The 72089-nt window shown below is 37.8% G+C and overlaps 3 protein-coding genes across 17 annotated transcripts; 2 read left to right on the plus strand and 1 right to left on the minus strand.

Moving 5' to 3' along the window:
- Positions 1–12057: 12057 nt before the first annotated feature.
- On the plus strand, positions 12058–19722 carry LOC105050032 (uncharacterized). 4 transcript variants are annotated; one of them, XM_029266100.2, is made up of 5 exons: positions 12078–12215; positions 12413–12448; positions 13565–13915; positions 14674–15823; positions 16597–19722. In XM_029266100.2, the coding sequence occupies exons 3-5, from the start codon at positions 13767–13769 to the stop codon at positions 19369–19371; spliced, it is 4074 nt and encodes a 1357-aa protein (XP_029121933.1). In that variant the 5' UTR covers positions 12078–12215; positions 12413–12448; positions 13565–13766; the 3' UTR covers positions 19372–19722. The 4 variants fall into 4 exon arrangements, with proteins under 4 accessions (XP_010928185.1, XP_010928187.1, XP_029121933.1 ...); XM_010929883.4 differs by lacking the exon at positions 12413–12448 and having other exon boundaries at positions 12058–12215; XM_010929885.4 differs by lacking the exon at positions 12413–12448 and having other exon boundaries at positions 12058–12215; positions 16642–19722.
- Positions 19723–25157: 5435 nt separating this feature from the next.
- Positions 25158–29255, minus strand: LOC105050034 (uncharacterized). The gene has a single exon (XM_010929886.4). It carries the CDS (start codon positions 28329–28331, stop codon positions 25374–25376), a length of 2958 nt encoding a protein of 985 aa, XP_010928188.1. The 5' UTR covers positions 28332–29255; the 3' UTR covers positions 25158–25373.
- Positions 29256–45576: 16321 nt separating this feature from the next.
- On the plus strand, positions 45577–53399 carry LOC105050035 (protein WHAT'S THIS FACTOR 9, mitochondrial). Of its 12 annotated transcripts, none has more exons than XM_073262166.1 (6): positions 45951–47727; positions 47828–48069; positions 50688–50849; positions 51005–51277; positions 52359–52416; positions 53181–53399. In XM_073262166.1, the coding sequence occupies exon 1, from the start codon at positions 46291–46293 to the stop codon at positions 47575–47577; it is 1287 nt and encodes a 428-aa protein (XP_073118267.1). In that variant the 5' UTR covers positions 45951–46290; the 3' UTR covers positions 47578–47727; positions 47828–48069; positions 50688–50849; positions 51005–51277; positions 52359–52416; positions 53181–53399. The 12 variants fall into 12 exon arrangements, with proteins under 12 accessions (XP_029121930.1, XP_073118265.1, XP_073118267.1 ...); XM_073262171.1 differs by lacking the exon at positions 53181–53399 and having other exon boundaries at positions 51005–51073; positions 51170–51277; positions 52359–53170; XM_029266097.2 differs by lacking the exons at positions 52359–52416; positions 53181–53399 and adding an exon at positions 45577–45728 and having other exon boundaries at positions 46229–47727; positions 51005–51571.
- Positions 53400–72089: the final 18690 nt, after the last annotated feature.

Raw genomic sequence — 72089 nt, forward strand, 5'->3', positions numbered from 1 at the left:
TTTTTTTTTTAACAATAATATCAAAATACTTTTGATCCACTTAGAAAAGTAAGTTTTTGACTTGAAATTCAATGCAACTTGAAAGATCGAGGAATCATATTCAGAATATGATATTTTGAGTAACCAAAGATTTCACCAAGATGTGTATCTCATATTCTCATAATAAAATTCAAGTATATTTTTCATCTAAAATTGAGTTTCATATATGACCTCTTATAGGTTCAATGCTCAAAAATATTTTTCTCTCATATGATGTAATTTCTTCTTAGACCATACTCTAATTAACTTTCTTTTGATAAGTCCAAAATTCATAATACTCAGACAATTATCATCGAAATTAGAAAAAAATATCATGATCTTCAATCATATAAGTTTAACATTCCAAAATCATCTAGTACACTCAACATAACTTATCAATACCTCCCATTTCATTTCAAGATCAGCTTATTTCATATTTAGGTCAATCTTACTAATTGAAATCTAAGATATAACTCGTCAATTCTATTATAGATATCCATGCCACTTATGCATAAATTTTACCTTAATATCTATTGATTCGAAATCTAATTATTGAATCATTTGTTTTATGTCTATCATGTTCTTTATGATTATAGTCTAAGTTCAAATATCACTAAAGTCATAATTCCAAATAATTATAATCTTAAGCTCAAATACCACTTAAATCATATTCTCTAATGATCATAACATAAACTCTAATATCATTCTATTACATCCTTAATGATCATAACCTAAGCTCTAAGCTCAGATATCACTCTGTCATATCCTATTGATCTTACATAAAGCTTTGACATCACTTCATAATTTTAGTAATTTTTAAATCTAAGCTCTGATACTATTCTATCATATCCTAATCACTTGTATTATAGTTTCCAAATGATCATAACCTAGACTCTGATACAATTCTGTCATGCCCCAAACCTAACATTCGGATCGGATACGTGATGACCGCACACTCCTTAGAGCAAGTCCTAAAGAATATGCAAGGCCAAATTAAATCATTACAACCTTATCAACCATAATATTTAATTTCAATAATAATTCATAAAACTTGCATAATTATAATTAACATTCCTTCAATCCTGATCAAGTATCAACGGTACTCTATCTATGCATCCGCTCACTCACAAATCCATACCATAGCCAACCATAAGCATCCTGTAACTCTGAGAAGAAAAAAAAGATGAAGGAGTGTGAGCTTTACAGTCCAGTAAAAATTTTCATATCACACTGATATAGTAATATAGTCTGAAAATAAGGATAAGCAATAAAATATAAAATCTCATGTTCAATGTCCAGAATAATGCAAACATTCATAAATTTTCTGTCTTGTTAAAATAGATGCATCATCATATGTTAACAGGTGAAACATTTTTTTTCAACAATTGTTTCATGTCTTATCTTTCATTTTTCTTTTCATAATCACATGATTTTTTTTTAACTTTTTCTTTCTAGCTCTGGACTAACCAAGTCTATACCTCAATCATCATCCGAATCAATGTCCACTTAAAAGCCTTTCAAGGCTATCCCAGGATGAGCTCCTGACCGGCTGTCCCACGTACAAAAACCTGTGAGAGGCTGTCCCAAGCATAAGCTCCTGGCGGACTGTCCCAGGCATGAGCTCCTGACCGGCTGATCACCTGTAAGCCAGTGGGGGCTGTCCCAGACATAAGCTCCTAGCGGACTGTCCCATACATAAGCTTCTGGCCGGTTGTTCCACATGACAAGACTAGTTCATACCATATATCTCTTTCTTTTCATTTAATCATTATGTGTTGATTTCATCAAATCAATTCTGTCTTGCATTATGATCAATTCAGATATGTCATATACATATAATCATGCCATCAATCTCTGATACGTATATATTGACATAACATACTCATGCTCAAAATCAAATAACAGTATCTCAGATATAATAAATTCATCGATCTTAAATCCAACGATGCAAAACAAATGATGCAAGACCAACAGTAAAATAGCATATATATAATAGTGATCATGTACAGAGATTCTTAGCTTTACCGGTGACGGATCCAAGCACAGAAATCAATGTTCTTCTTTGATTTATGAATTTCTTTAACAAAATATTCCACTCGATATCATATACAGACAATTATCTCTTCATAACCCTGATCAAATATAAAAATCATATATGAAAAAAATTATTCGATAATCGATCCTAATAACATAAATTTAGGATCTCTCTCAGGATTAACCAAAATTAGGATTTGTCTAAGTATCTGAATCCTCTACTGATCCATAAGACTTTTAGAGAGAGAAAATCGATGAAGAGAAAAAAAAATTATAGAGAGAGAAAGTAGAGAGAGAAAGTGGAGAGAGAATCTTCATATCCTTCCGATGAGGCAATCATGGTCGAGATCATCAGAGATCATATCAGGGCAACTCAATATGAATCAAATATTATAAATTTTAAATAAAGATCGGATCGAAATCTAATCTACTGCACGAATTTTGGAGCAATCTCAGGTCATCATATTTTCATATCAATTTTATCCTAGGATTCATGATGAAATCAGAGAGAAAAAGATACTAGAGAGATAAAATTCATAAAGAGAGAAAAAGGTCTAGAGAGAATCTAGAGAGAGAATGTAGAGAGAGAGGAGAGAGGAAAAAAAAAGAAAGGAGAGAGGAGAGAGAGAAAATTTCTCTCTCTTCTTTATTTTATTTTATTTTATTTTTATTTTTCTCTTTCTCTTTTTCTTTTATTTTTCTCTTTTTCTTTTCTTTTTCTTTTTCTTTTCCTTCTTTCTTCTTCTTTCTTTTTCCTTTTCTTCCCACGGCCTCCCTTGGGCCGAAACAGGGGACGGACGAGGGGCTCCAGCTTGGCTCCGGCGAGGGTGATGGCTTCGTCGGAGGTCCGACAGCAGATGGAGGTGGTGGTGGAGCAAAGGATGGCCGATGGTAAGGTTTGATCGATGAGAAATCAAGAAGAGATCGGAAAAACAGAGAACTGCCACTTTTTCTTTTATTTTTCGATCATTGGCCAGTCACCGACGGCCAATACATTCAGGAAAGAGAGATAAAGGGATGAGGATCTTATCCTAGGGATGAGACGCCGCAAACGGCGATGTCGATGGCCGAAAAAGAGAGGAAGATGGCTCGTTCGAACAGAGCAAAATAGGGTCATGATGTTTTGTAGATTTTTCGACGATCTCGACGGTCGGTGAGGGTGCACGAGGCCATGAAAAGGAGGGGAAGAAAAAGAGGAAGGAGAAAAAGGATTTACCTCAAGCTTCAGCAGCGTCGTCGGCTCCAATTTCCAACGAGCACGAGTATGAGAGATCACGGCTTCAACGGAAGAAATCAAAAGATTAAGCTCGAAGATCGCCTGTGGAGAGTCTTAAGGGAGGAAAGGAGGGTTTTATAGGGAAGGTCTTCTATCCTAGTCGGACTCTTTGAGTCCGATTTCATCGAAAACAGAGAGGAAGAAGACTCCGATTAGGAGTCTTCCTCCTTCCGTATTTTTTTTTTTTCCTTCGTTGGGCCGTCAAGGGTTTACAGGCCCAAGAACCTGGGCTGTTACATAAATTTTGTTTTAACGTTAGGCTAAAACATCCAGATTTTTTTTTTTCTCACAAGTGAGGATTGATTATTTTTAAATGGGTGGAGATTTTTGTTATGGTATACAAAATGGAGCCTAGCTAGCCGCTGATATGTGGGTGTCATTTCTTGATCTCAGTCCTTAACCTCTGTGACCCACCAAGCCAAGAGGGGTGTGCAGAGAGTCAAAATATTATATGATATGCTAGAAATTGTTTCTCATGTACCCAATAATTCGGTTATTATGCAGATGTTATCCTTTCATATGCTCAAGTAATTTTACTTAAGCATAATTCCACTTGTCGCAAAGTTGATCAGATCATCGATTGGTTATCAGACCTTCGATTGGAGATGGATAAGAGGATATTTTTTTACGTGTCTGTATTTTTTTCATATTTACCAAATCTTCCCTTGGAGATGGACAAACAAGATAGTTTGTGGTCAAGTGACTTCCTCGAACATCTTTTGTACCACACTCAAGTGGATACGTTTCTTGTTTGTATTTCTAAACAAAAGCAAATAAAAATTAAGAAGCAACGTACTCAAGGAACCCTTAAGATGTAAGATAACAAGCCAACACAATATAACACTTGGAATTGCCCGAGTTCAAACGCACCATAGGCTAGTGAGTTTCAGTTCTCAAAGTTAGCATCAAGGAAGACAGATGATGCCACCTATTGAAAGGACACCAAGGTCACATTACTTTACAAAGGTATGGGATTCTGCTACCACATACTGGCTTGCAGCACCTCATGGAAGGCATATAAATAGTTTTAGGTCCAAATCAAGGCTCTTTGGAGTGAATTAATTTCGGAGCTCTCGAGTTCTAAATGGATTATGATATTTCTTTTGACAAACATGTTAAGTGAAAGCCAAACAAAAGATCATACGAGAGCAGGATTCCAATCGAAATCACTGATGCCAACGTCAATTCATTAACTTTACTAATTAGTTTAATTAGTAAAGTTATTTAATTATCGATAGCAATACAAATGGTCCATGACCTGGAGATCCACTAATTTGTCCTGCTAAGATATATGATACTTCATTTTAGGCCTTAAAAAACCTTAACGTTTGATTTTTTTAATTCGATATGTCTTCCCCTACAAATCCGGATTGTTAGCAGCCTACATCAGCCTTTGTTATTTCTATCCATTAATTTAAACCAACGTTATGAGCAAGTCGGCTGGTGTTAGGGATCCGTCCCTGCAGTCTTGGACAAGGTGAGGAAGCATGGTTAGAAATTGGAACCAAGACTTCCTAAAACGATGTCGGGTCCAATTGTTGTTTAAGTAGTTGGCATATGTGGCTATCCTGATTAGAATTTTATGCAGGCCCTCGGAACCATCATCCTCTTCTTTTTTTGGGTAAGATATCATCCTCTTCTTTGGTAACGACGAGGAGATCATCTTGGTGGACGTTACTCAAGGGGTCGACAAGGGCTTGCAAGTGTTTGATCAGTTCGAGCTTGCGTCAGCTTCCTAATTTGATTGGATAAGAGCTTGTTTTAGACTTGATCAAAATGTTGTGTAATATGATGCTTACTAATTGCCTGATCAAATTGTCTTTGGTGTTACACTGATGAGAGCTGTTACAGAAGGAGGAGACCTTTAATCCTACATCGATTGTGAGTTAAAGAATACTCTAGTTTATATGAAATGAGATATTTTTTTTTTCCGTAAGGCATTTTTTAGAGAACAAAATCATGAGATTTAAAATGGTCAAACTTGAAACAACTAAAGTCGAAACAAATAATATTTCATGCATGTTGAAGCGGAGACCGATCTAGCCATCAAAGACATCACATAACTAGAATTAAATGGTAAATTTTCAAATTGTGACTTGAGCAAGAGAAATTGTTTCAGTTGGTCTAAAATGAATTTTGCGACGATGAAGGATGAAGCTTTTGAATTTTGCGACGATGAAGGATGAAGCTTCTCCTACTTATAATCAGAGAAGAGCAACGCTGCGGTAATTTGGAAATATCATTCAAAAAAGTCAATGAGGTATCTTGCTTTATTTGACGGTACCTTTCACCATTCCAATTCAAAAAAGAGTGATGAGGATTACCCAACAACAGCTGAGAAAGTTTGTGAGTGATACGGAATTACTAAAGCATTTTTGATCGGAGAAATAGAAGGAACTCACGAGAGGGGAATGTTTCAACTATAAAAATGCAACGACGTCTAGGATTTAATTCATCATGCAAATCAATAATTAGGTGCTACTAATCGGACATCACTGTCACGAATTTATGTGGAAAGATACACATAGCTGAACTACTTGCAAGGAACATGCTCATTTCCACATCCAGAATGAAAGCTGGAAAGATCCTTTCCCGATTCTTTACATCTCCATCCACCCTATCTCACCTAGATCGATAATTCGAATTAAAATATTATATAACATGCACTGATTAAAGTTCTTACCATTCATCTCAATGAAATAATGTTTTTAAAATCAAATTCATCGTGCTATCTGTTTTTTTTTTTTTTTTTTTTGCGCCAAATTTCAACTAAAAGAAGGGTAACTTGGACAAATATTGCATTCCCTTTTAGATTATATCTTTTAGATTACCATTATAACTATTATATTTTAAATTCTAGATAATTTGAATCCTGGCATATGTAACAAAAGCTGGACTACTATAAAAATTCTAATTATAAGTTTCTTTTTGAATTCTCTTTACTTGAGATAAAATTGGAGATATCCAGCTGTCAATCACCCATTGGTTGGACATCACGGGGTGAAGTAGATGACATTTTTCAGCTGTTTCGCAAAAGGTAACAAAAAATGATCCCCACGATGCATCGCGGAAAGCCTGACAAGGGAGAGTACGAGAAGCTTAAAAGGCCCCGAGTGGATGGAACGGGCAACGGGCAACGGGCAACGTAACAACAAGTTACGGTGCCAGCTAGGCACTCCCATGGGGTGGTCCCCGGACGCCAACCCAGCTGCGCTCAATAGGCGTGTCGTCAAAGTCAAAGGGCGTTTCGGCTGCCACGCGCGCGGGGCCATCGGTTTATTGGTGCCGCACGTGGGCCCCAGCTGGCCGTGTCTGACGGCACCGATCGCGCTCGTTCGCTCGCTTTCACCCCGACCGCTTCATTCCGCACCCGAAGCCGCACCCACCACCATCAAGGGCTGAGCATGCAATACGGAGGCACGAGAAGGGAGGGGATACGCGTGTTCACGTACGTCAAGAGTCGGTGCCACGTAGAACTCGACCAATAACGCTAAATTATAAGATAATAGTAACAAACAAATCTGGAAAAAAAAAAAACAAAAACAAATATGACTTTCCAAAATTGTTCTGTTATAGGGGGGCCCCACCATAGAGCTAAAAATTGTTCGGGGGTTGCTGTTAGTTTCGGCATTTTTCTAAAATCTGTCACCCTTACATGTTTGAAAAAGAATAATATAAACTTTAGACTATATATAAATTATAAAAAAAATATCACAATATTCTTTTGTTTATGTGTAAGATTTATTGTAATTAAAAAATCTTTTCTTTAAATATTTATAGGTAGTAATCTTTTATTTTCAATTTATTACTTTCATATTTTTATGATGATATTTTCTTTATTTATTTGCAGCATAATTCTAAAATTTATTTTTTTATTACTTATTTTTACCGAAGACAATGAGAGAATAATAAGAAGAAATAGTTTTTTAGTGACATCTTATTAAAAAAATATTTTATTACATTTTTTTCTTATTTATACATCATTGATATTTTCAATTTTTTTCTTATTTATTTTTTATTATATTCTTTTAATATGACCCTTCCGTTAGGCTTTTTTTTTTTTACTTTTTCTTATTTTGATATTTTTCTGGCTATCGAAATTGTTCGCTGCTTATATTAGAAATTAAAAATGTCAATTGATCAGAAGAAGGTTATTGGACCTTTTTTTTTTGCTTTTGATTACTTTTTTTTAAGATTGAAACAAGCTTGATTACTAGACTTGCAATCACAACTTATTCATAAACAACCTTATTTAATTTAAAATAATTGAATTATTTTTAATTAATTTGTTTATGAAAAATAATTTAGAGAATCATGTCAACATAAAAGTTTTAAAAATAATTTAAATATTTTTTATAATTTAAAGAATATTATTGCTATTGTAACTGTAAGTTTGCAATAAGTCAGCACTATGCAAAATATATATAGATATATATTAGAAGGTATAGTTCGGTGACATTGGCATAGCACCTCCTCTATCTCTATGTTATATAATGTACATTTTGCTTACGGTACATTTTTTTTTTTTTTTTTTTTTTTTTTGTGGTTGCCTCTTACGGGAAGGAAATAAGAGAGAATATCCCAAAATTCCTTCAAGCGACTAAATTCTCCTTCCATTCATTCTATAACTATTTCTTGTATTCATTGCCAACCGTTGATATGAGAGAAAATAATTAATGAATAGTCTTATTCTAATTGAAAACAGAAGATTTAATAGGAAAAAGAAAGAGAGAATAGACGTGACTATGGAGTTATTCATTTAGATTTGTGGTCCCATCAAACTAAGAAATTAAAGACTTACAGATCCCTTCTTTAATTTTTAAATAATTGAGCCAAAAAATTACCAAAAAAATCATTAAGCCAAAAGAATATACTACTCTTTTTAGACTCTAGCATGGTTTTCTTAACAATTTGCATAAATTCACCGGAAAGATTTGGACTCCAATACCAGCGTGCCTTTTTTTCATCTCGGAGATAGCTAACAGGTCTGCTGCATGATTTACCTATCGATATTTGCAATTCACACATCACCACAAGCAAATTAGGGTGTACCTCTTTGGTTAATAGAACCATTCTTTTATGAAACTTGCCTTTGAGCCTATTATGGAGTCACACCACCTCAGTCATGGTTCTCGAGACTCATCTTCGGAAGCACCAAGATGACAAGAACACTAAAAATGATGACACGCACCATCAAATTTGTCAAGAATATTGTGGCAAAACGATCGTACCAGCTTGACATTCCTTCAATCTATAAATCAGAGTATGATCAACCTCTGGATCGATATTTATCATCCATAGGAATGAAACCCACAAGCTTCACCGACCTCCGAGTCGAGATATCGCCGATTACCAAGGATAAAGTTCTGTGGATCACTGACGTAGAATGAAATAAGACGATACTTCGGCTACACACCGATCTCATCCTATCAGCTCTACTTGCTATATGGGAAAGTAATTAAAATTTCTTAACAAATTTCTAGAACGTGACCATATAGGCGTAACAGCATCCATGACTAATAACTTATAGGTTCGGACCTAACAATCTATGGGTTAGAGTATAACAAATTCTGGTACCTTCTTTTATAAAAAAGTAAAAGAGACCCCCAAGAGAGGGAGGAAGGAGTCTAGTATGCTAATTCAAGAAATTATACTTTCTTTTTTTATATATATTTGAAATTTTGATTGACTTAAGTATCAAAAGATCTTCCGTCAGAGATCTCCACCATCTCCTTTGGCATGAGCGGATTTTTTCTTTTGCAAGCCCGATTTGATGTCCAAGCACTACAGTTCTCACCCTCATTATTAGCTATATCAGCACCCTGGAGCCGTGATGCAATAGAACCCAGTTCATCTAAAATAAGAAAAACACATAAATACGAAATACTAATGGAAGGAACAAGAAAAATTATTCTAGACTCTCATGTCATTTGCATCAATAAAATTGGGAGACGGCTTGCTCAGAGAATTACGATAACGTGCTCTTTGCCTCCCATCTTATATCCTTTCACTGGGGTGCAACTCACTGAACCTAATTCTTGATGGGTGAATAAAAGATCATGCAATTCTTTATAAACTCCTACGAATCGTTGTCTTCTCCCTCGCGTACATCTCACGCGGTCGCGCCTACAATCCAGTCAAACCAATCTTAGTTTAAAGGCCCGTCTCCAATTAAATAGCCTTCGCCTACGGACCAACCCTTGTCCACCCAAAAAAAAAAAAAAAAAAAAAAAAGAAATCTCTGGTTCAAAGGATATTTTCTTCAGTTCATGGAGGTGCGTTATCCGTAATATTAAGGCATAAGGAGGGCCTTTTTCTGAATTGGCCTCATCCTTGTCCATTTCTGATCGCCCTTTTGAAAAGAAGGGAACCTTGGATATATCTCATAAAAAGGAAGGCATGGGAATGCTCCACAAACACCCAAAAAAAAAAAAAAAAAAAGGAAGCTAGCATCTCTATTTCAACCCTATGACGTGGCCCCTAAGAAGGAAGGAGAGGAAAGATATGTAAAACCCATTCAGTTTATACTTGATGCGAGTCCTTTACAAGGAAATATTTATACCAACACTCTCCACCACCCATTTGCTTGGATGTTGTTTGATATGTGCAACCAGTTCCGTAAAAGATATGGCCCCCTTTGGACCCTCAAACAAGCATGGGGCATGGGGGGGAGCTCCCACCTTTATGACTCTTCATCATTGTTGACACCCAAAATGCGACTCTAAAATAAGACCCCTGGATCAGATTTGGCCCATTTAATCTTTGAAACCTCTATCTGATTGGCCTAATTGGAGAGTATTCATTTAGAGATGTGTACAATTTTAATTTGGATTTTGATATTATATTCTGAATTGGCTTGACTTCATCCACATTGCTCGATAGCGACAAAAATATTTATATCGGTACGATAATTGAATTCCAAAGATGCTTACACGTGTACGGCTGCAAGCACTACTTATTTTTGTTGAAATTGCAAAACAAATATCATGTAATGTAATGGACATAGTCGCCAATTGAAGATTATGACCTGTTGTGCTGTGCCAACATTATGCACTTGATTAGACTTTAAATTAAGACTATCAATGCTAATAAAATTATTATTTGGTATTGAGTTGAATATAAATCATAGTCTTGATATGCACTTATGGATCAATTTAGATCCTCAACATTAACTGAAATCCATGACTAAATACAAACTCGTTCTACCAATATTGGCTACAGTCATTATGAATTTAAAAAAAAAAAACCATTAAAGTCTAACTTGAACTAAAAGCTAGATTTATCTCTATCAAATTTATTTTAAAAGTCGGACTTGTTGCACAAACTAAGATTTTTAATTAAATTTATAATTAGTTTAACCTGGTCTATTGAGTAGATTATTCAGGTCTAAAATGCATCCTGCCCCATCTGCACCCAGCTTGAGCCAATTTGATAGGGTCTCCTTCTTTGGGGTATTATATAAGGTGCAGATGACCTTACCCTTCAAGAGAGATTATATTAGAGGGTGGGGTGATGTGATACCTATTTTCTAATTACCGGATGTGAGAAATTTGTGGACGATCAAATACTGTCAAATGTTCAAAATCCGTTAAAAAACTACACATGACCAAAATATACTCACATCACACATTGTCTTAGTTTATTACAGAACAAAGTAGCCTTGCATGTGCCTAAAACAGTATCACGCCTTTAATTCCAATGATACCCTTATCAACATTTTTATATTCCTTAAACAGTAAATTAGTATTACTGTAGAAGCCTCCGATGATAATGATGACACATTGATTTCCTTACCATGATTCAATAGTTTGAAGGGAAGAAAAAATTATTGATCCAATCAGAACTTTCAGATTTGTGTTGCTTTACCGTTGGATTGATTCACCGTTGAGTTGATGGATTTAGTTCAACCAATAATCTTTCAGAAAGGTTGCGTGCACAAAAAAATTGCATTCTTCATTTGAATGATTATGTTTATTAATTTTAATACCATATTAATAAGTTAAAACTAATATTATTCAGATACTGTGCAAAGTTGATTCCCCATCGCCCTCTTGCCAGTGCTGCAAAGGGTGCACAAGGGCCCCACTTCTATTCTTCATAGACTGAACCTAAAACGAAGGCCCACAAAGAGTCATGGAGAGATCACTAAGAGGTCATAAATTAATTAAAATTGATCTTAAATAAATTTCACTTATATTTTCCCATCAAAACAATGACTTTCTTTTTTTGAAAAAAAATAATTCAAACCTTTGTTAACCATAGCCAGAGATTAAATGAAGGCACTAGAATGGAGAAAAGTAGGAACTTAGAGAATGTTTAAGGTGTGATTTGCTTAGAAAGTGGTGATCAATGCTTTGACTCGATTAAGAGTCCTATTCTATTCACTGGCTCATATCTTTAGGAAAATTCAATGATCAAACTCGCATTCAAAAGATTGCTTTCAAATGGGGCATTATCACAACAATTTCGTAAAGAAGTACCGGAGGTCATATTAAATGAATAATAAAATTAATTATTATATTTTGAAGTGCGGGAAACAACACGGGGAGTCTGGAATTGGAGGGCATGAACCCAAGTTACAGCAGGGGTAGTTTGGCCAACTGACAAGGGATAAGAAGCAAGCAAACAAGGGCATTCCTATATTTAATGCAAAGGCAGGGTCAAAAAAGCTATCCCTTTCTTTAATCTGTTCATAATATTAGAAAAGAGAAGAGGAGAGAGAAAATAAAAAGAGAAAATAGAAAAGCTACAGAGTAGGTGTAGGATAGGACAGCTCCCTGAAAAATCCTCCATTTCCTTTTTCTCCCCCCGTCTCTCTCTCTCTCTCTCTCGGCTGCTGTTAATGGTACAGACCTGCTTTTGGTGGAGAACCTGATGCCTTTGATGTGTAAGTGGATGCTGTTTTTCTCTTTATTTCTTCCTATCTCTTACCGTGAAGAAGAAACGCCTCTCCCTCTCTCTCTCTCTCTCTCTCTCTCACATGAGTTTTCTCCATCTCGCACTCCTAGCTTGTAGCAAATGAAACAAGGGTGAGCTCTGAAGTCTCTCCTCCCACCTAAGCTAGCTTGTTCTATTTGCTTCCAGGTGGAATCCTAGAGGGGGTAATGCTTGGAAGTGAAGGTTTGCATAAGATTTTATGGTCTATTTCTCTATTTTTGTCCATGGGTTCCTTTGTAATTAGCATCTAGTATTTTTCTCTTTCATTTTTGCTTCTTTCTCTCTCTTGATTCTGTGTATCTGGGAGGAAGGTAACATGTCATGGATTTTCCTTGGGATTTCTTGTATCACTGAATCAAGGGGGCTGCATCAGCCTTGTCCTTGCTGGATCTTCTAACGGACACCCCCTCCTTTCTCTGTCCTTTCGTATCCTCGAATCTTTTGGTTGGATCATGGATTTGTATGGAGTTCTTGGAACCAATATAGAAAATCTAAGATGGGTTCTCTTTAGATTTGCTGATGCTTTGGCCATACGGTTCTGTTGGTTTCCCGTAGCAGTATCGCTGTGTGTATGGCATCTTCCCCTCCTTCCCCCATGTTTCCTGTTGGAAACCCATCAAAGCAAGGCCTTGATCTAAGATTCAGCTCTTGAATGATTTCACGCCCTCTCTCTCCACTTCCCTTCCTTCTATTTTCTCCATCAACTTCCTCGAAACCTCTCGTCCCTCGTTTTGCCGGTGTCTTTCCCAAGCAACCTGTCATGGGATCTTGTTTGCATGCCTTGGCTTTTGCTTCTCCTTGGTGGGCTGCCATCTTCTGGTCTCCCAACTTTTGTTTTGCAGGGTATTTCCCTTCTCTTATTTTTCTTCCTCTTCACATGAAATATAGTTTCATGTGGTGGGTTTAAGCCAAGAAGGCCTTCTGTTCCCTCCTTCTTCTTCTTCTTCTTCTTTCCCTTTGCTCTCTTGTTCTTGGAGATTGTTCTTCGTATGGACTTGTACAAGTTTTCTGATGAGTTCCTCGGCCCTATGAGCTTCTTCAACTCTCTGGGCCACATAAAATGATAACTATGGAAGTTTCTACCCTCCTGAGCTATGATCTTCCCTTTGTGTGGGAGGCAAGGAGGCCTTGGCCTCCAAGGAGTCTGATCCAACTTTCATGGATTTTGAAGGCCGCCAAGCCTTTAGTCTACATAAAATAATGTTCCCGAAGTCTCCCGCTTGTATCATTGGTTTCTATTGTCTTTAAATTGTTGCATGTTTTCCTTGGCCTGATCGCCCTTAACCTTTCATCTTGCAGGCATCGAATCAAGTGAAGGGAGGAAAAGAGAATTCTGCTCTCCTGTTTGGGGTTTCTGTTCCTTTGAGGGGTTGGCTGAGAGCCTAAAGTCCTTGGTTATGCTGGAGGCTAAGCAAAAGAGAAGGCCCAGTTGCAGCGAAGCTCTTGGGCTAGTACTCCTGTTGGATTACCACCCAGGCAAAATAGAGAAGGCCTTCTTCAGATGTTATCCACTGAAAACACCTCAGACCCCTCATGTTCCTCCAAGCTTCCAGTTCTAAAAGCTGATGAGAGGGCTTCTGAAAAGCTTGCCCTCCAAGAGGCAGATCCAGTAGACCTTTGTGAGAGACCAACTCCCAATTTCTCTATAAGGTAACAGTTCCATTGGACATTGCCCTATGATGTAATTGGCTGCTTCCAATAGGAGAAATTATTGCAGTTATGGTTTAATTTCTGGAGGACCTTTCGTATCCTTTTTCTTTTGCAATTTGTTTCTCTCACTTCCAAATCTTTTGATGTGGGGCTCAATCTTCACTGGATCTGGATATTTCCCCCCCTACAGTTCATGGTTTTGTGGTAACCACAAGCAGTAAACGTTCATCTTGTAGTTTGTGCTAGTATTATCTTATGTTCTTATACCAGATTTATAGATCCATCAGCAATGAGTTGTTGATTTCTTATGTGATTTCATGTTTGTGAGTTTGATATCGAAAGCGTTTTACGCAGCGGAGAATCGATCATGTAAATACTTCTGCTGCTTTGTTTGCGGTTTCAGTTCTTCATTCATATGATAATATGTTTTTGGGTTTTTAATTAACAGTATTATCTAATAACAAGGTTAGTGTCTTTGTTAATGGTGTGACTGATTTAGAGGGCCTAATGTTTGTAGCATGTATGCTTAGTTCCTTGGTGTAATAAGCATCTAATTTTAGAAAATAACATATGATATGATCCGAGTTGCTTGGTGCTGACTGCTGAGTCTGTTGCAAAAGATGGATCTCTTTGCTTGGCTTGGTCATAGGAGGTGGACTTCTAATGTTTTTTTTTTTTTTTTTTGGCTTGGAAATTTACAAAGCAGTAGATGATATATTGCTGTAAAGATCTAATAGATCTGTTGCTTTTGGTTTCAGAGATTATGTTTTCACATCCCGGAGCAAAGGCATAGAAACGAATTGGCCATTTCCTGAGCAGCTTTTACAACTTTGCTTGAAGCATGGAGTCAGTGATTTGTTGCCACCTTTCGAGCCGCCTGATTTGGTGAGAGCTCAGTGTGTAAGAAAGCAAGTAGAACCCGAGCAACCAGGTGCTTGCTTAGAAGCTGAATTGCGTTATTGTGCAGATACTGTGGGCACTGCTAGTATCAAAGGCCAATCTTGTTCTCTGTTACATGACTTGGTTGTAGAGTGTTCAGATCGAGCTCAATACACACCACGAGACAAAGGAAAACATACAGTTGATCAAGAAGTTGCTTTAGATGAACATGTCCATAGAGATGCTGAAATCTCCTTGGCAGTGAGAAGTCCTGATCAAACTGGAAGATTTTCTGGTCAGATCAGTGAACTTCCTTGCTCAGTGTCTGTAAATAAAAGTTTCTCAGAAGCATCATCAGAAGTAGAAGTTGCCGGGCCTGCTCCATCGGAAAAGAAGTGCAGGTTGATAGTAAAATTTGGTGCCATTTCTGTGACCAGCCGAGCAGAAGATATAGTATCCAACTCTAGCACAGTTTCAGATCCCATGGCTTCAAAGATTTGCCCTGTTTGTAAAACGTTCTCATCCACTTCAAACACCACTTTGAATGCTCACATGGATCAATGCCTTTCGGTGGAGTCTAAAACCAATCAGCTCCTGACCAACTTTTCAACACCCAAAGTTAAACCGAAGAAGAAGAGGTTGATGGTGGACATATACAAAACTGCTCCCCGTTGCACTCTTGAGGACCTTGACAGGAGGAATGGTACAAACTGGGCTTTGGTGACATTAACCAATGAGAACCCGACCGAGATGAAAAGATTGAAGTTGTTGCCAATGGATGCTAGAGATGAAGGAGCAGTCTATGTTGATTCGCATGGCATAAAACTTCGAATTTTGTCCAAGTTCAACGATGCACCACCGGTGATGTCAAGAGAGGACTCCCACCTGAGGAAGCATGCAAAGGACATCAAGGCAAGCAAGTGTATGTTGATCAGCAAGAAAAAGCGTTTCGCATCAAAATGTTCGGATAATATGAAAGTGAAGGCACATAAAAAGAAGTTAAGCTCATTCAAGCTTTTGAAAGCCCAGGTATGTGCAGCTTTATCTTTTTCTCACTTGCCAAGTACAATGGTTAGATTTTAGTAAACCTAGATGATATGAAAATTCTCCATAATCTAGCAAAGTATTGTTATATGCAAAGCCCAGTGAGTTTCAAAAATTTTTGGAAGTTGGAGTTAGTTCTATTCACGTTAAGTGTATGCCAAACTTAAGTAAACTTTTGTCTTCTCCATCTGCTTAGAGAGTTAAACATCTATATCAAACGTGTTTAAATTTTAGATTTACTAAAAGCCTGATGCAAGCTCCATATTCCCGAGTTTATCTCACTTAAAAAAAAAAACTGACCCAAAAGCTTGTTTCTTTTTCTTTTTTTTTTTTGAAAGGCAAGATTAAGCTGTGTATTGTCCATTGGTTTGGATGGAGTTTTGGATTTGCAATTGATGTTTTGTTCTGGGCAGCATAAATATAATTTATGAAGCTTTCTGGATCCCAGTTTTGTCAGCTTTTCCCCCATCTCCTCAAATTCTCCCCGGATATTGATTGCAGCCTTCCAGCTTTGTAGCATCTGCCACCCAATTTCTTGGGATTTTTGCTGTTATTTGGACATGCTTCCTGATCTCTGATGCCAGGCATAAGCTGCAAACAGTTTATATATAGTAGTTTACTCACAAGTTTTATTTCTGTAAGCTCTCAAATTTCTTCTCATATGTCTGCATCCTGCGCGACCAATTTAATCGCATGCTTGTCTCTATTTCTTCTGCTTTTGATGTTTGATTTGATGAGTTACATGATTTGGTAACCAGATTGAACCAGCGTCTGAAAGAGATTGTCATGTCGATACTTATCAGGCTAAGGGAGAGTCAAATGCGTGTGACCAAGTCAACACCAGTGGTTCTGCCACTTTGAGACCGTGGGTGTGCTCCAAACGCTCGGACCTCCCGAAAAAACTCAACAACAGAAACGACTACAAAAACTTGAAGAACGCTGTAGCTATCACCAGGGACGCATTGGCTGAGAATGGCCAACGAGACTCAGATAACTCTACTGCTATGAGAAGCCACATCTTGAAGATCTCAAGGCCATCCGAAGACTTGACCGCTGCTCCAAGGACCAAAAAAGTAAATCCCCAGTCAAACATGGTCCATACCATGGAATATGGGAAGAAAATGACTCCCAAACAACCTATCTCCAAGTTGTCATCAGAAAATCCTTCTTTGGCCAGTGGTCTTCTGCTGAAATTATCAAGATCTTCAGGGACTTTCACCTCTTCACCAAGAAGCAAAAGAGAGGAGGTTCACATGGGCAGCAGGCAGAAGTCTGATAACTCTTCTGACATGACAACTAAAGTTTCTGAGAATTGTCAGACCTTGGTGAGAGATCAGGCCTGTTCAACTTTGGAGAAGAATGTCTTAGTTGTAAGACCGTCCTTCTCTTTGGAAGCAAGCAAGGGTGACTTAAATGGGAAACCCACTACCTTTAAAAGGTTCCGCAAAAGCAGATCTATATTGAGGACGGGTAAACGAGAAGTTCGCTCTCTAGTCAGAGGGTTGTATGCCTCTATCAGGGATTTTGGCCCAGATGGTACTGGAGCCAATGAAACACCCAGGAGTCATCATTTTGGTCCCTCAGAGCATGTGCCAATGTCTGAAATGGGGGAGATCATGGACCAAGTGCCTTCAAGCACCATTGTTATCCCAGATTCTGTACGTGAAAGAGAAGCTCCAAGCACAATGGAAGTGCTCCCTTTGGAAGCTGAATGCCAGGACCCTGGAAATGAAACTAGAGACATGCAAGTTGAGGTCTCATCATCTTTCTCTGGGGATCATGCGACTGAACCTTCCATGAAAGAAGTTACTGGTGATGCTGTTACCAGTGGAACCACAATCTCATACAACCTCACACCAGCTTCTAATGCCAGATTCGACCTGCAGCGATCTGTGATCGAACGTGTGCAGTCTATCTCTACTAGCGAGCATCATGTACAAGTTGCGCAAAGATCGCTTGATAAGCAAGAAATGGATTGCGGTGATGTTCTGCGTGATCAAGACAATCGAATAGCTGATGATGTGGGACTTGAGGGGCTGAAAGACTCATGTGCATCTCAGTATAGAGAATGTCAGGTAGATACAGCTTCCATCCAGGAGTCTAGCGCTTGTTTAACCAGTCATGGGGATCTGGGGCCTGAAGTCCATCAAGAGAACTCATCCGCAACTTCTGTTAGAGTAACATCTAATCATTTGGCCAATGATGGGGAACCAGCTGAATCCCCTGAGTCAACTGCCTCAAATGTTTCTCTCCCATCTCCAAAAGACTCCAGATCCAAAGATACCGAGTCAGAAATTTTGTTGAGAGATACTTCAGCCCAAGATACGTTAGGCTCTGCAGTGCCATCTACAGAAAACAGTGGTGGAACTGAAGGAAGAATTGCAGAGAGAATTAATAGGGAATCTAAGGTGATTCTGCCAGAAAGCAAAGCGGAACAATTTCCAAAGGATCAGCCTTTCTGCTGCTCATGTAGGGAGAGCCTTTCCAAAGAGTCGCAGTTGGTGAAAAATGTCGTCACGGCTGGGACAACTTTACCTTCCAAGGGGAAGCAGATTTCCAGCCTGTACATTGGACCTAGAATGTCTTCTTCTTTCCATCCGTATCAGAGCCCAAGAGCTAATGGAGCTGCCACCTCCTGCTTGGAATCACCTACTCAGTCCAATGCCACTAAGATCTCCATGGACTCTCCTACAAATATCCCAGCTTGCAGCGATTTTGGTTCCCCTAGCCCATCGTCTCAAAGTAAAACCCAGTCCAATGCCAATCCCAGACTGAGATTGATGGGTAAGGATTTGATGGTGGTGAAAAAAGAAGAGCCTGTGCAACCTCCAACTTCTTTTTCAGACTACCTAACAAATGCCAGATGTCTCTCGCCTCTTGGATTTGCTTCGACCAACTTTGTGGTGAATCATGAGAACTTTCAGTGCTATCATCAGCTTCTTGACGGTGGTTCTGTCCTTGGCCGGCCTCCATCAATGGTCAGTCACCAAATGCTCCACTATTCACCTGGCTTGCAAGTTGGTGGCTTTGCAGGAGCTCCGACGCAAAATGGCTTGATGGATCATCACGTTCAGCAGAAAAATTCATGCAAAAATCTCATCTCCCCAGCCGTGTGCAGTGTTGGAAGGACAGATCCACCTCACCACCAGCGAGAAAAGCCATCTTCTTCCACTCGAGCTCCCTACACCATGCAAGAGGTCATTCTAATCGATGACGGTCCTGAAACGGAGGCGAAACGGAGAGGCAGCCTAGTGACCCCAGCAGGCTCACTGCCTCCACCAACACTGGGTCCAGATGCTATGCTGCAAAGACAATGCTCATATTTTCCATCGCAGAACCAATTCATCTCCAGGGATGTCGCAGGTGGCCCAAGGCCCTCTTTTACCAATTTGTACCCAAGGGTCAATGCTGATTTCATGAAGGGAGAATACTTCTCACAGGGTTTGGGTCCTGTTCTACCTAGCCCATTTGTATTCCAGTCACCTACACCAGGTCAGCTGAGCTCATTGTATTACTCGCACACTCATCGTTGATCCCATCTGTAACTTTTTGTGGAAGATATCTCCAACCAAACTTACAGCAGCACTGAGTTGTCAAATGTATGGAAAAATGTAGAGGGGAGCCAGAAAAATGGTGCTCTTTTGGGGGAGGCAACAGTTCTATGGAAAGAATGATGCTGGCAAGAATATGACAGTTGGAGTTTTGTAATAGTTGTGTGCTTATTTTGAAGTAGGGCTGTTTTGGCTCCAAACCATCCTGCAGAATTGCTGTCTTGAGCTGTCCTCGAAGTATGTTTATGTAAAGTTAGAATAATAAAATCTGCCTCCCTCCATCAATGAAAATAAGCCTCCTTAAACAGAATGTTATTGGTGGTCTGGCATTAACATCTTATTGTTTATTTTGATGCTTTTTTGATATCCGGATGGTGATGATGATCTATCGATATAATGATAAGCAGGAACTGTACTGATACTAGGAATATATGAACTAAAAACTTTTTCATGTAACAAAATAGGGATGCTTTGTGGAAGTTTTAGATTTGTATCTTGGGATCCTTATGAAAGCTAGTTTGTTGCCATCCTTTGCTGGAACAAGAGTTAGTTTTATGCCATCAATTTGGGGTTGGTTTCCTCATGGACTTATCAGGTAAGGTGCAATTCTTGAAATTCTTCATTTTATTTTTCCTAATCCTTCACACCTTTTCTGTTTGGTGGATATCCCGTAGTTGCTGCATGCGGTAACCATGGGCTGTTTAACTTCCCATTTATCTATAACCATGCGGTCTTAAGTAGATCATATCTTTATAGATAATGGGGGGAGGCAACAACATTGAGTTGTATCACACAACCATAAGGTGGCATGATTAATTCATATACACGGAAAGCTTTGGTTCATCAGGCTTTGATTCATGGCAGAAGTCTCCTGGCCTTCAATTCATCTTCCATTTATTCTCCAACTCTGACCTCCCCTCCAACATACTGATAAACAAAGGCCTCCTCCCGCTAGCAACCAGTCGATCCTGTTACTCTAAATATAATACAAAAATATGTACTTCACGAGCCGCAGTTTTAAATGAGATAGCCGGGAACTTTGACGACTTCTACTCCTCCTGTCCTCCATACTAATTACAAAGGACATGAGAAACAAGGGACCATACCATCCGTACTAGAGAATCCAAAGATGATACTAACAAATCGTGATAGCCCTCCCTTGCTTTGTCCTAACTTTCCAAGCCGTGTCACATGAAATATAGCCGTTACAAACGTACCTCATTTGTGCTTCCCGCTTACACAGAGTACAGGAGAGCGGAGATTTTTTTGCATGAACAGTAATAGAAGGTACACGAACAGCTCGAAGGGTGAAGTGTGTCCGAGAGAGAGAGAGAGAGAGAGAGAGAGAGAGAGAGGCACGGATGAGAAATAGGACAAGACATAGGAGAGAGATCTTTTCCATTGGCACCAGTAACACTTCTTCATTTCCTCCTTTGTTTACCCTCTCTTTCTCTCTCTACGGGGAAGGGGGATTGTTTTTTTTTTTTTTACCTTTATGGTTGTTGTGAGATGGGCCTTAGTGTGGTGGAACCTGTGCTGCATGGGGACAGCGAGACAAGCCCATTAAGTCGGTGGTGTGAGTTACAAAAAAGTACTTGATGGTGTGAGTGGAGGGATGGTGGACGTGGTCCAACCCTCTTCCCCCACGTCGCTATCGTTGCAGTGCGCCGTAGACGCAAAGCCTCGGGGTTCCCGCATCCACCCCTCGGCGCTGGGCCCGCCCTTGTTCCACTTCCTTTTCCCTCTTTCTTTTCCCCTTTCCTCTAGAATAATTTCAGATTGACTTTATTACACAAGTACTTTAGTCCTGTGCAAGTGCACGTGATGCCCTTTGGTGCTTCGTGTATCATAACTTGTATTGGATTTTTTTTTTTTTTTGGTGAGGAAACTTGCATTGGATTTTTACTACAATGTAACTCTCACATTCTTAAGTTCTGGACACAGAAACACTTCAAGGTAACAAGAGTTGTTCTAGATATTACCTTGTGATAGAGTTTTTCTTGTGATGTTTCTAAATCTGCAAAATTTTTAGTGTAGGTTTGGATCTAAACAGTAAGACACTGCTTGATTTTGTGTTGTATAACAAAAAAAACAAGCTTGATCCATAACAAGTGGCACTTTTTAATGTAAATGCTTTACACATGGGAAGACTTCACGGAACAGGAAGAGAAAAGGAGATAACAATGACACCTAATAAAATTACAACTATTCATGCAAACAACAACTATTGTTAGTCAGAGAATCTATAAGAAGTGAGTTCCATTAGTGTAAGTAATCATTTTGCTTCTATCATGCGGACTTTTTCTGTTCATTTGTTTTGAGTTTCATGAGTTCATTTTTAGGAGGAGAAAATGAGAATTGATCAAGCGGCATTCGGACATCTATTTTTTGAATCAAAGGCTAATCTATATGCATGATATCATTTATTTTATTAAATCTAACCCTCTTGATTCTATCCATATGGTCACGCTCCATTTTCGTTCTATGGATATATATATTAAATTCAACTACAAATTCTTCGTTAGATTATGAGATGACTTATATAACATTTTTACAATATATTAGGTGTTATTTATTTGTTTATTTATGTAAGTAGTGCTACTAGCTAGGCCAACCATTTTATTGGACAAATTTAGTAGGATAATCAATAATGATTTATGTTTTTTATCAGTATGACATATATTGAGTTCAAGAAAAGTTGTATTTTAGTATTACTTAGTTTGGCTGATGTCGTATTGATGCAAAAGATATATTATATTATCTCTCTTATTAGAATTATACTATTAAATGATCTATAACTATTTTTTGCTGCTCGATTCATAGTTAAAAAAATATATATTTAAATATTTATCAATCTTATGGTGAGATAACGTAGTTTCTTTGTTGCAGTACTACGTAGCAATGTTGTTGGCTATTATAATTAAAAATTGATTAATATTTAAATAATAATCATTAATAATTAAAAATAATAATAATATTAATAAAATAATTATCAACAAATTATAATAATGATATGTTTAGATTAATTATATATTTATAAAATATTTTTTTAAAATTAAAAGAGGTTAATCCCTCTTTGTTAGTGCATACCCATCCATTCTTTGAATGTTGATGCCCATCAAAATCAGACCCCCGTTTTCTTCCTCAAATGTTAGGAGAGGATCGATACAGCCATATTTTGTTGAATAATTATTGTTTTTTTTTTAATAGAAGAATAATTAATGTTACTTAAACTATTTTTATATACAGTAAACTGTCATGGTGGCCGCTCTAAGGTGTGGGAGCACGTTGTAGGTATGCTTCTCACGGTCAAAGTAAGAGGTGAAATTTGTAGATAAAAAGCGGGGGGTGGGAGGGTTGAAAAACGAGATAGTGGCCTCCTGTGGGGAGCGTACCGCTTGTTTTGTGCGGAAAGGGAGAGGAACCGGCCTTTCACTCTCACCATAAAAGTGGGGGTCCCACCACCCTACGTTCCCTTGCTTTCTGCAGTCAGCCAGCACGGGAGGAGTGGTGGATCCACTTCCTCTTTTTTTTTCGATAATGGAATTACACCTGCCGCGCCAAAAAAAACCTAGCTGCAACCAATCAAATTTACCCATGGATGAATTAGAAATACAAAAATAAAAATAATAGTTAGGATAGAGAATACGACCGCATTATAAGATCGTAAATTAACAGATCTGATATATTAAAATTGATGATACCCTTAGCATACGTCAGCCTGATTTTTTTCAAAATACAAAATAATAATAGTAGAATCCTAGGATTTTCTGTGTAGGTATTTCATTAATTTGTAGGAAACGAGCAAGCCCCAGGATTTTTCATATTTGCCTGGAGTAAATTCTCAACACAACCAAAATTTATTGGTCGTTTTGTATTTAGGTGTATTGAGCAGAATGTAACTCGAATACATGCCTTGGGTAATCTAAGTAGCCCAAGCCAAATCTAACTTGGCCAGCAAAATATCCAAATTTATCCCGACCTATTTTGACATTTGGCATGATTATATGGCTTGAAACTATATACTAATTTAAAAATTTTTAACCTGAAATTTGGATGACTTTAGCTATGTGTTGTTGGTTCAAGCGAGAATCGCATTGGATTGAGATATAATGTAGGAGCCTACATTGGAAACAATCCAGTTGGGCTTGAACCAGGTCCGGTATGAAGCCTTCTTTCGTAGATTCGAATTAGGGTTGTGTAACGAGATTAACAAATCTCTAACCTGTTCTTGCATGAAATGAATTGCGTAATGAGATCCAGCCCAACCCTAGGTAAAATTATGTGCCTGTTGGCCCAACCCATCAAATCTTTGATTTGGATCTGGTTATCATAGCCCATGTTGCAGCCTGAAATTTAGGTTTGCTTGGAATATGAATGTTCAAGTCTTGCAGCATGTCAACTTCAATGTCTTCCAGGCATGTTTGTTCCAACGAAAAGAGAAAAAAAAATCTTCGAGGCTTTTGCCATTGGTTGTTAATCATAATTCTTCAGTAATCTCAACCCAATTCCATAATCTGGTGAGAACATAAGACTATGGGGTTTTTAGTGTCGAATCTAGGAAGTTGTTAGTGCATCCACAATTGATCAAGATTATCACATGTTGGTGCTTGACATGTCCCTTCTTGTGTGTGGTTTGTAAGATGGATTACTCTGGGAATGCATGAACAGAAATATACATACAATCATCATTAGCATCATCACCTCATTCCTCACATTGATTAGCATTTACCTCATCATCCTCGATGGATTCGGTCGGAAGAAGACTTTTTTACTTGCATATGTATCCACGTTCAACTTTTATAATTTACAAGAAGACTCTTTTTTTTTTTTTTCCCCATCAAATTCCGAACCTTTATCACTAAGGTGATCTCATGTAATTCTCTCCTCTTGCCTACCCCATCTATTATTATTTGAATCCTCCATTTTCACAAGCAGTTTGTTTGGGAGAATCATTCACTGGAGATCTGGAGTCAAATTCTGCCTTTGTCAAGATTTAAACAAAAGTTTAGGGGCATTAAGGAAGGCTTACTCTCATTGAATCAACCTATATTTGGATTCTGGCCGTGGCTAATGTTGCTAGACAAATAAATGTAAAGGCAAGCATTTTATATATTCTTTGCATCTGAATACAGTTTGGCAAGAATAGCATGATGTATGTTTCATCAGGAAAAAAACAAAAAAAGAATAGCATGATGTTTGTGCTTCACAAATGCGAATAGCATGATGATTGGATAGCTTGAAATGATGTAAGTGCTTAAATAAGGGCTTAATCTTTCACCATCCTAAGTAACAAAAACAAATGGTGAATGGAAGCCCATAGGCCAGTCAAAATTTAACTGTTGATGGCACATTCGGCAGCAGGGCCACATTTCCATTTAAAATGCCAATAATGTTACCGATTAATGTGTTCCTTTCTTTCCAACCATCTTCTCTGAGACAAAGCGGATTCAGAATTGTCTACCCTGAGAAAAAGCTGAATGCATGCATTTGGATCTCTAAGGTCTGGCATGCCCCAGCTCCGGCCTGATTGGCTTTTTGTCTCGAACATATTGGATACGTAATTGAGCAAGAAGGAGAACTAATTTAGATAGGGTTGGATTAGGTCAAGTTCAAAAATTCTCACCTCAACAAAATCAAACAAAAAACCAGCTTCATGGTCCAGGGCAGGTCAACACCAGTTTGGGGCTACTGTAGGTCAAGGACCCACTTTGCACCCCATGGCAACACTATTTCACATATCCACCAACTTAATGTGAAGCCCATATTATAGATTCAAAAAAATTTCTGCCATTGACAATACGAGGCCAGTTCTGTTATTAATGACCTTCTAAGCTGCTCTTCCCTATGAAAGACAGTAACTACATGTACTTATCAAGTCCAACAAAATCTAAGAACAAAGCTAGGATTTGTATCAATCATCATGATTGAAATGTAAAGATTTAGTAAACTCAAAGGGCAAGATGCAGAGCTTGGAAGCAGCTTCATAACTTACTTCTATACCTGACCAACTTTGCTAGTGTTTCTTGGGCAGCTAGAGTCTGTGAATGATTGTGTCCAAGCATCACAGTTCTAATGCTGATACATGTCCTGCAAAGTTCCTCCCCACTGTCAAAATACCCCCCTCTAAGCAACAGCTTAGCTCTGGTCTCAAGCAATGTGGCCTTGAGGAGTATCACATCTTGCCACACATACTCATCCACCTTCTGGTTGGACTGGAGCTTCTTCTTCCAGCGCAAGGACCCACGACGCCAATCTTGTATTTGGGACACGAACGATTTCTCCACCTCCTCGAGCACATTTGTACACACCTTAAGCAGCTCCAGAGCCGAATTGCACCTTGAGAAGGTCATGAATGATCGGATTGCTAAAGGAAGAGCCGTCTTCTTGATGAAGAGGACCATATCAACTGCCTTGAGCTGGACAAGGGGGGGTTCCGACTTGAAGCCAAATACAAGGAATGCAGAAGCCCAGAGGTGATCTGAGTTCATTGCGGCATTACCGACCTTCCTCATTCCTCGAACCATGAACTTGGCTGGTGGCAACCCACCTCTCCTCTTCGCAAACATGTGGGTGATCGGGTGGAATTGGACCCAGCAACCTGGCTGTCTCATGGTTCTTTTCGCCAGGCCTAGTTTAACCAGCATGAGAGCAGACTCCACTTCATTCTTTCGAGATTGGTGAGCCAAACAGCAGCTGGAGTAGCAACCAAAGGCCATAGCAAGACCTTTACTCCATTGGTGACAACCATTCTCTTTTGCAGGCAGTTTATTAGCTGCAGCAGCCAATAAATTCGAAGAGACGGGCGCAGGAGCAAACCAAGCACCAGTAAGAACCATTCGTGATGCAAGACTTCTTCCTTTATCTCGATCCAAAATGGCGAAGCAAAATGCCAAGACCTTCATCAAGTAAGGGTTGTTCCTGCAGAACACATCATCGGTAGCGCTCGACGAGAAAAAATTTTCACCGAGGGAGATTCTTTCAATGGCTTCCAATAGGGAAGCCGGAGAGATTGCTAGCTCGGATAGCAGCGACCCGATCACCCACAACCCAAAGCTCAATCTTCCCAATCTCTCGTCAAATTTTCTAAGGACTTCCAGTTCCTCAGCGGGGTAGTCCTTCTTCCGTCTTCCTCTGATCAACAGCAACGAGTCGGCCAAAGACAGAGGTGGTAGTTGCATGGGCTCAAAGCTCATCACCTTCGAGAGCCGGGTTGTCACAATCACATGGGTAGCACCAGTGTTCCTTGGAATTAAATCATGCAGGTCCTTCCCTTCCCACCATTCCTTCTCTGTCTCGAGATTGTCAATTATTAGCAAGTAAGGAACATCTCTAAACAGCTCCCTCTTCACCCTCTGGAATGCATCAAACTCTTGCTCATCGAAGCTCCTCATCCTTCCTCTTTCCTTGTCAGCTTCAGCACTAATATCCAATCCCAGATTCATCGACAAATTCAATATATTCTGCCTGAAATACATTGCCTCTCCACCAATCCATAAGACCATCTTGTATCTCTGAGAGTATCTGTGAGCAAACTCCAGTGCAAGCTCTGTCTTGCCGATTCCCGATATCCCATTGATGCATACCACACTGGCATTACCATGACCCTTGCTCCCCCCACTTCTTGATTTCTTGTGTTTTGATCTCTGCCTCTGTAGTCGGCTTCCTTTGCTTGTCAGTTCGATCACTGGATCAATCCAAGCCTCCAAAGTAGGCTCCTTGCACTTTCTCATTTCCAAGCTGATAAATCTCCCATTAGTTCTTACTGTATCACACTCCTCATCAGCAAATCCATCAGAGAATCGACTTGATCCACCGGTAGTCAGCGCAGGCTTTGGACACTCCATTTCATGAACATCACTGCATCCAAAGAAAGCAGCTTCGATCTCTGTCAGCTCCTTTTCCCTCCCAACAAAATGTCTGTTTCTAGGAAAGGGTAGTTCCTCGAAGCCTTCGGTCTCCTTCTCAGCAATGCTATTCCTTCCGAGCTTCGATTGTAAGATACCGATGGTCTTCGATACACTACACCTCCAGTTGCTATCATTTGCTTCAAGCTTAAATTCATTGCTCCTGGTTAGCCCTTCAAATGCCTCCTTGCACTCCTTATCCTCTAACCTCCCATCTAGAAGACCCGCGATCTCCGACAGCTCGGTATCAAACAGAAGAGGGATGAGATTTTTCTTCTGATCAAAGAATCTGATCTCCTCCACACTGAGAGCATTCAAAAAGCTTGACGGAGTCACAACGACGACGCCAAAGGTTGCCGAGCATATAATTCGGTCGGCAATCTCATGGCTCTGCGTATCTGAGTACTTCGCTCGATCAGCAGCAAATGAGGCTATTCCTTGGAGCTCAAGCTCAGACTTGAGCCACTTACAGAAGCGGATGAGATTAATGTTTTGGCCGTGAAATCCAATGTAAACATCACAGCTTCGGAGCTTGGTATTGGAGGAAGGGGAGACAGAACCTTTCGCGATGGAGATTCGGGGGACAGGGAAGGAGAAAGAGACCCGGGCGGCATCAGAGAACTTTGGCCTTTGATCGGTTGGGTCCACGGAAGAATCATATCTTTCTGATGGAGGAGTGTAGGAAGTGCTTGGGATATCATCAGAATGGGAACCGGAATAAGAGCTTGGAGATGGGATGGTCGCAGATGGAGTGGTGCTGCTAAGTGGTGGTGGTGGTGGTGGTTCCAAGGCCCTTGGAGATATATATGGTGACTGCAATGCGGAAACAAATGCAGAGGACGGTGGAGAGGGAGAGTTCAAGTGTGGAGAGATTGAAATGCAAGGAGAGATGGGGAATGATTTCTCGCCATTATCTGCCGAGGATTTTGCTATTTTGATGGTCAATGGCTTTGAGTTTGGTTCTGTGGATTCCGGGCACTCATTGCTGATGGGAAGGTCTTGAGGAGCTTCAGGTGGGGATGATGATTCATCCATGAAGGAAAAAAAAAAATGAAGCTTTGTAGAAGTTATCAAAATGGTGATGTTTCCAACAGAGGAGTAACTCAAGAATGAAAACTGAAGATCAGAAGAAAAATCAGAAGATACATCTGTTCTTTGACACTTTGAAATATTTGAAAAGGAATTTCGTAGTGGAGAAAAGGTTCATAAAGTATACATCATTATCTATGTTCATTTGGATTGGAACATCTCACAAAAGCCCAAAGAAGTTTCTCATGGAATGGAGAATTTGATAAAAGGTCACAAGCAACAAGGGAAAGGAAGAACTTACAAGGAGAACTCTTTTGGGTATCTGTATCTCAAGCATGAGATGCTCATCTCAATGATAGAACTTTGTCTTCAGCTGTTGAAAATGAGATCAAAGATCCAATAAACATTATCCAAAGAGGAGATATTAACCTGAGACTAAATCTCCTGTGCCCATTCCTCCTTTTGGTACAACACATGGAAAGATCAGAGCTTTTGTCCCTACAAAAATGGATGATAAAGGTGGAGGCCCATAAATACAGATCAAATGAAAAGTACAGTTCCCAGACTAATGCCTGTACTTAGGAAAAATAAGCAGAGGGCTACGAAGGGAAGTTAAAATAAGGTCATTTGAAATAAAAGAATGCCATCAAAAGTCGCAGCACTTGGACTCGAAGACCACACACTTCCCTATGGTAAACCAGATCGTGAACAGCCCATCACAGGAAGGGCCAAAAAGCAGCAAAACCAAGGTTTAAAACAAGCACATATTTTCCTAAATCAAAATCCTATTCAGGGAACCAAAAAGAGATGGGAAGGGGGCTGTTGCTTCACCATGGGAAGTTGGGAACAAGAGACTGCCTCCACCCAAAGCCCATAAATTGTTGATCTCAAGAGAGATGGAATCTAAAGCATGGGTTTAGTCTGTAAATGCTGTGGTATGTATATATAATATATATTTCAAAGCAGTGTTTTGAAAGGGAGGTGGCAGAGGGTGGTGAATGGGGCAATAAATAATGATATTTCATTGTCTTTGCCTTTGTTTTATGTGTTGGGGTACTTTATTTAACTTTGTTCCAGGCTTGGTGCTCTCAGGACATAAAGGGGAGGGCTGGTAGAAGGGCATTGGGAGGGGAACCAGAGCTCAGATCTTGTTGGTTAGGGAGCTTCAAAGGGCCAGAAGAAGACAAGCTATATAATATTGCTGGGGGTAGCCTCAGCATTGTACTCCCCTGACAATGGATTTTTCTCTGGAATTTGGAGCAAAGACCAGTCCAACTGCAACATGAAAGAAGGGAGGGCCCCAGCATTCAAATTCACACCAAAAACTCCCTCTCCTGCTCCCTTTCATCTGACCACATTTCAGCCGTGGCAGCACAGGGAGCTACCAGTAAATGACAGCTATATTGGATAGTCTCTCTTGGTGGCAGCTGACTCATGTTTGACAAAGTGGTGTAGAGGTCATTTGGCTTTCCACCGCCATGATGGAATCCAAGCAAGCTTGGATAGTGGATTCCCACTGTTCTAACTGGATAGAATTAAGTGCTTGCTTGGATTGAGAGCCAAACATCAACTGAATATAATTATTGAACCAAAAAAGTCTAGCTACACTAAAATTCCAGCCCTAATGAGGTAGGATCACAGGAAGACATTTGCAATGGCAACATCTAGAATGAACTAGGTCTTCTATTTTGAATAGTAGACTGCAATCTCTCATTCTCTCTCAAAAAAAAAAAAAAAGAAAGTCATTGTTTTATTTTGTATCTCTGTTGGTGCCAAAATATATCACCATATAGGGTGTTTGATACCAGAAGTGATGGTTGATCCATTTGCCATGTTAAAAAATCTGATAAACATTGAAAAGATATGAATGTAAAACTAGACTTCCTACTTGGTTTCGTTGATTTGGTTTTGCAACTTGTTGGTTGCAACACTAACAAAACATTCTCTGTTTGAGATTTTGACGTGACGGGGGCACAACACACTATTTCCTTGAAAAAAACCAAGTTTTATTCACCAGTCGCTTTTTCTCACCTCCAGTAGTGTGACACCCTTCTCTAAACTAGTGTTTCCCGGCCTTGTTTTCAGGAAACTAAGTTAAAAATTAAAATAAGAATTCCTTGTTTTGATGAAAGCATTTTACAACTCAAAAGTTTGTTTCTTAGAAAAACACCAAAAACGTTAGGTACCATGCATTTATATTTATTAATATCGATGGGAATCTTTTAGTATTGAATCTTGAACCGCGTGAGGTCAAACACCTCAGCAAGCCTAGGTGGCTCCTCCCTCCATTCCCCATCATATATGCTGTCCTTTTTTTCTCGCAATTATTCCAGACTCTACACCTCCTAAATTTTGAGGTTGCACCAAGTCTTGGACATGGCCAGCTACTGAAAACAGGTTTGATGATGGAACCTCCTTTACACTTGGGATGGTCATCCCCCACAAATCCAGCACTTGGATCATCCACCAGCTTTGCACTCCCTCAGGATGGAAGACGTCTCCTTTTAAATTTGTTGCCAACCGGTAAGGATATCCCTTTTCAAATCATGACAGGCTGAATCACCCCTTCACATGTGACAGCCCTTAATATACGGTGGTTCCATTTATCTTCCACCTCGGAGTCTCAGATTGGCCGGGGGCAAAAGCCACCATGCAATGAGTGTCCTTACAAGAAAGATGGCTTGAATATACCCCAAAAAGGAGTTCTGGTTTCATGATGTAGTCTCCTACCTTCTAATATTTATGGGACACTTTTCATGTAGGCAATGTTTGATTGAAAGAGTTTTTTTTTTTTTTTTTTTTTGCTTGATGAAAAAAGAAAGTAGCAGGGTGAACTCGCTACTCACCTAAAATATTATTCATGATGAAAGGAAATATCTAGATATAGAAAAAAAGCATCAAAAAGGCAAAACAGTCCATTTGAAAGATCAAAAAAATCGAGCGGATTGAAAGAAGTGGGCTCTGGGTTAGGAAGTGTCTCCTATTTCAGATAAAAGAGTCTTATTTTTATTTTGATTCGATGAGAAAATAAGAATACTCCAATCTCTCAAACCAAATCTTTACTTTTCATGTTATTCATATTCATTTTGATTTTGATTCCAACCATGAACCAAATATATTAGAGGACATGACTATTTCGATTTATTCTGATTTTGATTTCGGTTGTGAACCAAATACTTCCTTAAATTATTTTATAAGAGATTATATGTAATAGAAGTACCAGCAATTAAAGTATAAATTTGGTTGTTGGCATAACGAAAAAGCAGCAATCAATATGTCTATATAAAGCATTGGATTAGTTAGATGATTCTGCTTAAGTTTTCAGATCTTGGCATTTTATTTATATGCAAGAGTTTCTCCAAGGGTTCATAGGAGAAAAAGAATAAACAAGATTAAAGAAGAAGATGAGGTTGCAAAATATTATGTAATTCAATTGTCCATGTTGATGTTACCCAAACAATCATATTTTGAGACAAACGGTCAGGTAACATGGATCACTAAGTATAAAAGAAATGGTGCATGAAAAAAAAAAAATAGTCACATAAGTTGAAGAACATAATTGGGCTATAGAGAAGCTTATCCATCTTGCATTGTCACACACACACATACACACACACACACGCACACACAAAAACCCTCACCCATGGTACTCTTATAGATGATTTAGAAATTTGGTTGCTGACAAGTATCAAACCAATGTGGCAACACTGCCAAACCAATAGCATCATGACAAGTGGAATGGAGAGGGGAGCACCTGATAGCGTGTATAAAACGATACCATGCCAAGACCAGGGATACTAGTTAGGGGTGGAATCGATGGGCTGAGTCGGTGCAACCACGCCCTTAACAAAACCCGACCCGAAATGTTTGTAGAGCTTTGGGCTAGAATTAAGGCCTAAGATATTTTCAAAATCTTGGCCCAAGCCCGGGGCTTCATCCGAGAGAAACCTAAACAGGCCGATGCAACTAAATTGGGCCAAAAAACTGGGCTCATTGAAAAAAAGGGAAATTAGACCCAACACGTGCACCACATAGTGGTGCATCATGCCAATCATCTTGCCTTGTTTCTATGAGCTCCATTCATTATGTGTTCATCTCGGTGATTGACCTTTAAGAATGAGATGAAGTGATTGGTGTGGTACACCATCATGAGGTGATCGAAGTGCAACCAAGCAAGTCAACCTCATCACCATGGTTGATCTAGACATGGTGGTCCGCCACGACAGCATGATCCATAGCGTCAAGTAAGAGGTGGAGAAGATGACCCAAATGAATGCTCAAAGCCTGGTCATGGCTTTGCTCATGCAAGGTCACTAGTGTGATCTGGCTTCCGAATATTATCTGTTGGTGATGCAGAGAATAATTCCTGAGAAGTGTCTCTCAGCCATTCGGATGACTAACTTCTTGATGAAGTGTGTGGATCCAAGGAGTATCTCTCCTGAGCTTAATTAAGTGGTCCATGTCATGGAGCAATGCCAATGTGATCGCATGCCATTTCTCAGGGATGCACAGTTTGAGACATTACAGACCGCAAAGACAAAAAGGATCTAGTCATGAAATTGTTTCTTTGAAGGATGGTTTTTATATCAAAAAGCCTACTTGGAAAGCAGTAATGCCAGAGTTGAGTTAGAGCAATCTGGTGATAGTGAGCTGAATGACACAAATAAAGAGAAATCAAAGGCATTCTCTGGATTTATATCGGATAGTGCCACAAGCATGGCAACAAGAGATACTACCCTAGTCCTCAAGTAGGCGAGTTGAAGAATACTGAATTGATTGATTAACTGTTTTATGTTCACAGAAGGTTAAAATTTGCTAAGAATTTGCTGGTGTTCCAGAGGTCCTACCGCAGCTTACAATTGATAATGTAAAAAAATACAAAACTCCATGGAAGCTCATGTGGTCTACTCAAAGCCTAGCTTATGCCAGCTCTGAAGGCCCTGAACAACAACATATATATTTGGATATGTGGAAGTCCATGTTCGAGTAAAGTGGAATGGAATCCAACAGTAGCTTTAAATGGAGATGGTCATACTCGTGACTTAAAATTTGAGGTGATAGAGAAGAGGAATATTGAGAAAGTGAGATTGTTGGAAAAGCATAACCATACTCAGAATGATGAACATGTGCCAGACGGCACTGAGTCGGCGTCATCCACTGATGATGTTACTAAGAAAAGTGCCTGCAAAGTATGCAGAGAAGATCATGAAGATGATTTTAAGGTTTCGATGAAAAGCAAGATAAGGGTTAAATATAGAATATCAATTATGAGACTTTTGATCTGGTTCGAATCGACTCTACTACAACTGACAGTTCCAACAATTAGTTTTTCAAGACGTTATAGTTTTACACAGAAGCTCTCCAATGGCTAGTTTTTAGTTTTCCATGGCTAGAAAGTCATTTTTAGACACTAACAAGGATATATGGCTCCAAAAACATTAACGAAGCAAAAAAACAAAATAGAACACAAATGAAAGTAAAAAAAAAAGGCTAGAAATCTAGTGAGCTTTCAAAAAGAAAAATTAAATTTTCAATTACCTACTTCTTGAGCCTTCAAGTGATTTTTCGAAGAAAGAAGGACATATTAATTGTAAAGCTTCATCATCTCTATAACTTGAGCTACATCGAGCTTTTTATTTGCTCTTAAAGAAGATTTTTCATTTGTGCTATATCTTATAATTTAAACTTCCTACTGTAACAAGTTTCAATTGGAATCAAAACTTGAGAATAGGCATATCCAAGCCTTGAATTGGATTATGTATGAGCTTATGAGTAGCTTAGGGAATGGTTTTGTTTGGTGTACTTAAAAAAAATCGGTTAGGTTTAATTATGATCTTAGCAAAATAATTGGACTGTAATTTTAAGGATTATAGTTGAAATTTTTAAAATGTTGCTTGAAAAGTGGATGTAGGTGCTGAGATTGGCAACAGAATCATTATAAACTATTATATTTATGTGTGATCTTACTTCTATTTTGCTCTATTTACTTCAGCATATTTTTTATTTAAATATATTACTTCCACTGCACTTTTATCTAGTACATTTCAATTGAGCACATATCTATTTTAAATTTATAAAAAATTTAAAAAATCTAATTCATCTCCGCTCTTATGTTGTCTCACTGGATAACACTGATCGATCAAAAAATTACTAATAAAAGGATAAACTGCTATATTTGGATTCATAATAAATTTGTAAGATATCTAAAAAAGAGTAATATTATTTTTTTAAAATTTATCAAGAGAAAAAACTAGTTGATCAATTAACTAAAGGTTTGTTTAGGATTGAAGTTCTAAAATCATCAAGGAGGATGAAGCTTGAGCTTACTATTTGTCATGCCCCAAATCTGGGACATAACACGGCCATGCTACCGAGGGATGGAGCCCACGATAACACGAAGTCAATCCATCATAATCATCTAAAATTCATCAAATAAAAAGATTCAATTCCATTATTCATCAAATAATCGAACCAATATTGATTCAGAGCATCTAAATCCAAAAGCAAGTACCAACCCGAATCTCAACATTCATAAATAATTATAAATTCATAATTATAAAATAAACTAAACTTCTGCTACTAAATTTTCAAGCTTGCTATGCAGATCTTCAAGCCTGGATTCTTTTTGCCGATCCTAACCTTATTCCTCTGTTCAAACAAAAAGAAAATAAAAAGAATATGAGCTACACTAGCCCAGTAAGTAGAACTTGCGCTTTCTTATCGGATCAAGCATAAATTTTTCATGATAATATAATATTTAAAAAATAACAGATAATATAAAATAAAGTATTTTATAGAGCATATAACAAAATAAGTTATAAACTCATCATGCATACATAAATCATGTATATTTCACAATCATGAATTGTAAATCATTTTCATCATGTATTCATATCATGTTTCAAAACATTGCTCACAGATATTCGTGCTAAGGTCACTATTATACCCGTGATAGGGCCATATTTTTTAATCGACAGAGTTCTTAATTCATGTGCCAACTTTATACCCGCTGGCAGGGCCATGTTTCATGTGGATGCTAGCTCCGGATGTCGACCTTCCCGAAGGGATTCATTCATAGCCATCTGAGAGTCTTTTTGAAATCATTATATCTTTTTCTTAAAGCATACATATACATAGATGGAAAAATAATGAAATTCATGCTTCATAATCATGCTATTTTCATAAGACATATTTATGAAATCAATGCTCATAATAAAACATGCTTTTTCATATCACATATGTCGATCCTTATTTTATGAAAAATTATGATTTCATCAATAGCAATTCTTTGCATAAAAACATGATCATTTAAAAATAAATAAGGAGCATAAGATCTACTTACCTCGTTCATCTTAGATCTTCATACTTCGTTAGAAAAATCAACTAATCCTATTTAAAATATCAAATCATCGTCAATTTCTATTCCATGAATATAATAAGATTAAATTATAAGGAAAGAGGACTGTTGACCGGATGTGTCGGACCATCCAGATACCAGGATAATTCAGGATCTCTGATCTGAGGATCAGATTCAAGTGACTTGATCAAGAAATTATGAAGCACAGATTAGATCAAGATCAATCAATAGAGTTCATTAATAATGAATTTGAAAGATACTTGATATGATCAAATGAGGTTGACATACAGCACAGATATCAAAGCAACTTTAGATCATCTTGTTAGAGTCAATATGAACCCCTAAAAGATGAAGGCATAACTTGGTACAGGATTCATAGACCTTCTTAGAGAGAGAAAGTCAATCATGAGAGAGAAAGTAGAGAGAGAAAGTGGAGAGAAAATCTTCGTATCCTTCAAAAGTGGCAATCATGATTAAGATCGTCAGAGGTCATATCAAGGTGACTTAATATGGATTAACCATGATTGATGTTATCAAATTCGAATAAGAATCGAATCGGGATCCAATTCTACTGCATGAATTTCAGAGCAGTCTCAGATTATCATATTTTCATCTCAAGTTTATCATAGTGTCTGTGATACAATCAGAGAGAGAGAATGATCCTAGAGAGACAAAATCTATAAAAAGAGATAAAAAGTATAGAGAGAGAAAATAAAAAAAAATTTAGAGAGAGAATTTAGAGAGAGAAAATGTAGAGAGAAAGTAGAGAGAGAAAGTCCAATTCTAGAGAGAGAAAGATTTAAGAGAGAGAGATGAGAGAAACTTTCTCTCACGTATATTTATTATTATTATTTTTCTTTTCTTTTCTTTTTCTTTTTCCTTTTTCTTTTCTTTTTCTTTTTCTTTTTCTTGTTCCCGTGGCCTTCTTTGGCCGAAACAGGGAACCTAGAGGTCCCCGTGCCTTTGATCAGCCGATCACGGCCATTCCCTGCCCGACGGTGGCCGACGGCAAGGGCGACCCTTCCGTGCTCGGAGGCCGAAGCCGACGGTCGGTGGTAACCGTCGGTGCCATAAAAAAATCAGGAAAAAGGAGAGAAGAACAGGGCTTTCTTCTCCGACGAAATCCGACGGCTTCTGTCACCGATGGTCGTGTCCACAGGCATGAGAAAGAAGGGAGAGAAGAGAGGAAGAGGAGGAAGGACTTACCACGACCTTCGATGACCCCCACCGGCATGAAATCGTGACGAGCATGAGTCGAGAGGCCGGGGCTTTAATCGAAAAAAATTGGAGAAGAACTCCGGCGATCGTTGGTGACTATTGTGTCCTCTCTTAGAGGAGAGGAGGGGGTTCTTATAGGGCTCGTCCTAGGATCTTTTAATAGCCCTAGGACTCCGATTCCGGATCGAAACCGGAGAAGGGGAAGACTCCGATCAAGAGTCTTCTTCCCTTTTTTTTTTGGGTGGACTTTGTGGCTTTAGGCCCAGTGGGCCGGGTTATCACACTATTTAGTCACCAAGAGTAGATTTCCAACCTCTATAATTAAAAATGTCAAAAAAGATGTTTAATATAATAGAAATGAATCTAATTGAATGATCGTGTCGTAGCACATTCTCGAAGTATAACTCTTTCCATCCATATAATTGTCACGCCCCCGACCCGAGATCGTGAATCGAGGGTCGCGGCTACCGCCGCATACTCATGAAGAACTCTCTCCATAAGCATGCAAAGCATCTCATCACGATATCAATGCATCACAGCGAAATAAATTCAAATAATTATTATTCAACTTTAATTCAAGTAATTAAATCGAATGTCTTACATCCAATAAAATTTTTGCTAAAAATAAAATAATAGATCTAAGTTCAATGAAGTTGACAATGCTAAATCTCGCCTCTAAAAGCTCTGTTCCAATATTTCTTCCCACGCTCGAAATTAATTATCTGAATCTGAAAAATAGAAAGAAAAGTAATGAGCTAGACAGCCCAGTAAGTAACAAGTATCTCTACCAGATATTTCAGATATTATATAATTTTCAAGAATAATGCTGCAAATAAACATAAAAATATATTTCATGCTGATTTAATGCAAATCCAATAATTTCAAATATTTACATATAATATAATTATAAATCCGATTCGATTCAAAATACTCGTAACTCAACAGCCTCGATTATGACCAACGTTTAACCTTCATTGGCGGGGTCCACAGAATACCAGCGCACAACCTCCACTGGCAGGGTCCACAAATATCAGCGCACAACCCCCACTGGCAGGGTCCACAAACACCAGCGCACAACCCCCACTGGCAGGGTCCACTGAGTACCAACGTATAATCCCCATTGACGGGGTCCACTGAAGCATAGTAGGCTGAGAGCATAAATCCGATCTGTATCAAAACACTTTGTACCATAATATATATCATAATCTTTCACTAAACATGTGCATAAATCGATATACCATAACATTTCAAAAGCACTTTTCTTTCAAAACATAATTTCATAAATCATGCATAATTTCAGAGAATAATTATTTATTTTCAGAATAAATATGGAATATCTCGAGAAGATGATTCATTACTTACCTTTCACGGAGCACTGAATGAACAGATCGACTAACTTCTAGGAGATTCTTCCGTGCCTATTATCCAAAATTATATTTTTACATTAATTTTAATTCAAAATTCAATCTAAACAGATCCCAAATCAAAACCTCACTTAAAATCTTCCCTAAACTCGATCAAAATCATCAGATGAAGCCTTCCACTACGCTAATCCTAGAGGAAATAACTTTAGAGAGAGAGAAATCCATCAAGAGAGAGAAACAACCTAGAGAGAGAAAATTCTAGAGAGAGAAAGTAGAGAGAGAAAGTCAGGGTTCAGATTGAAAGAAGAGAGAGAAACTCTCTCTCTCATCATTTTTTTTAATTTTATTTATTTATTTATTTATTTGTTCATATATATATATATATATATAAATATATATATTTTTATTATTATTTTTTTTTTCTTTTCTTTTCTTTTCTTTTTCTCCTTTTTTTTCTTTTTTTTCTTTTTCTTTTTTTTTCTTTTCTTCTTTTTCTTCTTTTCTTTTCTTTTTCTTTTCTTTTCTTTTTTTTTTCTTCTTATTCTTCTTCTCGGCTCTTCCCGCGCCGGAACAGGGGACCGGTGTCCCCTCCTTTTGCCGGGCCGTTCAGACCACGGCCACCGCGGCGGAGGCCGACGGCAGACGGGGGCCACTCCCCCGGTCACTGAGGAGTATGGCCGGCGGTCGATTACGATCGCCGGCGCCGGAAAATCAAAGAAAAAGAGGCTCAAAAATAGGGTCTCTTTCCCGATCGAAAATTGGCGACACTCGTCGCCGGCCGCCTCAAGCAAAGGTACAGAAAGATAGGGAAGGAAGAGAGAAAGGAAAGGAAGACTCACCCCGGCCTCCGGTGACCTCACTGGCGAGCAATCACGACGAGAAACCGAACGGTGTCCGCGGCTTCGATCGAGAAAAACGGAGAGAAAGAGAGAGGGAGGAGGCCGATGTTCGGTCTCAAGGGAGAGGGGGTCTTCTTATAGAGGACCCTAGGACTCCGAGGGGTCCTAGGATTCCCGATTTTGCCCGATCTCGCCGGAGAAGAAGACTCCTATTGGGAGTCTTCTTTCCGGTTTGAATCCTCTGTTTTTTTTTTCTTTTTTTTTTTGGGCTTTGGTGGGCTGAATTGGTTTTGGGCTATAACATTCTTCACCCCTAAAAAAAAATTTCGTCCTCGAAATTTTTCATACCTGTCACCATTGTATTGGAAGCTTGTGCATTCTGTAGAGTAAGCGCATTCATTCTTCCCTGGTTTTTAGGAATCTGTCCACCACCCTTATGTTGTCCTTCATAAGTTCTTTGGCCAACTTGATTTTCAGTATTTAGCGGGCAGCTAGCAATTTTATGATCCATCTGACCACATTTGAAACAAGCACCTGTATTCCAATAGCAATCCTTGTCTGCATGATTTTTGCCACATCTGGAGCACGGCTCACCATCAATCTGTTGAGTCTTATTATCTACTGCTCCCTTATCTGATCTTTTGATGTTTTTATTATTCTGTCCTTGTGTATCATTTGATTTTGCTCTCTTTCTTTGCTTTCTTTCTCTTTCCATGCGTTCTTTATTGACTTCTCTTTCAATTATCAATGCTTTGTTTACCACATCTGCATAAGTTGTCAATTCATATGGAACCACTTGTTTTCGAATTTCAGTTCTCAATCCCATCTCAAACTTGTGAACACGTTCTTGCTCACCATCCACTAATCTCGGAGCAAATTTTGCTAACTCTGTAAATTTTGCTTCATATTCAATCACACTCATACCCTTTTGCTTCAAATAAATAAACTCTTGCTCTTTCTGGATCCTTATACTCCGAGAAAAATACTGATCATAGAAAGCAATCTGAAATCTTTCCCAGATAAGTATTTCGCCGTCTTGTTCATGCTTGCGCTGTAGTCGCTGACACCAGTTGTATGCTTCTCCTTGTAGTAAATAAGCTGCATATCGAACCCTTTCTTCATCAAGACACTCTTGGACAGTGAAAGCCTTCTCCATCTCCATTATCCAGTTGTCAGCCTCTAAAGGTTCAGTAGTCCCCTTGAAAGCTGGAGGGACAAGCTTTTTAAATTCTAAAATGTTGTTCCGTTGTACTGGTTGCTCTCCATGTTGTGGTGGTAGATGCTGATGTTGTTGTGCATCTCGTTGTATCTGCTGTTGTTCAAGCATTTGCTGCTGTATTTGTTGTTGTGCTTGTACCATTCTGATTAGGGTTTGCATTAACTGAGTCATATCTGGTTCTTGACGTGCTCTCGAAGCACTCCCATTAGGATCTACGACTCCCTCCTCCTGAGGGGTGCCACTGGTCAGATGGGGAGTGCTACCATCCCGTGGTTGTGATGTCTCTCTTGCAATTCCTTGAGTAGTTCTTGTCATTCTACGGGGAGGCATGGTAACCTTGTAGTAGTAAAACCTTATTAGATTCATTTATCTATTTGTTAGGATGGGTTTATTATGATGCTCATACTTTAACGTCCCAATATTCCTAATGTTTACCCACCTACACTCATACCATGTCAAATTCTATGTGTCATAATTTATCCACTTATGCTCTGATATCATATTAATTGTCACGCCCCTGACCCGAGATCGTGAATCGAGGGTCGCGGCAACCGCCGCATACTCATGAAGAACTCTCTCCATAAGCATGCAAGGCATCTCATCACGATATCAATGCATCACAGCGGAATAAATTCAAATAATTATTATTCAACTTTAATTCAAGTAATTAAATCGAATGTCTTACATCCAATAAAATTTTTGTTAAAAATAAAACAATAGATCTAAGTTCAATGAAATTGACAATGCTAAATCTCGCCTCTAAAAGCTCTATCCCAATATTTCTTCCCACGCTCGAAATTAATTATCTGAATCTGAAAAATAGAAAGAAAGGTAATGAGCTAGACAGCCCAGTAAGTAACAAGTATCTCTACCAGATATTTCAGATATTATATAATTTTCAAGAATAATGCTGCAAATAAACATAAAAATATATTTCATACTGATTTAATGCAAATCCAATAATTTTAAATATTCACATATAATATAATTATAAATCCGATTCGATTCAAAACACTCGTAACTCAACAGCCTCGACTATGACCAACGTTTAACCCCCATTGGCGGGGTCCACAGAATACCAGCGCACAACCCCCACTGACAGGGTCCACAAATACCAGCGCACAACCCCCACTGGCAGGGTCCACAAACACCAGCGCACAACCCCCACTGGCAGGGTCCACTGAGTACCAACGTATAATCCCCATTGGTGGGGCCCACTGAAACATAGTTAGGCTGAGAGCATAAATCCGATCTATATCAAAACACTTTGTACCATAATATATATCATAATCTTTACTAAACATGTGCATAAATCGATATACCATAATATTTCAAAAGCACTTTTCTTTCAAAACATAATTTCATAAATCATGCATAATTTCAGAGAATAATTATTTATTTTCAGAATAAATATGAAATATCTCGAGAAGATGATTCATTACTTACCTTTCACGGAGCACTGAATGAACAGATCGACTAACTTCTAGGAGATTCTTCCGTGCCTATTATCCAAAATTATATTTTTACATTAATTTTAACTCAAAATTCAATCTAAACAGATCCCAAATCAAAACCTCACTTAAAATCTTTTCTAAACTCGATCAAAATCATCAGATGAAGCCTTCCACTATGCTAATCCTAAAGGAAATAACTTTAGAGAGAGAAATCCATCAAGAGAGAGAAACAACCTAGAAAGAAAAAATTCTATAGAGAGAAAGTAGAGAGAGAAAGTCCAATTCCAGAGAGAGAAAGTCAGGGTTCAGACTGAAAGAAGAGAGAGAAACTCTCTCTCTCATCATTTTTTTAATTTTATTTATTTATTTATTTATTTGTTCATATATATATATATATATAAATATATATATATATATATATATATATAAATATATATATATATATATTATTTTTTCTTTTCTTTTATTTTTTTTTCTTTTTCTCCTTTTTTTTTCTTTTTCTTCTTTTTCTTTTCTTTTCTTTTCTTCTTTTTCTTCTTTTCTTTTCTTTTTCTTTTCTTTTCTTTTTTTTTTCTTCTTCTTCTTCTCGGCTCTTCCCGCGCCGGAACAGGGGACCGACGTCCCCTTCTTTTGTCGGGCCGTTCAGGCCACGATCGCCGCGGTGGAGGCCGGCGGCAGACGGGGGCCACTCCCCCGGTCACGGAGGAGTATGGCCGGCGGTCGATTACGATCGTTGGCGCCGGAAAATCAAAGAAAAAGAGGCTCAAAAATAGGGTCTCTTTTCCGACCGAAAATCGGCGACACTCGTCGCTGGCCGCCTCAAGCAAAGGTACAGGAAGATAGGGAAGGAAGAGAGGAAGGAAAGGAAGACTCACCCCGACCTCCGGTGACCTCACCGGCGAGCAATCACGGCGAGAAATCGAACGGTGTCCGCGGCTTCGATCGAGAAAAACGGAGAGAAAGAGAGAGGGAGGAGGCCGATGTTCGGTCTCGAGGGAGAGGGAGTCTTCTTATAGAGGACCCTAGGACTCCGAGGGGTCCTAGGATTCTCGATTTTGCCCGATCTCGCCGGAGAAGAAGACTCCTATCGGGAGTCTTCTTTCCGATTTGAATCTTCTATTTTTTTTTCTTTTTTTTTGGGCTTTGGTGGGCTGAATTGGTTTTGGGCTATAACAATAATGAATGCTCTTTTTAATAACAAAGTAAACTAGAAAAGTTAAGTTATATATTTAATGAGTTTAAGATAGAAAATCTATGGTGTATTAGTTCATAGATATCTTTGGAGAATTTTTGTATGTAAAAATTGTCATATAGGCCACAATTAAGAATTTGGGCTAATCCAAATAAATTTTCATAAATACCACTTAAGACCTAGTTGATCAGTGTGATATATAGAAGTTTGAGTCAAATAATCTAGTTTAAGGTCTAATCTATTATGATTTCTTCAGATGGATGAGGGATTATCAAAAATTTATTTTTTTTAAAAAAATAAATTTTTACTTCCTAAATTTTTGTTTTAAAACCTTTGAAATATCTTTTTCTGCTAAATATATTTTTTTGAAGAATTACAACTCTTAAGAAGAGAAAGTTGGTTTCTAAAAAATCTAGTGTTTTGAAATATCACATATCTTTGAAACTATTGCATATCCTTCATCACCTGGATAGAGTCTATAAGTAAATTCATCAAGAATTTATCCGAGCAACTTATACATCCATTTCTCCAGTGCGCTCTGTTGTAGTCCAACAAAGACTCTGATTCCCTAATTTTCATCTTTTCATTTTTTTCTCCATCTTTTCCTCTTCTTTATTTCTAGCTAATTGAATGAGTGTTTTGGATCAAGCCTCCTACTAATCATGCTTATTGGAGGAGGGTCTGACTGAATCGGATCATTGTGCTTTGGAGATGATATTGTCATATGTAATTAAGGAGCGAATCATATCCTTGGATAGTGTTCTCATGCACTTTGATACAGGTAAGATCATTTCAATCTTCTGAATGTATTTTAGTATATTTTTCTTTTATAATATTTTTTAAAAAATAATAAAAATAACAATATAACAAATTCTAGGTCATATTTCTCCACCCATTGAAGGATCTCCTTTTACCACCGCCACCTGTTGTGCTTGCTCTCCTTTATGGGATTGGCGGTACCAGATCAGTTGAGTCTCAACTAAACTCATGAGGGTTCAATCCTGTTACATTGAAATGGATTGGGAAGCGTTGGAACCCCACTATTAAGGATGGCAATTTATGATCCAACCCATCAATGACTCACTTTAAATAGATTTCGATTTGACATAAATAAGTTTAGTTTATAAACAAATCAATTTATTTGGACCTATTTATTAAATAGATTAGATTCAAATTTTTAAACTTTCGATCTGTTTAATCTATTTCTAATCTATTTAACTCAATGCGTTAATATATTTAATCTAATTTAATTTATTTAATAAATAAATTATGTAGATCGGATTGAATTACTTATTTAATAAACAGATCAAATTTAGATTTAATTATTTGATCTATTTAATAAATAGATCAGATTGAGATAGATAAATTTTTGATCCAACTCATATTCGATCTAATTTAATCTAATTGCTATCCCTACCTGCCATGGTCCACGATGATGCCTCATCTACCTCTTTTTATTCACTAGTATGTAACCCATGCTTTGTGATGGAATTTAATTTGAATCAAAATAAAAATCTAAAATATTTTATCAATATATATATATATATATATATATATTTCATATAATATAACATATAATATTTTTATTAACCGATAAACTTACATTCATGTTAATCTTCATCTATCGTAATCTCTTTATTTAAACTAAAAATATAAAAATTAAAAAAAATTATTAGAGTATTACTGAATTAAGTTTCATAACAAAATATTAATCAAAATGATTAAAGAAATAGGTTATAATATTAAATATTTGATATTTAATATTTAAATATTAAATATTAAATCTTAAAATCAATCAATAAATATAATCTGTAATTTTAAATTTATTTTTTAATTATTAATTTTATAAATCAAATATATATATATATATATTGTAATTTCATACAATCGAAAACTATCAACTATATTTATACTAGTTTTTGGATGTTTTTTTGGACTATATATAATAAATTTAAATATAGGATCCCGAAACTAATTTTAAAAAACTCAACTTATGTTATGCATAAATGTCAATTTAGAGAGATGACATCTTACAAGATGCAAAATTAGATCCGACTCATTAAACCATCAACTTGATATCGTATCCAATTTGGATGCAGCTAGACACAGCTTGATTTAATATCGATTTATGACTTGATCTTGATCCCAACCTCTGTTTAGTGTTCTTCTCTTCTCCTCATTGCGCCTTTGCCCCTCAGCTCCTTTGGCAACCACCCCTTTCATTGTTCTGCCTTCCATCTTGGGTGTTGGTGATCATTATCTAGACCTTTTCCTCAAGATAAGCTTCATATTTATCTCTTATTATCTCTTTTTGGTTGTTTTCTCTCTTCCTTTTTCTAAAAATAATAGTCGAACAGATTTTTTCGGATATGAACCTTAGGATCAATTTAGCATATCTTATAAGATTTAAAATTTAAAATTAAAATTTGTTTGAGTTTAGGATGAATTTAAGTTTTATTCCTCAACTATCCACTATTCGATCGTGTATATATATTTTATAAACTTTTATTAAAAAATGGACAAGTGAGTTTGAACTCCAAATCCTTGAATAGGCTAACTGTTTCCTTAACCCATATGGCATGGTTCAAAATTTCTAGCGTTCGTTTGATACTATACTTATACCAGCAAAGATGCTCGGCCGCGAGCCTCCCACCCGGCACCCGATCGAGACTCCCGAGGACGGAAAAAACTGCGGGAAAAATCGAGGGAAAACATTGGAAAAATCAACGAAAACAAAGGAAAGGCGGAAAAAATTAAAAGGTTTGGCCCTTTCCCACATAAGTTGATTATTATTATTATTATTTTTTGTTCTTTTCGCATCTTCTTCTTTTTCTTTTCATTCTCTTTTCCGGAGATCCGTGGGGAAGGAGAGCACCGGAGGGTGGTTCCTGTTGGGGTTTTTTCTGGGATTTAATGCGAGTTGTGGCGGTGTGAGTTCATCCCTTGAGGTTTTGAGAGCTTAATTTCGTCGAAAGGATTTTGGCTACAAAATTTTCAATTTATAGGGCTCTGTTCTTGCGATAACGATGTTCCCTTCTCAGAAGTCTCAATCGGATTTTATTTTTTTTATTATTTATTTATTTATTTATTTATTTATTTTTGTGCTTCGAATCCTTCCCGAGCCTTGGCGGACACCCATCTCCTCCCCGCTCTCCTCGCTCCATTTCCCGCTGGTTCCGCTGTCGCCTTCCTCCCCATTGTAAAATTAGATTTTTTTTTTTTTTTTTTAATGGGTTTTGAGAGAAGTTGACTAGTGACAGGATCGGGCTGAGCCGGCGCACCGCAGGGGATCCGTGCTCGGCACGGGGCGAGCGGAGAAAACATGGTGTGGTGGATCATCCGGCGATCGCAACGGCGGCGCCACCCCCTCCCCTTCGCGGTGGAGCAGCGGGTGTCGCTGGTGAACGTGAAGCTGAAGTGGGTGAAGGACCGAACCCTTGATTCGGTAGTGGCCCGCGAGCGGCACCTTCTCCCCGCACTCCACCTGCTCGAGCGCATCTCCTCCGACCCTCGTGGCCGCGTCCCCGCCAACGAGCTCTCCAGGCGCCGCCGCCAGCTCGGCCTCCCAGATGGGCTTAAGCTAACCGTCTTCTTGCGCCGCTTCCCGGCCGTCTTCCGCGAGTCCTCCGCCCCCGGCGCCGGCAGGCGCATCCCCTGCTTCGCCCTCACCGACGACGCCCTCCGCCTCCGCTGCCGAGAGCTCCAGGTCCTCCGCCATGCCGAGATGGACCTCGTCGACCGCCTCCGCCGGCTCCTCATGCTCACCACCGGCCGCGCCCTTCCCCTCCATACCGTGGACCAGCTGAGGTGGGACATGGGCCTGCAGCCAGACTATCACCGGACCTTCGTCCCCCGCTACCCGCACTTCTTCGATCTCGTCCGGCCTCCCGGCGACGAGCGCATCTGGCTGAAGCTGGCGTCGTGGGACGACCGCCTCGCCGTCTCGGAGCTCCAGAAGGCCGCCAGGGAGCGACACGAGGACGGGGAGTGCCTGGCGTTCCCGGTGAGGTTCACGAGGGGCTACGGGCTGAAGAAGAAGTGCATGGCGTGGCTGCAGGAGTGGCAGACGCTGCCCTACACGAGCCCCTACTCCGACGCTTCGGGTCTCGACCCCCGGACCGACGTCTCCGAGAAGAGGATCGTGGGAGTCTTCCACGAGCTCCTGCACCTCACCCTCGGGAAGAAGACGGAGCGGAGGAACGTAAGCAACCTGCGGAAGCCGCTGGGCCTGCCCCAGAAGTTCACCAAGGTGTTCGAGCGCCACCCAGGGATCTTCTACTTGTCGCAGAAGCTGGGGACACAGACGGTCGTGCTCAGGGAAGCATATTGCGGTGGCCGAGACCTTCTCATAAAACATCCCCTTGTTGAAATCAGAGAGAGGTATTTGGCGATGATGAGGGCAGGGATGCCGGCGAGAGGAAGGAGGACTCCCCCTAAGGAGATGGAGATGGAGCTGGGAGGGCCTGGCACTGGTGATACCCCCACGATGGATGCAGACAAGGATGACAACTCTGGTGGCTACACTTCGTCCAGTGAAATCTGTGATTTTTATTCTGATTCATTTTCAGAGGATGATTCCGATGAAGTGATTGATGCTCCTTTTAGTTGACATCTTTGTGCTGCTCCCCTACCCTGCTGCCATTGTCAAAATTCTCTCAATGTTGGACAGGTGTGCTAAACAACAACAACAACTCACTGGCCAGGGTATCATTTCATGTCATACATCCTGTAGAAAGGCTAACTTCGAAACCATTCTAGGGTATGATTCCATAATCAGCCTGATCTGATGATTTCTTTGGATTATCAATTTTCCATGCCATGATACTTGATTTTTACCACTCTGCTTCTACCTGTTTCAGCAAGTGAGAGAATACATCCGCCATCCAAGTTCGAAGCTGTCTAAGTTTGAGTTTGCAACTCAGTTTGCAATGCATATTCATTTGGTATTGATTTCCTAGTCAGACAAGAGAGGCTTCATGCCCATTGCTTTCCTAGTCAGACAAGAGTTAGGACAGAAGATATAGTTTCTATATGAATGAATGAGGGATCATGATTGGAGATGAGAAAACTTGCCTCATTATCTGCTGAATTAATGAATCAAGTATGTCTTATACACAATTTCAAGAACAAGGTCATTGTTTGCTACCTTTCAATCTTGTGTGCATATGTTAAATGACATGCTAATCTGTCTTCTCTAGCATGTATGTTTGTTTATTAAATTTCTTATATTAATGCATTTTGTGTTGTCTATATTTGTGATTGTAGCAGATGTGAAAAAATTTTCCCTTCCACCTAGTTTGTACCATCCTTTTTAGTACATTTTGATATGTGGGACCTGTCTATATAGTTGCCAGGCTTGATATTCCCTGTTATATTTTCATTCAACAATAAGAGTTCTTTTTACATATTAGTCATGCTTGATTCTAGTAGGATAAACCAATGGTCATGTCCTTGCAGCCTCGATGAAAGTTTATTTGAAAACTCTGACATGTCAAAAGACTCTTTATGCAAGTTTCAATAGGAGAGAATAAGGGAGGAAAAAAGGAGATAGGAAGAAGGGAGGACAAAAAAGGAGGCCTTCATCCTTTCCTTTCAATATCAATTTCTAGATACGAAATCTGTCCCATGTACATGCTGCTAATGCCCATTGGGCATTACCTGTCTCCTTTCTTTCCTAATTAGGACTCTAAAGCAAATTCCAAAGACGGCTGGTTAAGATCAATCCCATTCGGGATTATCAGTCAGCAAACTTCCTAATTGAATCCTTTGCTCGATTCTGCAATCAATCTAGGGCCTCTCAAACCTGGACACCTAAAGTTTCCTAAAGACCCTAATTGATATATTTAATAAAAAGAAAAAATTAGCTAAATAAGATAACCTTTAGTGCAAACAGAAGACCTGGTCAAAGCCATGTTTGACTGCATTGCCTACAGAACCAGCAAGGGCCTGACTGCACGAGTCCATGTCTGTTTTGGAGTGCACCAGTTTCCTTCCGGTGTGCTTTATCATGTCCCATGATCCTCAGGGTAATGCCACATGCTTTATCCCACCCTTGGATCTCTAAAGCTTGATAGTGGTGTCTAACTTGATTTCTTCTCATGATAGGTCTGTTGGATAACTGTAGCAGGCTTTATTCTCAATATTCACAATCTTCTTGTTAAATTGCAAGAAGATATTGATAATTGGAACTGTCAGCTTATGATGAAATGGATCGAAGAAGCGGTGCATGATTAATATTATTGGCTGCTTAGGGATCTTGACTGGATGATCCTCATCTTTGGTTGTAAGATCTAAAACTATTGAATTTATGAACATGGACCCATCATAGAGTTGACCTTTGACAGACTTGATTCTATTAGAATAGTTTCTTGATTTCTTCCATGATTGGATCTTCAACTGTTTGTTTTCATCTAAAAGGTTGTTCCAATGCACGAGGCTCCCTCCATTCTGGGAGGGTCAATTGTATGCAGCTTTTCCCTTGTGTGCAAAAGGGCTGTTTCCATATTTCGAACCCATTCACTCAGATCAAGATGGAGCCACCCCCCCTTCCCCCCTCTACTGTTTGTTTTCATCTGATAGCTAAATTCTTTTCTTGTATTGTGGCCAGACTGAGATGCTGTAGTTCAGTAGGCTCATTTTTGACTGTATAGATAAGATTGCAGCCAGGAGTTTGGAATGATGGTGGAACTGCAACAATAGGTTGTGCTGACCACAACGAAGCTTCCAAATGAGTGAACTTGTCATCTAGCTTAGCATGTAATTTAGTGAGATCTGTAATCTTGTCCCTGTTTTGCTCATTGTAGGTGCATCGTTTGGATCTGCTTTCTCTGATACCAAATTGATGTACCTCCAGTTGGATAATGAGCTACAAAATATGAATCTGCTGCAAGTTTGCAAATAGATTGATTTAATCTGAAAATTAGTGAGAAGTCTGCCATTGAACAGCAGTAAATTTGAGTTAGATTAGAAGTCTGTGGTCTTTTCTTTCAATCTCAATTTCTGAATACAAAATCGATTCCTTGTATTGCAGGTCACTAATGCCTTTTAACAAGCGTGACCAGTTTCCTTCCTTCCCTAATTAGGACTCTGAAATGAATTCCCAAAGACAGCAGGCTAAGATCAATCCTAATCTGGATTATTTGGCCAGCAATAACCTTCCAATTTGAATCCTTTTTCTGGACTTTACAGTCAACCTCTCAGAGTTGGACATGCAAAGTTTTATAAAAAGATTCCTAATTGATAGATCTAATACAAAGAAAAAACTTAGCTAAATAAGATTACTTTCACTGCAAATAAAATTCCTGCTCAGCGCTATGTTTGACTGCCTTGCTCAAAGAAGCAGCAAGGGCCTGATTGAACTGGTTCTTTTCTGTTTTGGGCTGCTCCAAAATCTGATCCATCTGTATGGGTTTGATTTCAAGGTTCAGCATAATGATTAGCATTTTGAGACCATTTTACAGTGGGCAATATGCTCTGAATAGTAAGAATTGGTACTGAATTTCTGGCTATCTTTATGGAATGGAGGGACTCCTATAAAACCTAAAAGACCAGTTGGGGGCTAGAATTAACCTGCATTTATGAAATTTCTAGAGAAACCATGAATCTGATCAAACTGCCTAAAACATTTGAGCTACTAGATTTCGGCCTGCTATTTAGAATTTTTGTTATACTGAAGTCAGTCTGTGATGACTTTTCCTCCTTCCTTTTGTTTTTATTCAGACATTGGTAGGGTGCAGGAAGATGGGGGAGGAAGTGCTGAGGTCCGTGGATTCCCAGAAAGCATTAACTGCCTCACTCTGAAATCATTTGTTCGCCGATATCACAAAGGGGAGAGTTGCTAGAAAGATCTTAAACCAAGGAGATGCAGTACAGGGAAGAACTGTACGATTATATTCTCTGATGAGTTTATGATAGTCGCTATTAAAGGACAATATATGCTTGAAACTCAATGTTGTATCTGATTTTGGTGGAGGTTTGCATATGATTTTGCATGATTGAGTCTTTATTTTTAACTGTCAGATATTTGTTTCCGGCAGTAAAACTGCATCAGTTTCTTTGCAAATGGAACTGCATCAATGCAAATCAGCACATATCCCAATCATCTGGTACCCCCTTCTTGCTCTGCTTGTCTCTGGACTGGGCTTTACTTTCAAATTGGGTATGGATGACTCTTCTGTTTTCCGTGGTCTCTATCTGAGAAGATCACATGCAAAAGATCACATGCAAAGGTGCAACGTCAAGCCCCATGCCCGCCTTGGATATCTCCATTACCAACGCAAGCGCCACCTCCTCATTCGGATCTAGCCTAGGTGAGTCCCCTCCATTGCTCCCTTCTACTCCTTCCACTTCCTCCTTTCTCCCTTCCTCTCCTTCCTCCTCTCTAGCCTTACTCTTTTTCTTTGCTTCCAAAATGTTATGTTCAATATGTTACAAACCAATATATTTTCTCTCGTTGGCCAAGGCCGCTAACAAGTACCATATTGATCATCAGCTAGCATTGCCTGATAGTATGTATTTTTCTAATCTTGGCAGACAGTTTGGTAGGTAGTGTTTATCAACAGCATATAGTTTATTCTCAATAAGATTTTAATTTTGCTGAGTCCTTTCTCTTGTAAAATCAATGAATGTAATGCACGTGTCGAGCTATGCAAGATGGTTAGGCTTTAAATTCTCAAAGTGTTGAATCACCAGATATCATGACACTTTGGTCTTCTTTTGAGGCATCAAAAAAAAAAAAAAAAAAAAAAATCAAGTGTCTACAAATGGATCTCAAAGTACATATGCTTCAAGGACAACATCACAATCTTGAAATGGAAGGCTGAAGTAATTTACTATGATATGAAATCCTTATATGGTTAAAATTTGATTAGAACACTTGCCTTCATTTTGAAGTCATTTTCTATTGGCCGCTATGACTTCAAGTTGATCAGCAAGCACTATTGATATAAAAATTATGGCTCACTTGATGACACTTGTATCTTAGAAATTATGAGTGCTACTTGAATCAATGAAAAAAGTTATGTCTACAATTGATCAACCCCTTTACTTGCACGGTTTGAGCAGCTGTAGCCTTGAAAAAAGTTTGAAGAGAGCTCTAACATTTTTTCTCTCTTTTGTGGTCATCAACATATTATGGACTTGTTTTTCCTCTCAATTGGATGTACTAATAATTTAGAAGAATAATTTTGTACCTTTTTATCACAATTATAATGCAAACTCTTTTCTCTTCTTTTTCTTGCTTTGGTTAGTGTAAGTCTTTTGTGGTCATCAACATATTATGGATTTGTTCCTCCTCTCCATGGATGTAGTCTCATAATTTTGAAGAATAATTTTGTACCTTTTCATCACAATATAACACAAACCCTTTTTTTCTTCTGTCTCTTGCTTCAGTAAGTATAAGTCAGTCTTTTACTGGGAGGAGGTGGTGACTTGGTGGTTCTGTACTCAGGTTTGCTTGGCTTGAGCTATTTCTCCACTTATAAGTTTGCAAATCTAATAATAGTAGTGAGATTGGTAGAATGAAACATTTATCATTATATAAGCGACTAACTGAAACAACCAACGATAAAATTTTTAATTAACCTAAGTGTCAGACTAGCAAGCTGTCACAATATAATCCTAAGTGATATAAACATGAGAACCTTCATACTTATGGTAACATCATAAATCATCCCCATATAAATGGAAGGAAGCCATAGATAGTCTTTGATCATCTGAAATATTATGTTAGGCAAATAATTACTCTATTCTTAATGTTCATGAAAGTGCTTCTCTTCCATCATGGACATGTCCACATCGTTTTCTAGTTATTGGAAATGAAGTCAAATGAAATAGCTCAACTTAAGGAGAGCTTTATGTCCGCTAAAAAAATAAAGAAATGGTGGGAAAACATTCATGCATGTCCCCTTAATGATTATCCTCTTCTAATGCTGCAACTAACTATTAAGATGTTGGAGAAAAATAATTAACAGTAACTAGAAGAAACGAACGTATGGAATTAACTGATCTACTACAATATTGATGACAATAATCACCAAACACAAGCAAAAAAACCCAACATTAATTATATGAGCACAAACAGTTGTAAATCACATCGACCGCTTCACAACTGTGCCGCCGCTAGTTGCTGCCGAGCACCATCTCCTGTCCCTTTGCTATCTAACCTTCCAAACTTCAACTTTGTATGATGTCGATAGCCATTCCATTGGACAGGGAGATTAGGATCTTGCAGATAAGCTTCCAGTTGGTAGTGGAGACCGTGAATGGCTTCTTGCAAAGGGGATGAGGCTTGGGAAGGGGAAGTGAAAGGCTCACAAGTTCAACCTGAGACTAATATTAATTGGCTAGAAAAAATATGAATACAATTAATATTTGACTTTTTTTTGTATCTGCAAAGGATAAATATAGATATCCTTAATATCAAATTTGTGTCCGTATTCATTTAGATGAAATATGGATATTAATTTTAGTATATGTTTAATATTCATATCTATGTTATATTTGTTAAAAAAATATATAAATACAAATATGGATGTGCCAATATTTAATCTATTTTCAGTCTTAGTCTATCCTATAAAAATCCTATTTTGAGATATGAAAATCTGCTGGCGTGGTCGTATCGGGCAACTTTGCTAATGGACCTGCTGTAAAATCGTTATTCCAAATTGTAGTACATAATGGGTTCAAATTTCAAGTGATTAAGTAGATTCCAACACTATGAGGCTTGGGGTTCAGATTTGATGTATTAATTATAAAAATTCTGTTTCTACTGCAAGTGCAACATAGAATTTAGGTTGCGTTTGGTAGTTGACAATCTAACTAGATCGTTGGTAATTTAAAAGAGTCCCATTAGATTATTATATTTGGTATGCTTTTTAGATTGGTAGTCTAAATTATCATCAAGAAGTAATCTAGATTATCAAGGAGAGGAATGGCTATTTAGATTACCATTATTTTGGTAATCTTACAATAAATTTTTTTGATGAAACTGCCCTCCTCTCCTCTCCACTTTCGCGTGGTGTTACCCGTCGCTCCCTCGTGCCTCCCCTCCCTCCCTCTCCACACAGTGCCACTCGTCGTTCGTCCATGCCTCCGACGGTAGGGTTGCCGCCATCGTGGCCCTCACCGTCGTCTTTCCCGCCACCGCCATCCATCTCACAGTCTTCTTTCTCACGATGGGTAGTAAAAGGAGAGGGGCCAAAACCGACATCCTTCTTTATAAAATCCAACCGACGGTGATCGAAAACTAACCGATTGATAGGTCGCCATCATCTCCTTGACGGCAGTCACCTACATTCAAGGGAAAACCATCGGTCTATTGAGATCCAAAAGTTTCAAGGGGATGATCGCACGTGAAAAGAAGAGACAGTCGGTCGGCCATTTTTTTCTTGACCCTCATTGCCTTCTTCCACCGGCACGGCCTCCGATGGGATGGGTGAGGGTGGCGGCACACATGGGTAAGGGCAGCGATGGAGGCAGCCACAGGGGGGAGGACCAGAGGGCGATGCAGAGGGTGGGAGGAGGCATGGACGGTCGGAGAGCGATGTGAGAGGCACGACAGTCGAGGGACGGTGCCAGACAGCTGGGGATGGGGGGGAGGGGAGAGGGGGGGTCGGGGTGTGACATGCGGGGGAAGGAGAAAGAAGAAAAATAATAATAATAATAATAATAATAAATATTAAAAAATAATAAAAAATTAAATAATTTGATTATTTAATTAAAGAATAATTTTTTTCATATAATAATTTTTATTATTAAAAAATTGAATAAATATTTTAAAATGCTAAACTAATAATAAGAGTATTTTGAAAATTTGATGTTACGTTATCAGTAATCTGATTGTCATACCAAACATCAATTAAGATTTTCAGTAATTTTATCATAATGTTACCTATGAATATTAAATATATTAATCAATATTTCTGATAATCTATCCAGATTGCAGATAATTTAGATTATCAGATAATCTAAATTATTACTGTCCGATAATATACCAAACGTAACCTCAAAGACTTTCTTTTAGATCCATAAAATTAATATAATGACTATTAGTGCTTTGACAAGTAACGATAAGGAAATGAATGAATCTGAAAGTCCACTGTATGCTCCCTCTGCAAGAATTAGAAATAAAATTTGTTTTGCTTATAAGTTCTAAGCAATGATTGCTCACCATGCTGAATCGAATGGTTTGAGATGTACCAAACCAGATCAGTTGTTAACGAGCACAATTTGAACATTCAATTTAGTCTTGCCTTATATGGTGCTATTTCCATCACACTACAGATAATAAGGTTAGTACATCACAATATGGTTGGTTGGATCTTCTTGTCTCACTAGCGTTTAACCCAGCTACGTGGTGGGATTTAAATATAAAAAAGAAATCTATCGTAAACAAAAGAGTCCATATCTTGCAATATACGATCTGTAATCATAAAAAATATTTTAAATAATATATAAATATATTTTTTTATAATAATAAATATAATATTTTGAAAAATCAATCAATTTGCAACTATTTTAATTTTCATCGTTCATTTGCTATTCATTTAAGTTGGTAATCAAAAAAATAAAAATCAAAATATTATTGAATCGAAAATATTTTGTAAAAAAAGAAGCATGTAATCAATTAAAAAAAAGATATAGTCCAAATTACCTCCATCGTAATTTTTTTTCGAATGATCTCGCCAGTGATTTCCTATAAAAACAATACAAAGTAATATATATACACACACATTTAACTATATCATGAAATTAAAAAATAAAAAAATTAGAAACTAAAATATCTTAATTACCAAGTTGAACTTGAAGTTTCTTTCAAATGAGTTGTATCCTCAAAAAATTTATTATGAATCTATTTTTTATGTATTAAAATAACAAATTTTTACTGAAATTAAGATAAAAAAGGACCGACTACAGGATTTTTTCATAAACTATCAAGTTGAGATTCAATCTCAAAAAATATAATGATTACCTTGAAATTATAAATATTATCCTTAAAACTTTTGGAACCAAATGTAATCTAAAAAATATAAGTGTGATCGATGATGTTTTTGATGATAGTTAGAAGACTAAACCTGTCACATTTGTCCATTTTAAGATCAGCGGTTGGAACAATAATTAATTATTGGGCTAATTTTTCAAAGATTATAAAAATTATCGTAACGATTCCATCTTCAATAATATAGCTTAATTTGTACCTTCAAATAATAATACATAATAATTAATTTTAAAACAAAAATCTATCTTTTTTTCTAGAAATAATATATAAAATTAAAAATATTTTATAATCTTACCGTAGCATAGAGGGTTGATCGTTTTTATCGCATTGCTTACGCCAAAAGATATTGGCATAAATTTTTATGGCAATCCTACTGTTTTAGCATGCATTGTACCACCAATCGTAAGAGATATCAATAGTTTTTATAGTTATATTGTATGTAAATTTTATCTAATAAATTGTCAATCAAATAATTTAAGATATTATGTATAAGTATTGCCGTTAGCAATAATGAAATATTATATCAAACCTAAGAATCATGCGGATCTAATTTTAATAATTCTTCTATTATTTTTCTATTGATGGTAGCTTCTTGCTGTGGGTTAGCAATAACTCGTTGTTCCGATTTTTTAGACTTGATTGGAGCAACTTGTACCATCATCCAATACATATATGTATAGGTATATTTAGATCATAGAATATTTTTCTCTAGTTATTAAATTTATAGTTCCAAAATATATAACACTATAACTTGTTTCGATAACTTGCTATTTCCATCATTTACATATGAATATAGTATCATGATGTCAAAGATGTTGATCAACATATTTTGCCTATTGACAAAAAATAAAAAAAATATTATTAAAAATTATAATGTCAATATTTGAAATAAAAAATTATTGAATAAAATATTTATCTCTATATGTCCTCATGGCCATATCCATTAAAATAACAACTAGACCTTCTCTTTCTTTTTCACGAATAATATTCTGATCAAATTTTTCAGTGAATTTGGCCCAAAAAATAGCAAAAATTTCTTGATTACGATTGAATAAAATCATCATAGATATTTTATATTATTATAGCAAAATATAATAACTAAAAAAATTAAATTAATAAAAATTATCTTAGATTTTTTATTTCTATTTTTTTTTTTGTGAACTAACTTTTGTTTGACATATATTTGATCAAGAGATCCAAATATGTCAATGTGACCGACGATTATAAATTGTCAAGATTAATAAATTTAAATATCTTAAGTGGTATGCTGCTACCGTCACCTTCAAATTGCTTCATACTTGTCCATCTATTGATGTAGATAATATACTGATGAACAGTAGCTCTGAAACTTTTTTGTTTGAAGTAATGTTAAAATTTTCAAAAAAATATATTACTCCCATCTCTCATTATTTTCTTTCTTGATCTTATGCACCTTCTTCCTCTATAATCTATTTCTCAGTGTCTTCCTTTTTTTTTTTTTTTTTTTTACTCTTTCTTTTTCTTCTTTACGGGATCTTTCACCATCTTTTCTTTTTGGTATTTTTTTTGCTCTCTTTCCTGATTTGTACCCCTCTACCCACCCTTTCTTCCACCATTTTTTTCGTCTCATCTAATCTGTCAATCCTAATTCTATCTTTTCCATGATTTATCCTTCTCTTTTTTTTTTCACCTTCTTCCTCACACCCCACTCCACAACCCTAACCCTATCTACAAACCCTAACCCCAATCCATAACCTAATCTTAACTCTCTACCTACTCTTTTTTTCTTTTTCTTGCACCATTTTTTTGATCTCTTCTAACATGACAATCCTAACCCAATCTTTTTTATGATCTATTGCTTTTTTTTTTCCCATTTTCTTCTTCCTCTCATCTCACTCCACAGCTCTAACTCTATCTACAAACCCTAACCCTAATTTCCAACCTAATCTTAACCCTAATTATCTTCTAATCCGAATTTTTAACCCTAACCCAAACACAAACCTTAACCCTAACCAAACCATAATTGCAACCCTAACCCTAACCCAACCCAAATTCAAACTTAAATATAAATCTCAATTCTATTTCTAACCTGAAGCCAACCCAAATCTAAACCTTAACCTAAATGTCAATCTAACCTAACCCAAACCCAACCCAAACGCAAATGCTAACCTAAATCTTAATCTTAAATGAATCATAATTATAATCCAAACCAAAACCCAATCCAAATTCAAACCCAAACCGAAATTTGAATACCGTTTCTAACTCAAACCCAACCCAAACCCAAACCCTAACTTAAATGTCAATCTAACCCAACCCAAACCCAACTCAAATCCAAACCTTAACTCAAATCCGAACTCTATTTCTGATCTAAACCTAATCCAAACCAAAACCCTAACCAAAATGTGAATTTGATCTAATCCAAGCCCAACCCAAACCCAAATCCAAATGCAAACTCTAACCAAAATGCCTATCCGACCAAACCCAAACCCTAACCTAAATTTCAATGCTATTTCAAACCCAAACCTAATTGAAACTTAACCCAAATCCAAACCCTAATTTGAATGTGGATCCGACCTAACCCAAACCCAACCCAAACTTAAATATAAATCTAACCAAAAACCAAATTGGACCCTAATCCTAAGCGAACCAACACACATCCATGACCCACTAACCCAACTATCTACAACCCAATAACCCTACCCATCCTATAACCCACAACCTATAAACCCGCTAACTCAATATCCAATGGCCTAACACCACAAACCCATTAACGAAAAACCCAATAATTTAAATCTTTCAACCAATTAATCTGAATCTACTTGCCCAATCTGATAATCCTTATCTACCAATCTTTCAATTTCAATAGTGGAAACTGTCCCTACTCTCTTTTTTCTGTCTTTCTTCTCATTCTTCTCAATTCAATACTGGATGGCTACTGAATTTTAACAACGACCATACCATAACCATTATTTTTTTCTTCTTTTAGTTGCTAGATCTCAACAGCCACCATGGTATTTTTCTTTCTTTGTTATGGAGGCTGCCAAAACACAGCAACAACCCATTATTCCTCCCTCTCTCAAATGATGTTGTTAAATTAAGGAGTGGAAGGCTATCTACAATGATATAGCAAACCCCCTACGTTCCTGATGAGAAACCAAACATTGTTTCTCATATAATGGTCTAAAAAAATCCAAAACTTGGTACTTTTCAACTAAACTGATGAGGTGATGGGAAAAAAGATCAAATACTAAAAAAGAGGGGAAAAATGGAAACCTCTCTTTTCCCTGCTCAGTTTCCATCCTTTCCTCTGAGTTCTCAGCTCTCCTACTTCAGTTCTCCTAACCACTTCTCTAATAAACTAATCAAATACAGAAAAAACAGCAATCAGAAGAAAGAAAAAAACTGATAAAAAAAATCGTGCTATCCTCACCATTTCCACCTAACTTCTCCCAACACTGCTTCTTTTCAATTTTTCTGAATCATCCCGTGGACTCCTCAATATATATATCATCGTACAATAGAATGAGGGAGAAATGACATAGATTTGACAATCCATTTCATCCCTCTTTTTTCCATTTTCACTATCAAACTTCATTAAAAGGCTCTGATATTTTTTTTAGTCGTCATTCTTCTAATTAAGAGGTAAGGCACTCTGTCCTTTCCAAGTCCATGTTTTTTTTTTTTTTTTTCTTATCTAGGTACTCTTCCTACCCTCTCAGAGAATCGCAAAAACGTGATTGAATGGTAACGTGGCAATATCAAAAGGAAAGGCACTGGCATGGCGATATCAGGTGGGAAAATTTTTTTTTTCTCTCGCCTTTGCCTAAGAAGATATTAACCACTCATCCCTTTTTTTTTCCCCTTCTCTCCTGCCGAGTCCTCTCCTGGCCGTCCACTCTCTGTCCTTTTTTTTTTTTTCCTTCTCTCCTACCGAGTCTTCTCACACAGTGTGAGATGAAATGTTTTTCTCTCTGATAACAAAACTTTTACCTATTTTTCTACTTCCTCTCTTTTCAACATTGTGTAAAGGAGAGTTCAGGGTCCGGATATGCAACACGTGTCTCATCTAAGATGGTGACATGTGGTATGCTCAGCTCCCAACAGATGACATGCTGGGAAAGTCCTTGGCTCTTTTTTAATGTATTAGATAGCGATGATGATACTGGTACCCTTAACAACCATGTTTGAGGATATTTTATTTCTTGCTGCTTGTTGGATTGGTTGTTGGAGAATGACTTGCCCTGTCATCAATGCTTTCGTTATTGGCCCACTATTCAAACACTATGAGTACCATCTCATAAAAAAAAAAAAAAAGAGTACGAATCTTATTTTGGCAACCGTTCCCTGTTGAATGAAGAAAACAGCAATTGATTGCTAAAGGACTACGAAACCGTGATAACCGGAGAAGTCTCAGGACGGCAACACCTAACTAAAATCGTGATGATGTTCATGACCGCTGCAAGGGAGAGAGAAAAAACTGTTGTTAATAATATCATTGCTAAAATTTTAATAAAAATAATTTTATCTTTGATTATTGTTATTAACGACAATGACTCTATTTTTATTATTAAAAATAATTAATGATGATATTAATAATAAAATTTCATCATTAATAATTTTAATTTTTTAATTAAACTATTAAAAATTATTAATGATGATGATTTCATCGTTACTGCCGTCGTTAATAATTTTTTTATATTTTAATTAAAATTTAAAAAATTATTAACGATGACAGTTTGCATCACTGATACCGTCGCTAATAATTTTTAATTTTTTTAAAAAAATTATAATTAAATATTTTAAAATTTATTTTAATTGCAGTAACAAGCAATAATATTTCTAAAATTTGTCGTAAATAAGATAACAATTATATAACACAATCATAAATATAAAATTAATTATATTATATTAAAAATATAAATTATATAATTTACATACAGATACTGATTTATAAGTATCAAAATTACATATATATAAAAAAAATCATATATGATTCTCCTCGTCTTCCTCCTCATCCTTCTTCTGCTCCTATACGTCCTCTCTAGTGGCTGGTGGATGAGAGTTGGATGTTCCAGCATCCTATAATAAAGAAAAATAAAATATTATTAAGAAATTTCGATGCAAAAATATATATGCCGATACGGAGATATATATTTCGATATACTACTCTGATTCTCAAATAGATTATTCTTATACATTTCATTTGATGATACGGAGCTATAGATATCTCTGGCCCATTGTTTGGATGGTTAGATTGAATTTTTACTCCCTATATCTTCTTTCTGGACTCAAGCCTAAATACGTGAAGTTTCTAAATATAAAAATTTAAAATAAGTAAAAAAAATTATTAATAGACTTACCTACTGTGATGGCTATGACAACGAGTCCAGCTGATCACGCAGATGTGGATCTTGAAGAATCTCAATGACTGTATCGCGGATGGCGTTTTAGAAGCTCTGAGGTCGTTGGCTTCAAAGTTTTTGCACAATCTCCTCCACATATGCATTAGCCCATGCCTAGGTCATCGAGCTCTGAGAGGAGGACATTGACGAAGATCCTCGAGCTGGTAGAAGGTCGAAGCTGCACCGAATCTTATGATCCGGCTCCTACTCACCCTTCTGATGGCCCTAAGCCATCCCTCGAGGTCAAAGAGGGGCTGAGAGGATGGATCCTCATCGTGCCGCAATACGAGATACTTCATATAATCCGTCTATACAGTTTAAAAATTTATTAATCCATATATATTAGTATATATAAAAATTTAATAAATAATATTTTAAATTATTACTGTAATCTATCGAGATCGAGGATCTAAGTAATCATCAATCCTCCTAACTGGTGTGTGGCCTCCCATATCTGCAGCTGTTCTGACGCATGATCCAGCTACCGTATCTACAATAAATAAATAATAAAATTAAATTAATTAAAATATACATATAATTAATTCAATATGAAATTAATTTAAGTGTAAAATTTTTATCAATCTATCGGCCACAACATATATGCCAATAAAGCCATCAGTGTGCTCGATCGGATGCTGCTAGATGGATCGACTCTGTCATGCTCTTTACCGCCTATCAGAGTGCTCCTCAGTATGCCACTAGTTATAGAGGGCCTCCCATATGTGTTGAAAATTATATTCTAAAATTAATCATGTGATGATTGAGTTTTTTTTATATATGAATTATTCATTGATAAATAAAAATTATTTTGACATTATTCATCACAAAGTTGCATCTTCTTTGTAGAACTCTTGTGTTGTGATGAAGTCCTTAGAACTATGTTAGTAATCGATAAAAAAAAGATTTATCATATAGTTCTTAAACATGTTCGCGATCAAATGATACGTTATTACAGAATGATGATATTTATCGAGTGGAGGTCGTTGTATGCCATATGTATTGGTTGTACTCTTAACTAAGGAGTGTAGTGATACTGGTATGGCATACAGGTGAGATATAGAAGTACATCATCACTGAATAGGTAACTCACCTACTAAGCATTCTGCTATTAAGAGCTGCTCGCGATGTATATGAGTATAAGTATTCCTCAGACTTGAGATCATCATAGTGACTTGCAAGTAACTCACTGTGCTTAGGTACCGGACTATCTGGATTTTTAATGCAGTGACGGAAGACTACTGGGTACAGTCAAGTATTTATAAAGTCTGTATATAAATCAAGATGTGATTGATCCCTCTAGATTATAGGAGCTGATGTATCGCTATATTTCAATTTAGTAAAGTCTTGACTAGGATAATCCATTAGATAGATTTGAAAGGTTGAAATATAATATAGATGAAACATTCTGGGTTGACAATTAACCCTAGATCATCTTAGAGCATTCAGGGTTAAAAAGATAAATTATACAGTAACTATATGCCTAAGTTTTGAAATATTCTCTTGTGATTATTCGACCTATTCGGATATCGAAAATCATTGCTAGATAGTATCTTCGATTAGTGCAGGAATCGGTTCCTGTGCTACCGGCTTAATGTTCGAACATATGGAGTCACGCACATAAGTCAGGCGACATAGAAAAATATTGATCTGTATTTATATATCCAATTTGGAAGTATTTGATTTGATTGAACATATAAACTAACTTGATAGAGAATTAAGTTATGGGTCAAACGGGATTGAAGAGTTGACTATGTCTAACTAGCACTATACATGAGGTTCAGGTTCAATCCCGAGAATGAATATTTTTTGATCTATGATCCAAGAAGCCTATAAAAGATTGGATTTAAGTGCTAATTAATTTTAGATTAGATCTGATTTTATTAGACTTAATTGGGTTCAAAATTCTAAGTTAGACTTGGTCCTAAGTCCTAAACAGTTTAGGATTGACAGTCTTTTAAAATTATTTCGAATCAGTTTCGAATTAGATTCGAATTGAACCAATTTTGGATGAGATCTTTAGAGTCCACTTTCACTGAGACTCTCTCACCTTCATGACCGACTAGCACCTAGTATGGTGCTGGTTGTGGGCCATCCCATATGGGTGTGGGCGTGTATGCAAAGTAGGTGCTATGTAAGGCGCCAATCTTTTCTCATGTAGGAATCTTTCTTTGATAAGTTATAGACTGATTCAAAGCTTGTTTGAATTAGGAGTCCTATTCTTATTAGATCATAAAAATCATCTATAAGTAGAGAGAGTCTCTATCTATGGATGCATAGCAATTAAAGTGTGAGAAAAGAGAGAAAGAGAGAGAGAGAGGCGTAAGGCATTATGGGCGTCCCATCCTTGGCATGTCTCCCTCCTTGCCGCCCTCTTCTCCTTATTGTGGGTCCTCTTTAGGCATCCCCCTTGCTGGTGTGAGGCATCACACCAGCACCTCTTTTTCTTTTCTTGTGGCCTTGCGAAGGCGCTTCGATCTAAAGCTTTATCCCACTTTTCTGTAGAGTTTGACGTACGCGTGAAGTAGAGGGCCTGTAGATTCAGGTTTACGTGAAGGTTTGAATCTAGATTATGAAGATTTGATCCCTATTTCACTGTAATTCAGGTAAAAATTTGATCTTTATTTAGTTAGATATATAGAAAATTTTTAGGTGTAATCCTGGTATCCCCGAAAAACAGACTTTCTTTCTCTTTAATTGGTATCAGAGCCAAACTTTGATACATGAATATATAACTAATTTTTTTAAAATTATTTACATATTATATATAATTAAAATTTTATGTTAGATATTAAATTTGATTTAGATCTATTTAAATAAAATTTATGATCTAATTTTGATTGGATTATATGAGCCAATCAATGGTTGATTAAGGTTGTTATAAATTAGTTATAATAGAATTTTATTGTTGCTGAATTTTGTTGGAATAACAATTTGATTTAAAATTTATTAAGTTAGTTTTAACAGAATTTTCATGTTTTTATTTTGGTTATAAAATTAGACTTATTTTAGATCTGAATTAAATCTATTTTAATAGATTTTCAGATCTGATTTCTAAAAAAATTTTGTACTATATCAAAAATAGATTTAATAAAAAATTTAATCCTTATGCGTTCATGTTTGTATCTAATTAATTTTCTATATACAATCCAGATCTGAAATTGATGCTTTACAATCAGTATAAGATGTGTTTCAGATCTGATATGATATATATGATGCATCAAATCTAATTAGATTAGATGAAAAATATGATTGATAAGATCAAAGATATATTTATGACATACACTGTTTTGTCAAAAAAAATTGCATGTTGATGTGATTGCATATAAAATTAGATTTCAAATCTTAGTAGGCCAGTACTCAGATTGATGAGATCATCAAATCATCCGATCATAAGAGATTGAAGGAATTAATCTTTCTCTCTTGTCTATTCGATGAGTTCTCTTATGACGTGTAGGGATGTCATTGCGATCCGATTTCATGAAGAAAAAAAATAAATAGATTCTTATAAATTATTTTGATCATAAATATATTTAGATTAGATCTAAAATAATTTACGATTCATTACAATAAGATAAATTCAGATATAAAATTATTTTAGAACCTGAATAGCATGTTACATTGGATGTAATCGGTATTGATCTAAAAGTTATTATGATGCATGTGATATATGTATGTAGTTCAGATCATACCTATATATGTTTAATTATCAAACACATTATGAAAAGTTATTTTCATGAGTTGAAACATATAGTATGCTTAACTTGAAATTCTGATAGAATAGTTCTACAAACTGAAACACACGTTTCATGCACTTAATTTTGAATTAAGTTTGAATGATCTAGATTTGAGAATTGAAGATCATTAAGCCACCATATAAATCGATGGGCTATTGGTTAGCATGAATCAGATCTTTCTAATGGGTTAGACCTAGGGTTAGAAATACATATGGACTAAGTAGAGAAACTGATTAAATCTAAACAAGAGTTGAATTAGATTAGGTCAGAATTTCTCTAAATCAACCTCAATAGTTGAAGTTTGATCAAGTCCATATTTTTGACCTTAATAAATAGACCATGATCATGGCTCCATGGTTGAATCCGAATCTTCTGATGGATCAAATCAAAACTAATTAATCAGTTGGTGTCTAAGATAAATTTGACAAATTCAATCAAGTGGTTATTAATTAGGAGCTACTTACTTAGATATGTCTACGGCGAGTTAATGGCATATCCCCACCATTGATCTCACTTATTTGGCCAATATGGTAGATTATATTTTAATTAGATCACTAGTCGATTCGAGCTGATCCATGCCATCAGGATAAATCAGTATGACTGATTTAGATGTCTTTAGACTAGCTTGTGTCTGATCCTCTACATGACTTGATGAAGTCAGTAGGGGGATTTACAACTTGCAGGTCAATTTCTTCTCTTATTCTCAAGTTAATGAAATCAAATTCTTTAAATTATTAGGTCTATAAAATGATATAGTTACGGTGATAACTTGTTCATAGCCTCCTATTAAGGTACGTGATAATGAGTCCAATATTCCAAATAGGCATTAGAGGCACCACACGCTTAGTGTCAGTTACATATTAAAATTATCATCCATCATGTGATCATCTTGTTATACCTTCAGATCAATGCTCAGATTGGTCGGACCACACTCGGACCTGGATATCCACTTGTTGGATGCACTTGGTGTTGTCATGTTCATGGTTGGACCTAACCAAAATTTTTAGTGGAGGCACCACATGCCTACTGAAAAGATGCCTGGGGCAAAATCTAATTGCTAGAAGTTATTTGAAGAAATAATTGGTTATGAACTTATCCATGGATGCACTAGGGTTGGCCGAGCCACACTTGGACCCGAATGCAGTCTATGTGGATTCTAGTATCTGTTAAAAAATTAATATAATTTTTCGAGTTAGAGGTAAAAGCTATCAATTCGTATAAAATAGTAAGAGAACCTTTAGTTTAATCTATGTCTTTGAGATTAAAAGTAATTCATATACTAATCGATTTTTATTTTTTCTTTCAGTTATGACCAACACACTATCCCTCCATTCACTGTTGGATAGCGACAAGCTTATCGGATCCAACTTTGATAGCTGGTATCGAAAGTTGAAGATCGTCTTAGAGTACGAGAGGATTCTATATGTCTTTACGGATGAGGTATCTGAAGAACCTGTTGCCAATGCTCCTCGAGTCACGACAGGCACTTACATGAAGTGGCTCAATGACCGCACGACTGTGTATTGTGTGATGAGGGTAGCTATGAACGACGAACTTAACCATAAGTTCGAGGGTGTGCAGCCAGAGTAAATCATTCAAACATTGAATGTCATTCGGCACCCCTAAGGATGTAGAGAGACACAACCTCCTGCACAGTGTTCAATACCCATATATAAGAGGGGGTTTCAGTCATCGATCATGTACTGTACATGACTGAGTAGATTGAACACCTAAGCAAACTTAGCTTTCCATTGCATGAACAGTTAGGTAAGGATGCTATCCTCAACTCACTACGAAAATTTTATCTATCCTTTCTCAGTCATTACGGAATGACGAAGCTTGTAGTGAACTACTATGATTTGTTAGGATTATTGCAGACTTTAGAGAAGGACCACCAACTTCAGAAGGAGCCGGTGCATATTATGGGAGGTTCATATACAGATCATCGATCCTCTAGGAGAGAAAAGAAGAAGAAGGTATAAAAAACTCATGCCATCAATTTTAAGTAAAGCAAAAAATTGAAAGTCAACAAGAGCCAAGTAGAATGCTTCTTTTGCAAGAAGCTTGATCATTGAAAAAAAAATTATCTTGCTTACATAGACACCCTTGATCCAAATAGGCCTAAGAATAAGAGAAAGAAACAAACGGTTACTTTATAAAGTACTTATATAATAACTTCTTATAATTTATCTGTTTATGATACTACTACCTAGGTATTGGATACCGAAAATCTGATTAATATATGCAATTCATTGCAGGGACTGCAGGTAAGTAGAAAGTTTCGAGAGGATGAGTAGTTCCTGAATGTTGGAGATGGAAGCCTTGTTCCAGTCTTGACTTTGAAAACTTTACAGCTTGTCTTCGAGTCTAAAAGTGTCATGTTAGATAATTATCATTATTGTTCTTCCTTTCTGATGAATGTCATCTCTGTAGGTCTTTTGGCCAAATTTGATTTTAAGTTTATAATAAAGGATAATTTTTGTGATATCATTATGAATGATACTGTAATTATGTGTGGACAATTAAGATATGACATATACATAATATTACGGTCTGTTGGTGTAATGTACATATTCAGTAAACGTCCTAAAATAGACAATGTCAGTGAATCCTATCTTTGGCATTGTAGGCTTGGTCATGTGAACAAGAATAGGATTGATAGATAAATCAAAGAGCGTGTCCTTCAAATAGATGATTGTGAATTATTATCAATCTACGAATCTTGTCTGCTTGGTAAGATGACTAAGTCACTTTTTAAGAAAAAAGGTGAAAGAACCAACGATATCCGAGATCTAACACATACTGATGTATGCGGACCTATGTGTTGAATTTGTGTCCTAGAAACCAATTGTTGGCTAACACATTATGTAATTTTTAGGTCTATACTTATACTTATAATTTTTTATTATCAATAAAGGACTTTTTCTTTTCAATCATATTTATGTGTCCATGATTTATCCTAAAAATTAACAAAGATAATTTTTGTATATTCTTAAAGAGTTAAGAATTTGAGACATACATTAATTAGTGGTTAATTTTTAAATACTCTCGATCAAAAGATCATCACGAAGGACAGTGATCAATCTATTTGAGATCGATGCACGGTTCACCTCCTTTATAGGCAGAGGAGTCTCAGATCTGCGATGTAGAGACACTGAGGTGAAGGTGCAGATAGTTGATAGAGAATAACTTGTACTGAGCGTGACCAACACGAGAACTATATGGATGTCTACTCACTCGTCAGTGATCTTCTCGATGCTGTAGTGGTGTGAGTGATCTTTTGACATGCGGTGTCATTGGCTATTCACAGTGAGACTACTGGATTTGACTGCGCTTCCCTTGGTCCTTAGCCATTTGGGTCCTTACTGTGTATATTGGCTTCAGTAGGTTCAGCTTCGCTATTTGAAGTAGGATGCACTTAGATGGAATCTATTGACCTTGGTAGTAAAGAAAAATTTTTATGCGATTTGTGAGACTGAGTTTAGAAAGTCTTTGACCAAAGTAAGTGTGAATACTGAAAAAGAGCTTTCACAGGATTCACAAATAAACTCAAGTCGAGCAAATCTAGCATATGACTGATGATGGAGTCGGACGAGCTCTCCATGACCTCCGTCAAGTCAGGACTCACGATAGAAGGACTGAATCATACGATAACTGCACTTAAGAGTTCATACTTTCATCTTACTTGATTGCCACTATATACTGCTAAGTGTCACTGGTGAATTATGAGACTCATCGAGTGTCATCTTGATGATTGATGATATTAAAATAATTTTATCTTTGATTATTGTTATTAACGATAATAAATTTATTTTTATTATTAAAAATAATTAATGATGATTTTAATAATAAAATTTCATCATTAATAATTTTAATTTTTTAATTAAACTATTAAAAATTATTAATGATGATGATTTCATCGCTACTGCCATCGTTAATAATTTTTTTATCTTTTAATTAAAATTTAAAAAATTATTAACGATGACAGTTTGCATCACTAATGCCGTCGCTAATAATTTTTAATTTTTTAAAAAAAATTATAATTAAATATTTTAAAATTTATTTTAATTACAGTAACAAGCAATAATATTTCTAAAATCTATCGTAAATAAGATAACAATTATATAACACAATCATAAATATAAAATTAATTATATTATATTAAAAATATAAATTATATAATTTACATACAGATACTGATTTATAAGTATCAAAATTACATATATATATATAAAATCATATATGATCCTCCTCGTCTTCCTCCTCATCCTCCTTCTGCTCCTATACGTCCTCTCTAGCGACTGGTGGATGAGAGTTGGATGTTCCAGCATCCTATAATAAAGAAAAATAAAATATTATTAATAAGTTTCGATGCAAAAATATATATGCCGATACGGAGATATATATTTCGATATACTACTCTGATTCTCAAATAGATTATTCTTATACATTTCATTTAATGATACGGAGCTATAAATATCTCTGGCCTATTGTTTGGATGGTTTGATTGAATTTTTACTCCCTATATCTTCTTTCTGGACTCAAGCCTAAATACGTGAAGTTTCTAAATATAAAAATTTAAAATAAATAAAAAAAATTATTAATAGACTTACCTACTGTGATGGCTATGACAACGAGACCAGTTGATCACGCAGATGTGGATCTTAAAGAATCTCAATGACTGTATTGCGGATGGCGTCTTAGAAGCTCTGAGGTCGTTGGCTTCAAAGTCTTTGCACAACCTCTTCCACATATGCATTAGCCCATGCCTAGGTCATCAAGCTCTGAGAGGAGGACATCGACGAAGATCCTCGAGCTGGTAGAAGGTCGAAGCTGCGGCCGAATCTTATGACCCGGCTCCTACTCACCCTTCCGATGGCCCTAAGCCATCCCTTGAGGTCAAAGAGGGGCTGAGAGGATGGATCCTCATCGTGCCGCAATACGAGATACTTCATATAATTCGTCTATATAGTTTAAAAATTTATTAATCCATATATATTAGTATTGGGATATGCCGACCGACCCTGATGCCGACTCACCAATGCCGACTCACCGACGGATCCCGACGCTGACCCATCCCCGATGCCGACTCACCGACGGGTCCCGATGCCGACCCATCCACGAGGATGGACCGACCGACTTTGCCCGTCTGACGACGGGCAACACCAACGGTAACTACCGATCATGCCCGATCGGAACGTGTCGGCCTAACAGGCCAACACTGCCTCCGATCGCCTGAAAGCCGACTCACTGTCGGTTTGGACAACCGACATCCGACCTCTACAGGCCCTTCTAGATGCCGAACGAGCGGCATGGGCTGCGGTCTTATCAAGGACATGTCGTGCAACCGTCAGGGGGCGTTGTCCTGCCAGAAAACCTGGGGCGCTATCCTGTCAAGGACGCAAATTAATTCTTAGGACCTGTCAGCTCGTCAAGGACGTAACAACCCCCGACGATTTGATAACTCTCCAGTTGTCTACATCACCGACGGCGGGACCATACCACCTCTTACTATAAATCGGGGAAGGCAACAGTGCTGAGGAGGTTTTTTTCGAAACCCTTGAACCCTTCCTCTCTAGCTCTCGCTCTCACCCTCTCTCATTGAGCTCCTTGATTCTTTTCTACTGTTGCCTAGTCTCCTCTCTGACTTGACCGTCGGAGGATCCCCATCGGAGTCACCTCTGGTCAGTGTAGACTTCTTTTGCAGGTGCTCGTTCCCAGCGACCAGGCGACGAGGGGATTGGCTGCAACAGGTTTTGGCACACCAGGTAGGGGGATCGACAGCACCAGGGATTGTAACCCCCACGAAACTCGAAACATCTCCCAAGATGACAAGAACAAGAGCTCAGCGGTCGAGGATCATCGGATCGGCGAGGCGCTCTTCCCATCGAAAAGAGGCCTCTCCTCCACCCTTCATGGCGGAACCTAGCTCTCCGCATCCCGTGGTGACCACGGAAGCACAGATCACGGCGATCGTGCGGCAGATGACCATGCTGACAGACACAGTCAAGAGCCTTCAGCAACAACCGATCCGGTTGCCTCCCTCACCGGTCGAGCAACCGACGGCACGTCCGATGCCCTCCAGGAGCAGCCACCGACGCTCGCGTCGGTCTCCGTCACCTCCTCGGGAGCACCTGCCGCAGCGCTCCCACCGAGAGGAGGAGGGGCGTCCGCGACGTGACACCCACCGATCTCGACGGCCATCTTCCTCCCAGCTGGAATGAGCGAGGAAGGAGAAGTGACCACGAACACCGTCCGCCTCTCTCTCGGACTCATCGGGGGACTCCACCTCCGGAGTCTCTCAGCACCGACGGATCGACGACTACGAACGCAGGTTCGAAAAAATCAACCGTCGGCTTGCCCAACTGCAGGTGGACAGACAGAAGTCCACAAACGACGTCGACTTTCAAACCACCCAACCTCTCTCCCGACTCATCCTTGACGAATCGATCCCTGGTCGGTTCAAGATGCCACACGTGGAGCCTTACGACGGCTCCACCGACCCGATTGACCACCTGGAGAGCTACAAAGCTCTCATGATAATTTAAGGGGCGACCGACACTCTTCTTTGCATCGGCTTCCTCGCCATACTTCACAAAGCTGTCAGGGCCTGGTACTCCAGCCTTCGCCTGAGTAGTATCCACTCCTTTGGGCAGCTCGAGCATTCCTTCGTGGCCCACTTCAGCACCAGCCGGAAGCCACTGCAAACTTCGGACAGCCTTTTCTCCCTCAAACAGGGAGAAAATGAGATGCTCCGACACTTTGTGACGCGATTCAACGCGACCATGCTTGAAGTTCGGGACCTCAATGAAGACATGGCCATCTCGGCCATGAAGCAGGGGCTGAGGGCATCCCGATTCACATACTCCTTGGACAAGATCCTCCCTCGGACGCACGTCGAACTGCTGGAGCGCACGTACAAGTACATGCGTGCAGATGAAGGAGCTTCCAACCGATGCCTGACCGAGTCCAAGGGCCCGAAGGAGAAGCGAAGGAAGGATCGGGCCCG

Source organism: Elaeis guineensis, chromosome 8, assembly GCF_000442705.2.
Source record: "Elaeis guineensis isolate ETL-2024a chromosome 8, EG11, whole genome shotgun sequence".
Classification (NCBI taxonomy): domain Eukaryota; kingdom Viridiplantae; phylum Streptophyta; class Magnoliopsida; order Arecales; family Arecaceae; genus Elaeis; species Elaeis guineensis.

Excerpts from the sequence above, each read along its gene's own strand:
- LOC105050032 (XM_010929883.4), top strand. The coding sequence starts at position 13,767 with ATGTTATCCACTGAAAACACCTCAGACCCCTCATGTTCCTCCAAGCTT. Across the intron at positions 13,916-14,673 it reads ACTCCCAATTTCTCTATAAG|AGATTATGTTTTCACATCCC; the intron begins GTAACAGTTCCA and ends TTTTGGTTTCAG. Across the intron at positions 15,824-16,596 it reads TCAAGCTTTTGAAAGCCCAG|ATTGAACCAGCGTCTGAAAG; the intron begins GTATGTGCAGCT and ends TTTGGTAACCAG.
- LOC105050034 (XM_010929886.4), bottom strand. The coding sequence starts at position 28,331 with ATGGATGAATCATCATCCCCACCTGAAGCTCCTCAAGACCTTCCCATC.
- LOC105050035 (XM_029266097.2), top strand. The coding sequence starts at position 46,291 with ATGGTGTGGTGGATCATCCGGCGATCGCAACGGCGGCGCCACCCCCTC.